The 52,790-nt window shown below is 37.4% G+C and overlaps 1 protein-coding gene and 1 non-coding gene across 2 annotated transcripts; one reads left to right on the top strand and one right to left on the bottom strand.

Annotated features, from left to right (window-relative positions):
• Positions 1–732: 732 nt before the first annotated feature.
• Trnas-gcu lies at positions 733–814 on the top strand. Its single transcript has one exon. It is a non-coding gene; the product is annotated as a tRNA-Ser (tRNA).
• Positions 815–12,188: 11,374 nt separating this feature from the next.
• On the bottom strand, positions 12,189–38,708 carry LOC123864219 (zinc finger protein ZIC 4). The gene is made up of 2 exons (XM_045904496.1): positions 37,898–38,708; positions 12,189–13,109 (listed from the first exon to the last, which is right to left on the bottom strand). The coding sequence occupies exons 1-2, from the start codon at positions 38,601–38,603 to the stop codon at positions 12,487–12,489; spliced, it is 1,329 nt and encodes a 442-aa protein (XP_045760452.1). The 5' UTR covers positions 38,604–38,708; the 3' UTR covers positions 12,189–12,486.
• Positions 38,709–52,790: the final 14,082 nt, after the last annotated feature.

Below are 52,790 nucleotides of genomic sequence, written 5' to 3'. Positions count from 1 at the left end.
CCGGAGTTACAAATCGGAGTTCCGGAGCTCAAGCCCTAGTGTGAAGTATGCCAATAGCCAATTATCCAGAGCGTGGTGGATTATGGCCAAACCCTTCTCATTCTAAGAGCAGACCCGTGCTCAGTAGTGAGCCTACAGATCGGTTAATGATGAGGTAAGATCGTTAACATTACTTGGGGAGTCCCGAACAGTATGTTATCTCGATTGTCGTTTGTCACAGTATTATTTTTTATCACGTCCATAACTTTGATCATAATTTTTATTACTTTTGGGTGAATACAGCCCATAAGTAGGTACCTGATGAACGCTATTTATTTATCATTTTTAAGGATTTTTCGCTTTCTTAGGTAGGTACCGTCCGATCTACCTCGTTGGCTTGAGTTACGTACTGTGAGTAAGTATGTTACGTGCCAAGTTGGTGTTGTTATTTTTTTCACTCAGACTATCGCTTGCCTGCAATCAAAAACATGCTGGCAAATGATGATGAGTCTAATGTAGAGCGCGTTTGCTTAGAAGGTAGGTACCTACTTAGTAGGTAGAAGTGGAGGGGAAAACTGGAAGTGGAGGGGAAGGGCATTATTTTTGTGCTTTCGTGAGCTGTAGTTATCAGTTTACGATGTACCTAGTTAAAAAGTATTTCTTAGTAGGTACCTATCTAATTTAAAAAAAATGTGATAGTGTAAAGATGGCCTTGAGTTCAAAGTTGTTATGAATTTTGAGTTAGTTTGCTACGACGAGGTGGCCGAGTGGTTAAGGCGTTGGACTGCTAATCCAATGTGCTCTGCACGCGTGGGTTCGAATCCCATCCTCGTCGACAAGTTTTTGACTGTCTAATTTCTTGGAAAATGGGGCATCCATTACGTCATATTTGGTTTAAAGCCGATTTTTAAAGCACAAAACAATGTTAATTGAGAATTTTTGACGTTTTGACAGTTCTTTTATGTTGTAGGTATTATGGATAGGTTTCTAACAATCTAATTTTTCAAAAAATGATTGTGATGCACACATTACATTGATAAAAAAATGTAGCTTACTACTGGTGAAAGAATTTTCAAAATCGGTTCAGTAGTTCCAGATATTACCTACTACAAACAAATTTATAACCTCCTTATGATATTAGTATAGATAGTATAGATATAGACTATAATACGCTGGGCTAGAGGCAAGATGCGTTGAACAGCCGTCGAACAAGCGTTGAACACGAGTTGAAAACGCATTTCAACGTGTGTAGGTATTTACCTACATTTTTAACTGACTTCCAAAAAGGAAGAGACGGTGCGTTTTTTTTCGGCAATCAAGATTGGCATCATTGACTTCAATTTCGCAAAAGACTCGCTGTAAACACAAGTGCACTGTGCACTTACAATACCATACATTCAATAAGTAAGTAAGTGCAAATAATTACACGCGGCGGGGCGGCACGCGTCGCGGCGTCGGCGCGTGGCCTCCTCGTCTCCTCCACATTGTTGTCTGCTGTTATTTATGAATATTATTGCGCCGAATATCGCCGACACGCGCCCAGCCCCGGCGATGTGTACACGCTCTTATGAACACTATAAGCTATCTGGTTTTACGTGGTTTTAACTTTGGGCTAGTCAATGAGCGGATGACGTGTGTGGTGCAGTTTTAACTGTGGATCAGCTGATTGATACGCGTTTATTGTAGCACCTACCCAGTTAAGTCGTCGGCCAGTTTACTCGTGGTTCCGGGGTTCAATCCCGGCACGCACCTGTGTCTTTTCGGAGATATGTGCGTTTTTAAGTTATTATAAAAATATCACTTGTTGTAAATGTGAAGGAAAATATCGCAAGGAAATCTGCGTGCCTAAGAATTCTCCATGATGGTCTCAAAGGTGTGTGCAGTCTGCTAATTTGCACTTTAACAACGTGGTGGACCTAAGCCCTTTTCATTCTGAAAGGGGGAGACCCGCACTCAGTACTTAGTAGCCACCGATGGGTTGAGATGATGATGAATAATGAGGTTGGTACAGTCCGCAAATACTTACTAGGCGTAATAATAAGCTACTATTTAGGTATGCAAGGAACTAAATTAAGAAGGTCATTGCTACTATGTAATCTCCTTATAAGTATGTGTAGTTCAAGAAACTGATACCAACAATCGCATCAAACATTAAACACCCTACCATTTGGCTGAGGGGGTAAAAGGATCTTCATACGCAAAACGCACAAAAACAGAATCTATTCTGCGGATTTATTTTTTATAACTTATGTTTCCCCTTTGCTTACACAGAGGGATATAATTCACACAAATCTTTATTTTTCTTTGTTCACGTGAGGGTGCGGGCCTCCCGTTGAGTGCTGATGATGAGTTATGAGGAGTAGGCCGGAACACGGAAGTCGCCCTCTACGACCGGCCCTCCCGCCCCACTTCCTATACCAATCGAGCTTTTGCTAACATAAGGGATGTTTTATAATTTATTGTTTTTTTCCTCGTTAATTTGTGAAAGACTTGAGACTTTGAGAGCCTTTTCTTCCTTTTATGATCTTTCGTTATGGTGGAGTTAAGTTAGTCATGGGATAGAAATAGATACTTTATAGTATTATAATCGCTAAAAAACCCATAATAATAATCATATTATTATTATCTAAGTACGACTGGGTACAGTACAGTACTAAAGTGTTCGTTGAGCTTTTCCGCAAAAACTACTTACCTAGTTATTTTTTGCTGACCAATACGAAAATAATTTTGCGTGCCATCCATGCTTGACAGGATATTATGTGGATATGTACAAAGTACAAACAGCGACAAAGCAAGGTTAGCAAGGATGAGCAGCATGATTCAACCGTTCCCATTATATTTTGTCAAAAATGATTATCATTCTGATTCTGAGACTTACCCGTTAAAAAAGGTACTTACCTAGGTAAGTACCTTTACTACCTAGGTCTACCTAGGTAGTTTTCTAAGTCAATACTCAATGTGAAAATTAACTAAAAGTAGGTGAATTTCCATGTAGCCGCGACGTGAGATGCATATCACCACGATAGGCGGCCGTCAAAACACTTGTCCCGATAGCGAACAATGTGCTCCCTACGCTGCATCGACCGAGCCATCGATGGTTTGCTGGACGACGACGATACGACATCGATTGGAACAGGTTTACCGCTACTGTTGGTTTTTCATACATTTGAACGGAGTTAGCTACACGTTGCTTCCATACCACGAAAGTACCTCATTCGCCTATACATATTCCTATCAATAAACCAAATTAACCAAAACAAAGACTTATTTACTAATTCTCTTTCCACAGGCAATTTTTTCCATTTATTCATACTTTAAACTAGCACAGTTCTATCCTAAAACTGGTACAATAACAAGTGTAAATTAAAAATTTATAACACCCCCGACGATCCAAAGTATCTGAGTTTTCCAAAACATCATTTTCAAATAAATAATTATGTATTTAGGCAACGTCCATCTTGACAGCTTGACATTTGTCTATTGACATAATATTATGAACCTAACGGTTATCTAACCTTCTTTTCTACAAGAAAATTAGAAAAGAGCTGATAACTCTTAAACGGCTGAACCAATTTTTTTAGATTATAGCTAAGAACACTCTCGATCAAGCGACCTTTCAAACAAAAAAAACTAAATTAAAATTGGTTCATTCGTTTAGGCGCTACGATGCCACAGACAGATACACAGATACACAGATACACAGACACACAGATACACAGATACACACGTCAAACTTATAACACCCCTCTTTTTGGGTCGGGGGTTAAAAATAAATATTTTTCTCCTCTTGTACTTATTTTAAATCACAATTGTCTTCTTTTTGTCTTCATGTAAGTTCTAGCTCACCTGCCCCGGCGTTGCTCGAGTGGAACTAAGAAAATCGGCGTGGAGGTTAAAAATATCAATTTAATTAATGTATTATAATTTAATTATAATTATAAATTATTAAAAAATCCTGAAATATATTTTTCATTTGTAACTAAAAACCCAAATACCAATTGCCATGGAAATAACTTGAAAAATGACGGACTTTTATATAAACTTTCACCCACTAGGAGTGAGTAGAATTTAAAAAAATGAAGAAATGTATTTTTTTTTTTATTTCGAACCGAAAGACTAAATACCAATTTTCATCGATCAACAGAAACTTTCATACAAACTTCCATCCGCTATTAACCCCCTTTGAGGTTGAAATCCTAAAAATCCTTTCTTAGTGGGTGCCTACGTTATAAAAGGAACCTACTGCCCAAAATTTCATGTTTCTAACCCCAGCACATCATCCAAATAGCTCAAAGTTTTTATTGTTCTTATAGTATAGAGTTTCGAATTAAATAGCTATCATAAATATCATAATCATAAAGATTATGATTTTTAAAAGAACTTATAAAATAGCGCTGGAAAATGATTGTAAATCGTGAACAGCATTCAAAGTTCGAAAATTGCAGGTCTTATCGATGTCGTATCGATGTTGCAGTTTGTGCCGTTCCTTATAAAAAGCTTGTCGTCCTTCCGCACGTTCCGCACACCTTATTTGTATTCAGAACGCAATTGAGATGTTCCTATTTTAAAATTTATCTGTTAACGACACGTTCACCGTATGACTGGCAGGTGTAAAACAATTTCCGATGAAGATATCACTACTTGAATAGGTACTAAATTACTTTCACATGTTTACTTGGGTTTTAACACTGAAATATACTTACCTACCAACGTTAATATTAAATTTTATGTTGCACATTAAATACCATTTTTACCGTACAGTGACCTAAATGACATAATTTGCATTTACAAGTAGAGACTTAATACTTAATAATGTTAAGAATTTATTTTTAATTTAGCTCTAGAAGTACCTACCTACCTATTATTGGCGTCACTCAGAAAAGCAGGTATTATTTAAATATTTTTATCGAATTATTGGAATGTCCTCTCCAAAACCAACACAAAAAAAACACAAGTTTAATGTGTAAGGTTATCCGAGAGTTTTAATCTAAACAAACTAATGCCAAAATAAATAATTTAATTAGAGCGTGATTGCTATCACAACATCTAATTATTCAGTTCACAATCCAAATACCGAAAATATGCGATATCGCTCCGAATCTCGGAAGGAGACTGAACTAAAACCTTCAAAACACCCGTATTTATGCAAGTTCAATCTTGTTGGCCTCCTAGTAACAGATTGTATGACATCGAATGAGCCAAATATCGATTTTACCAAACTACCTTCATCAGCTAAATTGATAATTTTATATTATTTTTGACAACTCAAATCAACTTTTTTAAAAATAACCTTACACTACTCAGAATTCCTGCATACTATATTTTTTTCTTTCGGACTGTGTTATGCTGTTTGCCCTTATTAGCTGTTACACAACGTCACCGGTGGGTTGGGTGAGCGCGGAGCTCAGCCAGAAGTTGGGTTGGAGCCCTATATGTATAGGGCTCGACGAGATCGGGGGTAACGACTTCCTAAGGGCGCCTCATTTTATTGAAAATCTTAGTACAATAAAATTCAACTAAATACTGCTAGCTAAATACTGTACAAAGCATGCGTGATTTGTAGACTTCGAACTAAAGCTTTTTAAAAGCCTATATTAATAGGTAAGTAAGGTACGTCTCTGATGATTTTTTAAATATTATGATCATTTTAGTCAGCTTATTTTCTCCTGTTAAATTCTTTTTTTACTGTCCTTTATATAGGTATACGGCGAACATAAAACACTCGGCTTTTAATAATTTGCCGATTCTAATAAATAAAGATTTCAGTCTTTACAGAGGGCCCGCTCTAAAAACGACCGCCCGGGTTGCATGCATTAGAATTCAAACTCTATTGTATTTTATCATACATTCTTTTTTGCACCTCGCCCGAATATATTTGCAATTTTAGTTGACAGGATTTATCATGAAGCTTTTTGCGTTACGCTGATTGTCTTTCGAACGGGGGCATTTCTTTTGGTACCGATCCCCACGATAAACGTCTGATTATCCGAACGGACGGTCCTCCTAGGGCCCGATAAGGCCAGCTTTGGATTAAAATTAAGTGTATTAATAAATATCTTGACTTTATGAACGGAAACAAAGAAAATAAGTATAATGAACGTAGGGGCTTAACAAAGAAGATTACTAAAACATCTACGAAAGACATATTACTTACATTGCTCAACCAATATATTTTTTCTTAAAATCAAATCTTTACTAAATCTACCTAAATTAGATAGGCTCATAGGTAGGTACATAATTACTTATCTTTTAGGGTTCCGGACCTGAAAAGGAAAAACGGAACCCTTATAGGATCACTTTGTTGAATGTCTGTCTGTCTGTCCGTCCGTCGTGTCTGTCAAGAAAACCTATAGGGTACTTCCCGTTGACCTAGAATCATGAAATTTGGCAGGTAGGTAGTTCTTATAGCACAAGTAAAACCATGAATTTGTAGTTACCTACCTTTACCTACTTAAAATATAAAAAAACAACGTGATCTTTCGTTAATCTTTGCGGGATCCTACATTTAAGATTTAAATAAGTAGGTAGGTACCTACCTACCATAATCGAGCGGAACTGAGAATCCTCGAGGCTCGAGGATTGAAAACACTGCTGAATTGCAACCAGGCTACTTCCTACTTTTTTTTCAAAGTGTCTTAGAATGAAATTCAACCGAGAGTCAAGACTATCTATGGAATGTTATACTTAATTACTATACTTACTTAATATTTATTTATAACACCTTCCTATCCAAATGGGTTTTGCTGATTGACATTTCATTTCAAAGTTACCAAACTCGGGTTAGGCATGAGCGTTATGACGGGCTATGATTTTTCTGTTTAATGCACATGGGTGCGTAAACAAAAAGGTAATAGCCGGGGTTGCAAGGGGCGTAGCCAGGTGTCAGTTGCAGAGATCTTATCTCCGATAGGGGTGCAAGCCGACGGGTAGCGTAGCCCATAGACGAGGCACCCTTCGCCGACGGGACGGTCGATGTTACGTCCATACTCCGTTAGTCCGTATGTGTTATCCATTTTAGGGTGAAAGTTTCAGCAGCCAGACTGACGAAAGTTAGATTGTATGAAACCTCGTTTCAATATAACTTTCGCCTTGTTCTGTAGAGACAAACTTTATTAATTAAAATTGTAGGGACCGATGTAACTTTAGGACTTTATCAATTAGATACCAACATTATATACCTACCTATATCGACTTTATATTAGGTACAATATGCGTAGCAAAATATAACCATGGCGGTGACGAGAAGCGAGTAGCTTAGAGATGAATTAATGATTTCCATTTCCAGCAAAACGGCTTGTTGAAGCAATAATGACCCTTGAAGAGCTCAGATCCATATTACCCACCTATAGGTATACTTAGTTAAAAATTAGGATGAAATAATATCACTGTTATTTCCTATAACAGCAATATCTACTCGTATCTACCCATTCGACTAAAGTTGAATCAAAAAGATAACCCAATTTTTTTCGTAATATTATGTAAGTAGTTATTAGTTCAAAAATTTGGATTTGTTTAGAAAATATGTTACCATTTTTATTATGATCCATAAAAGTTATTTGCGTCGAGATAAGTCGTTTTATTATTACCCTGACGATAATCATTAAAATGTATAGTGCAATCAATTATTGCTTGCGTCGGCCCAAGTATGTCTGGAGTTATGAGAAACAGGACTACGTGATCAAGACCATTAACTTGTGAGCCAATTATCCCTCGTGTTCTACGAGTATGTCGAGCCGGACCAGCCTACAAGCGCAATATGTTAACATATTTTTTTAATTTCTCCTTCGGCTGAAGTATCGGCGAGTGCATGCGCAGGAGTGAGATTTATAATAAGAAAACGCTCCTACCGCGCATGAGGCATAAGGATCTATAAATCTTTTGTACTGCATCGGCCAATCCCTGTTGAGAAACTATAAATCATCGGCGTAGAGCGTACGGTCGAATTGAACACGGACACCGTCCCGCTCGCACTCCCGGCTCCTCGCCCTCGATACATCATTTATCATTTCTTTCTCTCGTTTCTTCTCAATGATAAATTCAATTCTCTTTTCGAATATGATTGTTCCTCGTTTTGTTATTGTGTTTTATTGTGGTACCGTCACGGAGTTCGGGTTTTTGATCGGAATCCGATTGAAATGATCGCGAGAATTGGATTTCCATTTTAGATTTCGTGCCACAAGTGATCAATCTTTTAGGCTTTCGCATGGAGGCCCACAGCCTTGCTTACAATTCTAACTAAAAAAATAATTTATTTTATTGTAGAGGTCCTTTTGCCTCTTATTTGAAAATGATTCTAATTTTAATTACTTTATGCACGCAAGAGTAATTTTTTTCCTCTTAGGTATTCTACCTACTTAGTGTATTGCTTCAAATCTTAATAATATTATGCGAAAAGATTTTATCTTAGGTTGACCTAGTAGGTACACTACAATATAGTGTAGAGATACTATTATTAAATTTATAATAATAATATAATTATATAATTTATAATAATAATATAATTTATAATAATAATATATTTATAATTTTTTTTATTAAGCTCAAAACTGTTATTCTACATTGAAAGTGACTCGATCAAAAGATAGGCAACAAAGGAATGCCATACTTCCAATCACCATACCACAGATTCCATACTCGGGCATTTTAAATATCAAGTTCAATTACAGAAGAATCGTCGAGGAGAATAAAACTGTCGTCATGCATATCTAATAGCAAGAGCAGGACCTACATTCCTACTGTATCTACCTAGTAGGTGATATTCGTAAATTGTAGAGTTTAGGCCCTGTATCCACCTAACCGGAGAAGAGAGGAGATGTGTTCAGTCGACCAATCAGATTCATTATAGATGATGTGAAAAAATCATCACGTCATGTTGTAAATTCTGATTTGTCGACTGTACATATTATTGTTATCTCCTCTATGCGCTCCGCTTAGGTGGAGCCGAGGCACCTAGGTGAGTTAGTTCACACAGTAGTTAGGCAATTGTAATGGAAATGACAGTCGTGTCCTTGATAACTGTCACGGTTTAGACTTTTCCTAGGTCGATTGGTAGGTCCATTGTAGATCATCCAAATTCAGGCTTGAACATAAACGACGCATGAAGGCAGCGCCACGAGAACGTGCCATTGCGGCTCCTACTTCATGAGGTCGTAATTCAAGGAACTGCATGAAGATTGAAGGAAGGTGTTAAGGATCCATCATCCTGGAGCGTCGCCGCATATGACGCGCTTCATAAGGTACCTAACTGTATAATGCGTCCGAACTTTCGAAGCGAAAAAACTTTCCGCCATGTTCCGTTGGACAAAACCCATTGAGAATATATTAAAAATAGACATATTGGCTCAAAAGATGTTTCTAGCTACACACTAGTCACAACATGGCGGACAATTTTCCGTTTATTAGTTCGGAAGCATTAAAATAGGTAAGTAGGTTTACAAATCTTACAGGACCGTATCGCGCTTTCAATGTAAACGTCTTGAAGCGGTGCGGTTTCTGTTGCCTTTTATATGAGCCAAAAATACAACTGCTGCTGCTGTACGTGAACTCTATTATTCGTTTCTACTCCACTAGGTATAAAGAGCGGACAGCGTTTCGAAGGTCAAACACAAGAGATAAGGCACCAAAAGCTCAATTTGCTAAAATTCCATGCACAACTGTAAAATACTTAGTTGGAATTGTTGCAAAGATTGCAATGTGGAGGATTTTGTGGTGTTGCGTGGTGATACATACTTATGGCTGTTTTGGTACTTTGCTTTTTCTTCTTCTTCTTCTTTGTCGTCTCACTCTTGACAGAGCGGTCGTGGTCATCATGAAGCAACGTCTTTTGTCAAGTTAAGTCAACGTCGTCGTTGCTTTTTCTACATAAGTATTTTAGCAGTAGGAGGGCGGGTGGTGGAGCATATCGACCAAACAGATTTCACTGTTTTAGCGGCAGCATAGCAAATTAAGCTTCTGGTTCCTTGCACCTATATTAGGTATTAGGCAAACTTAGACATAGACTTAGGACCTGCTTCTATACAATATCTAAAATAGAAATAATTTGGAAACTTTCTTTGATTTGAAATATGTTTTTATTATTATTTTATCTTTGCTATTTACATGGCCGTAGAAAAGACAATCAAAAGATTCATCTTAAAGTAGCTTAAATTATATCGTTCTCTTCAGTCAATTAGTTAATTTACAATTTTTCTATCTAGAAATAGCGTGGGTTTGTGAAAAAATATACATATTTTTTTTAAATATATAAAACTGTGTATATGTATAGCCATACAATTCCGAAAAACATAGATAGCTCGAATCGATAGCAATGACAGATAGTTTAGTACATTAGGTACAATATCACTTAACACTATTATCACTGGGTATTCCTTAATAAAGTATTTATTTATACACAAAGTTAATTAACATATTAGAAACTACTTTACAATAATAATTATACAACCTATAAATCGAACTTTATTGGACTTCGGTACTTTGGCCATAAAATCAACGTTTTATTATACGTCTTAATGTTAAATTAAAAACAAACCAGTTTGCAATATAAAACATGTCACAGATTATTTATTTATTCTTAAGAAGCGACAAATAGACTTTATAACATAAAATTGCAAAATGGTGAAAAGAATACCATTCGTACTGCTTTTTAGGGTTCCGTAACGAAAGGGTAAAAAGGAACATTTTATATCACTTTTCTATCTGTCTGTGTCTGTCCGTCCGAGTGTCACGGGTCTCTCGCTCGTAGATGAAATAAGTTACAAACCTGAAATTTTGGTAGGCATGTGGTATAGAACCGATACCGACTTTTGGCTTAGAAATTTAATTTACCTAAATTATTTTTCAGGCAGGATTCTTTATGCTCCCATAATGTATGGAAACAAAATATTTTTCTTACCCTAGCGTTTGGGGTATCGTTATAATGAAAACAACGATCAGAGTAGTGTGTACCTAAGTGACCAAAACATAATTATGTACGGAACCCTAAAATAGCGAGGCTGGACTCGCACTTGGCCGGTTTTAATGTAACAAGTTGCTGCCTTAAGAATACTACAGTAAAAGCTGCAATAAATCACTGCCAACAATGCAGTTGACAAAACTCTACGCGTCTCACAAAATATTACAAAAGTCCGTGCAAAACAATAATTTACGCAGGAATATCTCGACAATTATAATAAGACACTTCTTTGCCACACCAACACTGTATTTACAGAAAATATACTGCTCATGCTGTAAAGCTTTTGACAGCTATGTCTTTGTTTACAACTCTGTTGTTTAACTAGAAAACAGATTCGACGTATAAATAGTGAGGGCCGGCTTAGGTCGGTTTTGCCGACGCGACGCGATGCGGGCGGTGCAGTATAGATTCTAAAGCCTCCAGAATCCAGATCCCCCTATTTGTAATTTTTTTCTCATGTATTTTTACGTCAACATTATTATATTATGTACCTTTATAATCATATCCTCCGATCACACTATGTATTAATGCTGGTGCCTGCGACTTCGTTCCCGTGGATATAGGTTTTAAAAATCCCGTGAGAACTCATTGATTATCCGAGATAAGATAAGCCTATGTGTTAATCCAGGGTAACAAACATCCATACATCCATCCATACATACAAACTTTTGCGTTTATAATAATAGTAGGATGTACCTACATAATCATACACTCCGATCACACTATGTATTATGAAAATACCTATATAGGTAACTAATAATTATATTATCAGCCTATACCAACCAATAATATTAATACAAAAAAAAACTCTGAAATTAATTCAGGCGTTTAAATCAATCTAATCATGATAGTATAAATCAAACAGACCAAAAAATAAACAAATATGCAAATTTTTATAATTTTGCCTAAATGGGCGCATTTTTGAGATGTCTTCGCATCCTCTTACGACAGCGGCGCCCGGTGCGGTCACACCACCCAGTGGCGTGCACAGGGTTCGATGCCAGGGTAGGTATTAAATAGTAGATTACCTGTTACTGGCAAGACATGATGAAAAATGAACATTAAGATAATTCAAGTTGGGTAAGCATTGCTTTTCCGCCTCTATGACACCACTGGTCGCACTAACGGTCGCACCGCTCGCACCGCTCCTGAGGTGGCCCTTTTATACATTTGCCTCATTTAATATTAAATGTTGTTTTTATTTTCTCAAACAATTTTTGGTTACTTACACACTTATGAAAATATAGGACGGCTGCATTTCTGGCATTGAGAGGAAATCTTTTTCAAAACGGATCAGAAAATTACCTACTATCGACTATTTTATTAATAAGCGTATCGCATTCTTAAAAGCATAATAGAAAGCGCTTTAGTGAACTTTTCATTCCACGTAGATAGTCAAAATCTTGAGCATAATGTAACATTTTGAAAGCCCGTTAAATTTTATTTTAGTTTAGGCGGACTTGAGTGCAAAAACATAAGATGGGCGTCAGGCACATGGCAGGTAGGTGTAGGTAGCTACTCCGCGTCGAATGAAGAGTTTACTAAGCGCGGTGCGGTCAATAAGCGGCGGCGGCGCCGGAGTGGTGCATCAAATGGTGGTGGTGATAGGACTCTTGCGTGGGGCACCACCACTCCGGTACCGCATGAGGAACAGTGGGCGCGGGTTGTTGGAACTGGCTCCAGTGCCCACTGAAGCCTAATTTGTTATCCATCATACCGTTACCCCCGATATTCGTAAGGTGAGGAGGTTGGTTGTGATGAGGTGGCGCCGGCGGGCGCTCGTACGACTTATGGTCGTGAGGATTAAGGTATTTATCGTTAAGGCTCTCTAGTTTATCTGTTATCGTGGGGTGATGGTGTGGGTGTAGGGTGGTCGCTTGGGGAGGCGGTGGGGGTATGGGCGCTGGCGGGCTGGCTGCACCGGCCGTGACGCTGACGCTTCCCGCGGATGAGGAATCGTCTCCATCGCTGTCGTACCGCGGCGACGCGTCGCCGGCCGCCCCGTGCACCTTCATATGCTTCCGCAGAGAAGATGGATGCGTGTAGGACTTGTCGCAGCCGTGCACGCGGCAGTTGTAGGGCTTGTCCGACGTGTGCACGTGCGAATGCTTCTTCCTGTCCGAGGAGTTGGCGAATCGGCGGTCGCAGCCCGCGTATTCACATTTGAATGGCTTTTCACCTGAAAGGAAAATTATTCATATTAATGTCAAACCTACTTTATCTATTAACATAATATTAGTACACGTTTTGATATTAATGTATGTACTTCTATTCTTCTACCATACCATAATTTAAAGTAACCTTTATACACGATCGTTCATGCTAATATCAGAAACGAGATTATTTTTGAACCCTTTGTGAAAAAATAAACTACTGGTTTGATGATAATTATTGTGAACTAGCTGATGCCCGCGAATTTGTACGCGTGGACATACATATAAATTCCGTGGGAACTCTTTGATTTTCCAGGATAAAAAGTAGCTAAAGATCTGCTAATCCAAGCTATAATCTATCTCCATTCCAAACAGCCAAATCCGCCCAGTAGTTTTTGCGTGAAAGAGTAACAAACATACACACATACACACACTTTCAGCTTTATAATATTAGTGTGATAGTGTGATTATGTCGCAAAAATCGTCCCATCATGAGAGCATTCGTAGCGTGCGCTACGATGTCCGCCCCCACCATCCATCCACCAGAAGTCCGGCTATACCATAGGCTTAGAGAGCGTAGCGAAAAAATTCTAAGTCTATGGTAGCCCATAGACTAGATAGTATATACCTAGATAGTACCACTCCAGTACATCTAGATAGTGCAGTAGTAGTAGCCAGGGCGAGTCACTAGTGTTACATAAATATCATGTAACTAATGGTAGGTGTACCTCTAGTTTTATATTTATCACCAAGATAAATAGCCATAAAATACATACATTTCTGTTAGAAAGGTACTTGCAACATTTACACAAAGCTCCGTTGGTAGAGTTCACGTTCCCATTCCCAGTTAAATAAAAACATCGATGGAAGCGAACGCGAATGTCCAATCACGCAATAAATAACCAGATTTGCTCGTTGTTTATAGTTTACGAGTATAAATAAATATTCGGAACAATTGCACGGGATACTTAACACGACAATAAATCATCTTTATAAGCGGACTTTGTCACACTGCTGAACAAAGCTGTGTCGCAACTGATTTAGTATTTTGAATTCTAAAATTAGAAGCAGAAGGTGTAAAATGTATGTTTGAGCTTTCGCTGAATTGTGACACGTTTGACAATAGGGACTCCTTTAACCCTCCTTATGACGTGATGATTACGGTGAACCACGTTAGTATTTTGCTTACCCTAACCTATGTTTACCAAGCATGTTTACTCTGTTTTAAAATTGAGATATCAATTAAGGACTACATAGTAGGGGTAAGGATGTTATTTTTTCAAAGGCATTATCTAACTGGCCCGTTTCCTTTACCTGCGTATCAAGCTTTTTTTTTGGGAAATTAGGTAAATCATAGAGATACATGCTAGCTGATGTACCTACCTCCTACCTACCGTTGGTATTTGTTGTATCTTCTTGAGAAGATATGCCTGTATAAAATGGTAGTAACAAATCTCACGGCATTAGTAACCAAACGCCTACCTATTTATAATTCTGAGTATGCAAAAAACATATTTATAAATTCGACAGCTCTAAGCTCTTTTATTGTAGCGAATTCCTCACGAGTTCACCGAATCGTGTGTGATGCGAGACCATTCAATAAAATCACAACCAGGAGTCTCTAGTGTGCACACAGCTCACAACAATACGCTTTTCTTTGTCGTGTTTACAAATAAACCTCTCCGGTAATCCCCCTTATTGTGTTTGAAACTTGAAGATCGCGTTGAAGAGCCACAGATGCTAATCTCAAGTGTCTGTTAACACAGCAATAATAGAGCTTTTTAGTACCTTTACCACAATTTTTGTTACTGTGCGGATACTTATGAATGAAGGCATCACATTCTACGCTTTGAATATTGATACTTCCTTTATCCTTATTCATTTATAATAATTTATATAGGTAAATTATATTCGTTTTACGTCACGTTTATTCACGTCATGTGAGTATTCAATCGGTACCTACGACAGTATAAAATATTATGTATAACAATTATAAATCAATAATTGCTAATCACCTAATGTTTAATTACTTAATAGAGACTGAAGATAGAACTGAAGATAAGATTGACTTATGATATTCTAAAACTAAAGACACCATTTTTAGGGTTCCGTACTCGAAGGGTCCCAACGGGACCTTATTACTAAGACTCTCCGAGCTGTCCGTACTGCCCGTCCGTCCGTTGGTACGTCCGTCCGTCTGTCCGTCTGTCTGTCAGTAGGCTGCACCTCGTGAGCTATGGCTCAGGTCTCTACCTATTATGATAGGTAGAGACCTAAAATTTTCATAGAATGTGTATTGCCGCCACGAAAATTAAAAAGAAATTAAAAGTTTTATTTAAATTTTATATATGTCAAGAATTTATCCTCATCCATCAATATATCCAAAGATCCTAAGTCAGTAAAAATACATCTCTTTAGAGGCTTAAGTATTTTAAAAGTCATACCTAATTGATAGCTAGCGATCCTAAGTCAGTAAAGATGCACCTCTTTAGAGACTTTTAAATATTTTAAAAGTCATACCTAATTGATAGCCTAGCACCTTGTCGTAGACCGCTAATAATTTTGTACTAAAAACTAATAGTCTATCATATAATTACATACTTAGTGCTTACCGTAGATAGGTACCTACTTTTTTTTTTCTCTCTCGTCTGGCTTTACAAAGATTAGCCAATGTCAAGTTTGTAGTTATTTGTAACAAGTTAGTTAAACTAGACAAGTATGGACCCCGTCTGTGCCGGCGCTCGCCGACATACGCACGGCACCCCCTTAGAGCGCTTTCCAGTCAGTTTTAACAAAAAAAAACACTCCAAAAGGCAGAGCACGCCCGCCACTAACACCAACACAGACGAAGTCTCAGCTACCTACTTACCTATTAATTAAATTATTATTATTAGTAAAGAAGAAATAATAAAAGCACCCATCTTAAATATCGGAAATGTGCTCGACTCGTAACACAAGGTATAGAAGTGGAACCTACAGGCTACTTAACTACCTATAACATCAAAACACCGAACGTTTAAAATTAAACGTCTCGTGAAAAGATACCCAAACCCAAAATAAAAAAGAAATCTAATGTTCTCATTTTGATTTGAATAAAAAAAAACGTCGGTCCCGCGCCCTAATGAGGCTAATACGAGATAAAAGAGGCCAAAACATGTGTCGCCCATCTAATTACTAATCGAGCGTCTCATCTTGTCACAGAAATGGATCGACGACAAATTCTATTAGTGTTTGATGTGTTATCTCTGCGCACGCGCCACTCACGTGTTATCCTCTTGACAGAATAAAAACATACAGTAGTCTCTATGATATAGTTACTTTTTACTTTAAAAGTTTACATTTTTAGGGTTCTGTAACTCAAGATGACTTTGTTGTCCGTCTGTCTTTCTATCTGGTAAGTGTAGTATGTCTATCTGTCTCTCCCACCTCTCTCTCATTTTGATAGACAGACAGACAGACAGACAGCCAGAAAGACAGAGGGTTGTAAGACATAGCTTGAGGTTTCTAGATTATGCTAAATACTAAGGTCAATAACTCAGAATTTACATAACTTTGGTTCGACCAAGGGGTCTTTTTGACCATTTTGGTACGGATCCTTAAAAATGTAGTAGACTCTGATTGAGATTAGTAGAGATCGTACAATTCTGCTATGAAACGTATAATATTTAGGACCAACTTATTTTTAATGTTAAAATAAGTAAATAAAAAACAGAAAGCAACATGAGTTGGGAATGCACGTCGTGAATTCGTTGCATGCCACGCCGGGACACGGGCTAGGGTCAGATGTTTATCTTAAACGCCTGTATCACCCACCAAAGACACTTTTTTGTAACGTTATTATCGATGTGAAATTTTATCTTCGCCTTATTTTCCATAAGATGTTAACTTAAATATTTTAAAGAACAGGTATACAAGCAGATTATTTGGTCGATTAATTTATTGTGAGCCGTTTTAAAAGGATGCCGTCATCAGTCCTCAAATTCGAATTGAGCTGAATCTCGGATTTTGAGCAAATTTACCTAGATATAGATATTTGGACATACCACTTAAATAAATGCTCCTTAACTAAGTTTAGCAATTTTTATACCAACTACTAGGTACCGAGTAGACAGATGCTCGGAAATGAAGAAAATTCCGCAAGACTTTAAAATTTTCCCAGCCGCTGATGACCGCCGACCTTCAGTTAGAAAATACCAACGAATGATTTTTAGGGTTCCGTACCAGAATGGTGCCAAGTAACCCTGGCCCTGGTAGGCTGGTACTAAGCCTCCGCGGTCCGTCTTTCTGTCAGCGGGCTGCATCTAATAAACCGCTGAGTGTTGAAATTTTCACAGTGTGTATTTCTATTGCCGCTATAACAACAAACCATAAAAAGTTCAAAATGGCCGGCATGCAAATCAAAAAAAAAGTACGTAGTGCTACCTATATCTTGTACGATGGTACGGAACTCTTCGTGTGCGAGTTCAACTCGCACTCGTCCAGTTTTATTTTCTCATACATAATTGCCTCAAAGTTAAATATGATTAGACATAAAAGTAGATGTATAACCGAGGTCACCGGATAAAATTTAACTACAATTGATAAAAGCTCAGGATAAAAGCTGCAATGCGTTCAGTTGGCACAACGCCTACGGAATAGCTGTAGTATTAGATTACTGCTCGCTAAGTGCGCTCCGCTGAAAAAACAAGCTTTTTAGAAATAGCACAGTAGATGTGAAACCCGATCTATTCGGCCTTTACACCCAAATTGTGTAAATGGCTTTAGGTGAGTTTTCAGAAAAAACAATTAGGTTAGGTATAGGTTAACGTTGTTTCTGGATATCAAATTGCCTAACTGGGGGGGTTAGCACGTTAGTTCTGTTTATCATTTGTGATAATCGCAATCAACATTGTGAGTAACGGGTAGGTACGTATAATATATAAACAAATAATGTTTAAAGCGACTTATCACTACATAAAATATTATGAATTAAAGTACCCCTTCGTGTTGAGTTCGTGTTTGTTCGGGCTGATCACAGAAACTACTGTAGGTACCTACGTATTTTCATACGGTACTTACTCATGAATAAAAAGAATCTGGGAAGGTATAAAATGTATTTACAATGTACATTTTGCGAAATTATGTGTAAATTAGGCAAGCCTAAAAATCGTCCTACTTATCTATATTGAATTATATAAAGTACTAGTATCTAGGTGGTACCTTTTGCCCATTTAAGAGTGGTGGCATGCGCTGCAAATGTGCTACCAATTAATTATAAACTATGTATAAAATAACCTATATATTTAACATTTCAATTGTGTTTATCTTATGTACCTTAAAAGAATGTGGGTAGGTACCTACATTTTTATCTCATTGAATCATATAATACATCATAAACGTAATAGGCATTGTTTAATCGGTTAATAGCTATTACCGCCGAGGCATATCCGGGCTAATTCAATCTCCAATAGACAGTCAGCTTAATGAGTGGCCGATGACTGGCGGTTTGCGTACAATCGCCTTTTCAACATGGACGCACACCATGTTTTGACTGACCTACAAAACTAATCGCTGCATTCAATAATGGCTGTCTAAACTCTAAGCTGACTTTTATTCCATTGGCATAACATAAGTAGCGTAACATAAACTTGAAACAGCAGAGGAGATACTAACTTGCCCCGGCCTGGTCTGCCCCGGCCTGGTCTGCCCCGGCTTCGCTAGGATGGAATTCCAAAAAAATATTCTTAGTGGTGATTGCCATTGATGTCGGAGGAATCTACCGGGTGTAGGTATACGATCGCGTTATAAAGATTTGGAGTCTCAATAGCTCAACCGGTAAAGGAGTGGACTGAAAACCGAAAGGTCGACGGTTCAAACCCCGCCCGTTGCACTATTGTCGTACCTACTCCTAGCACAAGCCTGACGCTTAGTTGGAGAAGAAAGGGGAAAAGTAGTCATTTAAATGGCTAATATTCTTTTTTTTTTTTTAAAAAAAGATAACGATACTTGCAAAAAGCACAAGTTTTCAGACTCAGAGGTTGTGTCGCTACTAGATGGCATTTACAGTTCCTTCAGTAGTACTGTATGAAAATACATAAATATCTAAAATTTAGGCACCGGCAGCAAGCGAACCGTGGCCTAGCGAGCGGTGTGAGGCGTCCAGGATGCGATATTCAGAGAGACGCAGGCAGGTTTGAATCCTGCCGATTCCGCCATTGTTGTTTTTCGCTATCCATATTCTATTTTTAACCCCCGACCCAAAAAGAGGGGTGTTATAAGTTTGACGTGTGTATCTGTGTCTCTGTGTATCTGTGTTTCTGTCTGTGGCATCGTAGCGCCTAAACGAATGAACCGATTTAAATTTAGTTTTTTTTTGTTTGAAAGGTGGCTTGATCGAGAGTGTTCTTAGCTATAATCCAAGAAAATCGGTTCAGCCGTTTGAAAGTTATCAGCTCTTTACTAGTTACTGTAACCTTCACTTGTCGGGGGTGTTATAAATTTTTAATTTACACTTGTTATTAAATAACTACATATGTAGTCATGGTAGATGCATTGGTGATTTGACGATTCAAAAGTACCAACTTGTACTTATCAAAATTTTTATAGCTGAATAAAAAGTCTTTCCATTTCTATTGCCTCTAGTTTGCTAGAATAGGTCTATCACACAGCTTTCCTATATTTTATTTAGTCAATAAAGACGAACACCGATTGACGACATCGACAAATTCTCCGAAAACAGAGATTCACGCGCATATTTAAAAAAGCATTTCGTACACTGTAAAATGATTTACGACCTCCTTTTATCCTAAACGTATTTCGAATTAGAAAGATATATTAATATCTTCATTTTTTCCACTTCCCAAAGAATACGGGCCCTTGTCCCGTGAACACAAAAAGAATACGGGGTCGAGCACATTCGGCGCCCAACGAGCGTGTGACAAGGTGCTTTATGCGGACGATTATGAGCAGACCGAATAATGTTCCAATACCCGATAAATATCTGCCAACTCATACAAAAGCATCCCAATAAAAGTATAATAGTAAAATGTAGCAACAACACGGACCACAAACTGCAACGTCATATCTCGCCGGTAAATAAAAATTAAATGAAAACTTATAGTTACGGCGCGAGAAGAGGACGCCAGTGTTTAGCGAACACAAATTAATTAATGTGATCAATGTTTAAACGTGTGCCTAAAGCCTAGATAAAATTTGAATTAATGAAATAAAAAACCGGCCAAGTGCGAGTCAGACTCGCGCACTGAGGGTTCCGTACTCAGGTATTTTTTCCGACATTTTGCACGACAAATCAAAAACTATTATGCAAAAAAAAAAAAAAATATGTTTTAGAATGTACAGGCAAAAGCCCTTTCTTATGATACCCCACTTGGTATAGTTATCTTACTTTGAAAATTGAAACACATTTTAATTTTTTTTAATGATGTAAACACAAATTCACGGTTTTCAGATTTATTCCTTTACTTGTGCCATAAGATCTACCTACCTGCCAAATTTCATGATTCTAGGTCAACAGGAAGAACCCTATAGGTTTTCTTGACAGACACGACGGACGGACGGGAGGACAGACAGACAGACAGACAAACAGACAACAAAGTGATCTTATAAAGGTTCCATTTTACCTTTTGAGGTACGGAACCCTAAAAAACGAAATAATAGGTAATTATGATGATCAGATTTTACGAGCATGTGGCATTTCAAATCCCCTTAGGTACTTTGTTTCTGTTAGATAGATCAGACAGTAAGTACAGTACCTATTAGCAGCATAATATGGTTTGGCGTAAAATATAATAGTAGTGCAATTTCAGTATGTCTATACGTTGCAATAGTAACGTTCTGCAAGTTAGTTCGCCCGTCCGTCTTTTGAAGCAGAATGATAAACTATCACATTTGCCCGTCTGGCAATACTAGGAGTAAATTAAACTGCCGGGCATTGTTCTCGCGGAAACACTGAAAACACCATCTGTCTTGCTCTGATAATATCAGCCGAGAATGCGCAGTGGAGATATTCCTATCCGCCGATGTAAGGAGAAATGTAAAAACCAAAGCTACCTACTTTGTTCCTTCGCTCTTGCAGGAAACTGTTTGTTTTTTGCTGTAGATAGATCGAAAGACGGTATCGCTATCTCTCATGACTTTTTGAAAAGCTTTTATAGCTGTAAATTTTCTTTTTTTCTCATTTGAAAGATTTCAACATGTAAAAAAATTCAATCCATATGGAGAATAGTTCAAAGAATTTAAGTAAGTATGCTAAGCCATGGTACCTATATTATGTTATATTATGCTAAACCGTTCCGGACCTCCACTATGCCGCGTCGACTCCGTCAGGGCGCAAAATAATGCATTGAAATAAATAGTACGGCTGTCGCACCGCGCCGGCCTTTGAACGGTGTAATCTAAACCAGGCATTGAACATAGAAAGAAATAATTGTGACCAGTTTGAACAACAAAATTGTGGTTGAATTGAAAATAAAGAATTACCCAAGAAATTGACATTTAGCCAAAACATAATAGAAACATTGTAGGTGTTCGTCCCAAAACTAATTTCAAATTATCGGAACTTATCATATTTAGTTCCCAGAGAACGAATAAGGTGCCATACACCTGCGTGCAACAGAATAAGTACAAAACAAGAGCCAAGCGGGTTTGCTCGTCAATCCGTCCGTCAAGAGTTTTGACAGCCCTAACCGGCATCACCGTCGGGATCCGAGCGATAAAAAATAACCAGAAATACATTATAAACAATATTTTTATTTGGGGAAAAAATATTTGAAAATGATTCTCTATCTAAAGCGAAACTAAAATCCATACGTAGGTACTAATCCACACTAATATTATAAATGCAAAAATGTTACTTGTCTTTATTTCTGACTTTGTTACCTTCATCCGTCCATCCCACGTCCATCCACTCTCCTTTAAATTCTACCACCACAGCGTCGATTTGGAAAGCATGCTGAGCCGGCAAGAAACAGCAGCGTTTACTGAGTTGCAGGGTTATATCTATCATTAAACTACATAGCTGATACAGTACTTAGGTAATGCTGTCCAAATTATAACAAGCGGTGCAAAAAAGTTCAAGCACATATTTTTATAGTCTTTACGATTTTGCAGTATTTTGTAAAATTATTTATTATTTAATTACGTTACCTGTACCTACCTACTAGATACTAAGAAATTCCCTTTTTCTCTTATTAAGTAATTTTAAAGAATAGCTAAAGATTAAAAACATACATATAACATTTAAAATAAAAAAATACGTTTTAACACGTAAGTAAAGCATTTTGTCAAACCACGAAAGCCTGCGAGCGCAACTTTTGTATTATAAAGCAATAGATTTAAAATCATCAAAAGCTCTAAATGTTTTAAGAGCATAAATTTTATAATTCTGCGGTGTAACATCGGTTGTCCAATAAATCGGATGAGTTATGGATCTGTATCGCTTTTAAGTTAATAGGGCAACCACAAATTTTGGAACTTTTGTAAATGTTGACAAGTTTGTGATTCCATCAAAGTGTAGGCACTGCAATCTATTATAAACTAAACTAATTTATGAAAGTATAGGTACTGCAATCTATTACAACCTAGTATCACAAACTAAACTAAACATGGCAACATTTAGTGTTATCCTTATCACACAAGCCTTCACTCAATCGATCATTTACTAACATTTCTTTCTCTTGCTTTTTAAAAATTCCATCTGGGCTCTTGGATTTTCCTGAATAACAAAAACCGGTCAAGTGCGAGTCGCATACGAACGGTGTCGTAACGTAACGGATTTCAGATTTTTTCTTTTTTACTTGTGCTACCTACCTACCTGCCAACTTTCATGATTCTAGGTCAACGGGAAATACCTTATAAGTTTTTTTTAACAGACACGACATGTAGACAAATGGACAGACTGACAGACAGACAACAAAGTAATCCTATAAGGGTGTCTTTTTCCTGTGGGGTACGGAACTCTAAAAATTAGTCAGTGTCCAGGTGCAAGCTATCTTTGTACCAAGTAGAATGTAGACGATGCCCGCAACTTCATCGATGTGCATTTCACACGAGCGTTAAAAAAGCGTTGCGTAAAAACCCGGCGTTGCGCTGACAATACAAAGTGCGCGTTAAAAAAGCGTTGACGTGTAAACAGATACTTGGGAATGCATTTGTTCTATTTGAACGCTTTTTTAACGTACGTTAAAAAAGCTCTCGTGCGAATGAGCCCTTAGGGTATAAAGAAATTCGGTATTTAAAAAAACCCGTAGGAACTCTTTGATTTTCCGGGATCAATATTAGCCTGTGTACTTCCCCGGGATTTAAGCTATCTTTTTACCAATTTGTGTCTAAATCGGTTAAGCGGATGGGTCGTGAAAAGCTATCAGACAGATACACTTTCGCATTTATGATATTAATTAAGTACTTGATGATGCCCGCCACTTTATCCGCGTGGATTTTGCTTTATTAAAAATCCTATGGGAACTCTTTTATTTTCCGGGATAAAAGTTCCGGGATGCAAGCTACTTCTGGCACCTACCAAAGCTCATACAAATCGGTCAAACAGACGGGCTTTTTAAAACCCCACGGGAAGTTTTTGATTTTCCGGGATAAAAAGTAGCCTATGTCCGTTCTCGGGATGCACCAAATTTCATCAAAATCGACTAAGCTGTTGGACCGTGAAAAGATAGCAGACAGACAGAGAGACGGACAGATGACACACTTTCGCATTTATAATATTAAGTTTGGATAAGGAAGTAAATTATTATCTATTATTTATTGATGTCAGAAATAATGTGTAACAATTACCTATTTATTATTTTAAACATCGATGATTTTAAATAATTGGTATAGTAAAATATTACACGAACGCGTCCTGGAATTAGTTTAAATCCGTGGTCAATCGAGTTATAAGCGGTATCCACTCAACACCCACACGGGGTCAGATTTCAGCCCCTGGGCGCATTTTTGGGACAAACTAATATTTCTATCGAATATTAATAATACATTTTGTTCTTATTTTTCATGTCTGATTCTGTAACATTATTACCAGGCGCGCCCACATTCTTAGCATATTTGAACTTTATTTTGGTCTGTGACTTTACTCGCCTGCCAAGAAGTACCTACCTAAGTTCTACCGAAATCGCAGATCGGAAAAAAATATTCATAATCAAAAACTTATCATTCCTACCTCCAATGTTATTTTTTTCGCGGTATTAGTTAGCATTTACTTGCAGCAGTTATACGAGGTAGTAACTAGCATACTTATACTACTTAGCTCGAATGGAAATTTTGAAGATGGGTGAGGGGTGGAATTTCCATAAATTTTGAAACGTATTTCTTCATTTTTAACCGGAAACCCTACCAATTTTCATAGATAGATAGTTATACTTAACTTGAAAAATGACAGACTTTCACATAAACTTTCATCCCTCGTTTAACCCCCCTGGAGGAAAAATTTCCAAAATTTGTGAAATACGTATCTATTTCTTTATTTTTACCTAACCAAAAGCTCAAATATTAATTTTCATAGACATTCAACTTCAAAAATTACGGACTTCCATACAAACTTTCATCCCCTGCCTGCCTGTCCAAAAATCCCTTCGTAGTAAGCGCTTCTAAGTCATTAAAGGAACCTACAGTCAAAATTTCAAGTTTCCCCAGTGGTTTAAGCTGTGCGGTGTACCTAGGTGTGTGTACACCTACAGGTAGGGTTGAGAGTATAAAATGAGCAATCTATGTATTTACGAGAACTTACAGAGTAGATGTAGTGAGTAAAATTGTAATAAAACTTGACGAATCTCTTTTCGATTTTAATGAACAAAAATAACCTTCCTACCCACATAAATCGAAAACCTATACACGTGATTCTACAGTCATAAGCCCATAATATCACTTTCATAACAGCGCTTACGTTACAATGCAATAAATGTTCATTTGAATGATTTTTACGAACCCATTAAAATCTCGCGTTTCCTAAGATATCCAAAAGCGTGTAGCGCAAAAAGAATCCAACTGTCCATTGTTCTGTTCTTATTGTCGTGTTAACATTTCGATTGTTATCCGGTGCTTGTCTCGGGGCCATCAACACTTTTTGGCGACGTAAAATGTTGGGAATTTGTCTCAAAAACATCATCGACACAGAAATGTGTTACAGCCAACGTGGTGTTCGTTTTAATGCAATACTAGCCGATGCCCGCGACTTCGCCCGCGTGGATTTTGGTTTTTCGAAATCCCGTGGGAACTCTTTGATTTTCCGGGACAAAAAGTAGCCTATGTGCTAATCCAGGATATTATCTATCTCCATTCCAAATTTCAGCCAAATCCGTCCAGTAGTTTTTGCGTGAAGGAGTAACAAACATACACACACACATACAAACTTTCGCCTTTATATTATTAGTGTGACAATACTGGAATAGACTAGACAGATACTCTGGATTTGCTTTTACGTAGTTAGGTAAGTACTTTGCCATTGAACTCATAAATTATTTCCTCTAAACCAAATTATCCATTCTAATACTCAACTAAAAACTAGGGTAGGTATAAAATTATATTATTATAGTCTAGCTATTAAATTTTGAAGTCGCACTAAGGTCAGAGCAAATCTTACTGAATTCCGCAAGTGGAAAAAATCTTACTAAATTCCGCTTCAATGTGTCGTATTGAAATGTTAGGAGAGCGCTATATTATTTGAGTTAAGAAGACGCCTTCTACGCGCGTATGCAAGTCGCGATATTGGGCGGTTGATGCGGAAATTCGGCAAGTTAGAACCAAAACGGAATTTCTGTTCAGAGAGTGATTAATAGTAATTTTAAATCACTAGTGTAGAAGCTGCCATTAACATAGTCTTAAAAGTAAAATGAGGAAAAATTTTATAACAACTTGAATTTTAGACTAGAACAGGGCAATTTTAGTTGTCTGATATTAAAAAAATCCATAAAACAAGAGAAAAAGAAAGCAATTAAACATTCTGTTTTTAATATGCCCCGAGATTACAAGGAAGAAACAAATTGCCTACAAACATATTGGATATATATGGAACAAGGTTCAATTCTGTGAAAACTTTAAATCTCGATCTAACATAATATAAAAGCAAAGTGCAGACACACTTACAGCCCAACATAATATTTATAGTCCGTCCCTTATAGGACCGTTTAAAGCCACCATAATTTAAAGGACAATGCTTCCAAATGTTCCATAAACACAACATACTGAAACTGATAGTAAACAAGGTGTCGCTAAAAAACCAATGAATGATGCAGCGAGACCTCCGTCGTCGCCCTACAAGACGAAAGAATTTCGCGCAGACTACCACCGCAAAGCGAAAACTGTTTTTCTCGGCACGTTTAAAACGGCTGATAGCTCATTTCGTTTAACAAGCTCTATTTGTTAAATAAGCTTCAAGCAAATAAAAGGAATTTAAACTTTTATCCTCATTATATAGGTACCTCAGTAAAAATACCCCTTAGGTAGGTACCCAGATGGTGGGGCGCCAGCCAGGTAACCTCCCAGTGTGCCTGGATGCTGCTGGTCCCTTTTGGATGCGTCCGAGGGGAAGAGCAGTGTTCGGGCCGGTGCGCCCCGGTAACATGGCTAATAATTTCTCTTCGGAGATATTGTTGGCTATGGCTAATGACCTGGCAGGGGGGGAGGTTTCTCCGCGTGTCCCTCTGACTAGCAGAGGGCACAGTGGATGAAGCGGAGGATGGGACGCGGGCGACGTGCGCGTCCCAAGGTCGGGGGACGCACTTCGTTGGTGCGTCCCGGAGGTGCGTCGATGGGGACCGAGCAGGTCCCCGGTGGAGGGTCTGCCTTGGCAGACGTCGCTGGCTGGGTCGCGGTTGTTTGCTTCGGCCGTTCCCGTGACCCAGTCGCCAGGCGACGCGCAGTAGCGCCGCTGGGGTTTAGTGGGTATTCCGGTCGCCTCTCGGCCGGCGAGTCCCACATACCCTCCCTCCGGGGGGGATGCGTAAATGCATTCCCCAGCGTCAACAAAAAAAAAAAAAAAAAAGGTACCCAGATGGTACCTAAACTAGCGGCACGCTATGATGGCCGGTTTGACGTTTGTCCGCTCATGAAGTTCCGTATTAATTGATAACGACTTTGAAGGAAATAATTGTATTACTTTATCGACGATAGTGATGTGCAGAGATTCATAAATTTTATCGAATGTAGTTTTAGGTTTAGGACTCAAAATTTATTTATTAAATTGATTTCTTAAATGTATACAAGTGTAGAAAAATCAGTTTGCACCATTTAAGGGGTGAATGTACTTGTGAATATGAACAATTTTTACTATGTGGACAAACCTCTGAAATCGCAAAAAAATATCAATAAATTTTTAAAAATGGAATCTAATACGATCGTCACATAGGATCGCTGGCTAGCACAACTACTACCTCCGGCAAACTCGCGTCAATGCTCAATGCAAAACAAAGCAGTTTCGAATTGACGTTGCTTCGAAAAGTATAAACTGTCAGTGCAATGCGATTGTGATATAGTTTTGACCTGGCTTTGGATTTCAAATATTGATACTGCATTACTGTTGACCCTTGCTCGTTAATTTGGACTCTGTTCAAGCCCTTTGTTGTGGATTTCGTCGATATGACCGAACGTACGCAGAGAACTGTTCTAAATAGTCAGACACGTGAGTTCGTAATACGCCTTCGTAACTATTTCGATCGTGAAGCTCAAAATGGAGGGCCAATTTTACCTATAACGTCAGTGGTTGAACGCGTAGCTGATGCGCTTAATATTGGACAACGAACTGTTAGACGGATAACTAAAAAAAAAATATGGCGAGACTGGCACAGAAGAAAATAAACTTCACACACCAAAAAAGAGAAAACGAGCAAAACCAGTCGTAGGCATCGATAGCTTTGATGCCGATGCTATCCGAAGACATGTTTACGGCTACTATTTACAGAAGGAGTATCCAACAAGAAAAAAGTTGGTGCATTCACTGAAGGAAGCTGGATTATTCTTCGGTGGGGAAAGTTCTTTAACGAAGATTTTGAAGACCATTGGATTTCGATACAAAAAATGTAACAAACGCAAAATATTGATGGAAAGATTTGATATAGCGATGGCAAGGTATACTTTTTTACGGCAAGTGAAAGAAATCAAAAATTGGCAAAATGTTGTGTTCTTGGATGAAACATGGCTTAATGCTAACCATACTGTAGGCCGTTCTTGGAACGATGACACAGCAGCATCTACTTCCAAAGTTCCTGTAGGAAAAGGATCGCGACTTATAATTTGTCACGCCGGAACCATCAACGGGTTTGTCGAAGGTTCTCTCATGGCTTTTGCGTCAAAAACCACTGGAGACTATCATGAAGACATGAATGGAGAAAAGTTTACTGAATGGTTTACCTCAATGTTGTGTAGCCTCCCTGAACCATCTATTATAATTATGGACAACGCCCCATACCACTCGATGCAAATTGACAAGCCACCTGCCCAATCCCAAAAGAAAGCTGATATCGTCGCATGGCTTCGTAAAAATGGCGTAGATGCAAACATGAATATGTTAAAAGCGGAATTAGTACGTCTTTTAAAAGAAAACAAACCAACCAAGATCCGATACGTCATTGACGAAATAGCATTAGAACATGGGCACAGAGTTATACGGTTACCGCCTTACCATTGTGAGTATAATGCGATTGAGTTGGTGTGGGCTCAAATTAAGGGATATGCTGCAAGACACAATACAGAACCCCCATTTACCACAAAAAAAATGCTAAAATTATTAGAAGAAGCTTGTGAACATGTGACTAAAGGAGACTGGGAAAAGGTTGTGAATAGAACTGTTAAATTAATAAGGGAAGATTATGAAAGAGATGTGAAAATAGATAATATTATAGAAAACGAACATATAATTATTAATGTATGTGATGATAGCAGTGACGACAGTGAAAATAGTAGTATGGACGAATCTGATTAATTATGGCCTTTTGTGGCACCTTTTTTGGTATCTTTTGTATTCATATGTTTCTTGTGTGCATATAAAGTATGTATATTCATTTTCGTTCAAATATTCAGTTCGTTCAAATAAATTAAATAAACATATACATTTTTGTTTTATTAAACCTATTTAATCAGGTACAAAAACAAAACTTAATTGTTTTTGTTCGAGAATAAATTGACATTCCACATCACTATTGTAATGTGTCAAACCGGCCATCATAGCGTGCCGCTAGTGTAATGCTAAAACTTAATCTGCTATTTTGGATTTTATGTCTTAGAATTTAGAATTAATATTTAAATGTGTTAAAATACCTAATAGATTGTTCTCATTTCATAAATATGATATGTTTCATTTCATGTTTCGTTTGCTATGGGTCAAGAGGTCAAGTGTCATAAAAATGCGCCCTTTGGATTTCTGGAGTGAATTGAGGTCTAAATTAGATCAAGTTCGTTCAAAGTGCCGGTACAGCCTTACTGCCACAGAATAGTTAATAGTACCTTCGTAATTCATACCGCCTTATTATTGCCTTATTAGCGTTCCAGAATGATGCTGCATAGGAACCGATTAGGTGGTTAATAAACAGTTATACTTGGCGCCTACTCTTCCAAGTCAGCTTACCTTTGATGGCATTATCAATCACTAATTATGGAATGAGTTACATAGATAAGAAAATAAGGAAAATCCGGAGATAGTGGCGGCAGTACACTCTATGCGCGATTTCATTCTTAAGTAATATAATATTTTACACAAACACTGCGATGCGGAGCAGTGTTACTTCTTCAAGAACGTCTTGTACATGGAGCCGGAGCCGCACCGGAGTCAAGATTTTTGTGTCAAGAAGTCAAACTCTCGGCGATGTTGCGGTTGCGGTGCGGTTGCCATGCGATTTAGATGTGAATATAGAAACATTGAGCTCCGACACTGCGGCTGAAACCGCACCGTCTACTTAAAACCTAGGTATAACAAAGATACGTTTGTCGTCATAAAATACTATACACCAAGCCAATAAAGTGTCAAAAAAGAGAATTGTAATAAGATAGAAGCGTAAGAAGCGTAGGTAGAGACTGCGTTTGAAACTATTGTTGTTGCAGTGCAATTGCTTATGTAGGTTCAATTTATGTACCAACATGCGTCGTTATAAAGAACGTGAACGAATATGAGACTCCATTTGCGTTTTGGTCGAGGATAAACGATTATAATATAAAGAGAACAAAATTAAATCTGTATTAATTTATCTAAGCATAATAGACAAAAATTGACCCTTCCAAAATAAGCAAACTAATTCGAGTTTTGAATTAGTTTTCTAAGAATAATTTGATCCATCCCATCCCATCTCCGTGTAAAGTTAAAGTAAGTAATATTATTACATCTAAGTGTGAACAGTGAGATTTCAAAGTAGGGTTAGCGATATTTATATACTTATTATATTATATTTCCGTAGTTTGAAGGCAACTTAATAAGTGCATGTCAAACGTCTTTTAGCGTGATCAACCTAAAGTTAAATAATTACCAGTAAGACAGATTCAGCTGTTCATGTTCTTTCTCTTTTTAGAGTTCCGTAGTAAAATAAGGAACGTCCAGACCGTTTGTCTGTCTATCTGACTGCCCGTCTTGAGTAACATGCGTTTTAAAAATAAACTATTATTATCAACTGCTTATCATACGAGCTATTGAGTTGAAATTGCAGTTTAAAATGTTTGATTTTTTAAAGTCTGAATGTAGAAAAAAATTCAAGGTACCTTTTGAACATGAAGAAATGAGAGTCGAAAAAAATAATTTTGGCTTTATTATCTTGGCGAGGTCAAATAGGATTCAAAACTAAGAATATCTAGTAACGTGGATAAGAAAATAGCAGGAACGTTACGCCTAGGTGAATTTATACCTACTTTAAATTTTAAACAGTCAAAAATGCAATCAGTCTGAAAGTAGCTCTAGGCTATAAGTAATAAAGTATAGTTACCTACCTATCTACAGTTTATTTACATAAAACTATTTAAGCTTTGATAGACGCTACTTTAACAACAAAATATGCGGAGTAAAAGCTCGTTTACGCAAAGTTAAACGTGTAAAAAGTATTGAGAAAAATTCATTGAAGTAGCAATTTTCTTATCTGGTTCTATTTAATTCATTATTCATTAAGACAAGATCGATGCGGGTGGTAGATATAAGCACATTACGAGTTAGCAAAAAATATACACAGCCTCGATTTACCCACATATAGATGACAGTATCAGATGTATTTTTCATGATGCCGGTCTTAAGAGTCGCATTAAAAATAAGGTAACGAAATTAATCATTTTTGTTGTCACTTGTCATTTGGTTCGAATCTTTGATCCATATAAGTTGCACAGTTCGGTGTTGTAGTTTTTTGGATTCGTCTATATAAAAACATAATAAGAAATATTTATTTTTCACATTAGTTTTGCTGAGTAAATTTAAACTGCAAAATTGTATAATAGTAACTTTACATTATGAATTTTACAATGTACCTTGATAGGTACATTGTAGCCTGTTATAGCCTACCTATTTGATGGCATCCTGAAAAAAAAGGTCAAAGATTTTAGAAAAATCGTAAAATTCTTGTGCGCTGTAGAGCCATCGGTGTGACGACTTTCAAAATCCTGTACCTATTTGTATTATGACGACGCAGTTTTTACACGCACTCCGAAGTCCTGTTCGCGCCGACGCGCCCGCGTTTAGCAAAATTACAATTCGTTGGAATGATCCGAACGTGTTTTTGTCAGCTAAGAGTTCAGATGCTTCTTCAATCAGGTGCCAAAATCAGAGCTGGGAGCATCGTTTAAATCGTAGAGGCAAAGCCTGCCCCGATTCGCCGCCTTTTGTTATTTAAATTCGAGGGCCCGGTATTTATGTCGGGCCGGTATACGCAACGTGTGTTGTGTGTCGTCACTTGTTGTCAAAAAATACTGGTACAATGAGGGACCATAATAACAAAGCTGATAAAAACGTAAACCGCTTAGCGCTTTCATTTCCTACGTTCGATACAGTAGGTACGTCACGTGATAGGGCTGCATGGGGTGCGGAGTGATTGGTGTATCAATGTGTCCGTGAACCATCTGATGCTTGCCTCTGTGTGTAGCGTGCGTAAGCTATCTATGCACGTGGGGATTGTAATATAACGGCTGCTGATTGTAGATAGCCACGCCTCCATAGTAACTATATAAGTAATTTATTCCAATTTTCTTAGTTTTTTAGTGTTCCATACCATAATAGTAAAAAAGGAACCTTTAGGCACAGTGCGCCCTCGTCCGTCTGTCCATCAGTCACAGCTGCTTATTTTACATCTAAGGTAATGTTGTTCAACTTAATTGCATTTAAAATAATTTAAAAAATATTCGTTGTTATGTACCAATTATTCTACAAAGTACAAAACAATAGGTTTTTGTTTATTAAAAAAAAGACCTAGGTTTTGATTTATCATTAAAAATGTCGAAAAAATACTAAGTAGGTAGGTTTTCCTCTCTTTTCTCAATTTAAATTGCCAAAATATTATGTAATATTATATTATTAATTTATTTAATGTAGGTAGTTTAATAGTACCTTATTGAATAAAGTTTTGCCACAAGGTTTTTTAGATTAATTACTCTCGGATAATCTCTACGCGTTGAACATATTGTGTTCTTCGCGTAGGTTTTGGGAGGACATTCCAATAATTCGTTAAAAATATTTTATAATAGGTACTTGTTTTTTTCTGACTAATGCTTGTACTTATAGGTATATGTTTTTTATCTACTCTCATATCTTAAAATTCTGATAATAATGTATTTGTTAGGAAAATATATTAATTAAAAAAAAATGTCAATCAAATATTTTGCCATAATTTTAAAGGCTTGTTTGTATTCTTTCTTATTCACTATATTATTAGGTACTTACACGTATTACCCATTTAGATTTCAAAAGTATCTACTATGGCAATGACTTCGTTATACTTTAGGTAAGTACATAACGCAAACTTTTGGAAGAGCTGGATCTAAATCCTGCATTCATGTGTGTGTCTGTGCGTATAATATGAGACACACACTTGAGTTTTATTGTGTTTGTAATATTTTTATACAATTTATCAATCCGGGACAGATGGCGGCTCACATTTAAACACCTTTTTAAATTCATCCGACTATTATAGGGTTACAACATTATCATATTACGCGGATATAAAATGGCCGTTCGTTGTACCTATCTTTGTGATGACAACTGAGAATCTGTTCAAAATACTTAGGTATTTCTACAATTATTATTCTTGCGAATTATATACGAGCTGGACGTGGAAAACATATTATGCTCGTGCGAAGTCGAAGTGAGTTTTAAACAGCTTCTCTGAAAATACCTATACCAATGAAATAATGTTTCTATTTGAATATCGATCATTACACATTCAGTGCACATGTTCACTGTTCAGTTGGTGGAAACGCTGCACTCGAAGCACAATGTCGACCACAGGGGCGGACCGGGAAGGGTTCCCGCATTGTTTGCAAAATATTTTGAAAGCGTCATTTTATACGCCGTATTAGCCAGCACTGCGTTTGATCGGGGGTCTTCTTCGAATCATATCATCATTACGCCATTGTGTGAACCCCTCCAGGTCTGCTTGGTACTTGGTAAATTGTAGAATCCATCGTTATAGGTAGGTATAGCGATGGATAGAAGCTGTGGTCGAACGTAAATCATCAATATTTTTTTTTCGGTAGGTATAGGTACCTATCTACACGTGCAAGTAAGCCTTATGAGTTATGACCTATGATCTTGAATAAAATAGCTGCTAGAAAAGAATAAACCAACTGAATAGCAATAACAGCGTGCATTCTTGTACAGCTGGAACTTAGATTTAATAAGTAAGACTTAATGAGACTTAACAATTAAATAATAAATAAGACAGACCTATCGAGAGCTAAGCAGGTAGGTACCTTACGATTGTAACGCACAAGAAAATTATTCATCCATACTAACGTATTATAAATGCGAAAGTGTGTCTGTCTGTCTGTCTGCTACGTTTTCACGGCCCAACCACTGAACCGATTTTAATGAAATTTGGTACAGACTTGGGGTACATCCCGGGGAAGGACATATGCTACTTTTAAAATCAAAGAGTTCCTACAGGATTTAAAAAAAAAACTGAAATCCACGCGAGCGAAGCCGCGGGCATCCTCTAGTTCTTGATAAATGAATTGCTTACTTGCAGTAATTAGTTAATTGGTTTACAAATTAAATAAACAAGCGTATAAAGGTTCTAAGCCGCTTATAATAGTGATGACGTGGATGAAGCAATCGGCGCAGTGTGGGCGGAATGCGGCGCCGGCGGCGGTTTGACGCGAGCGGGCGGCGCGGCGCGGCCCTGCGGCTGTATGATTAGTCACACGTCTCTCACTATTTGGCGATTATTATTTATTTGATGTTATTCTATTTTAATTATTATTTAATTTAGGATGAATTTAGGCATGTATCTGCTTACGCCTGACCTTTATTCATCTGGCAACAACACAGACAATTTCTGCCGAAAAGGTAGGTACCTACCTACCTTGCTAAACGAATTGATTGCTCAGCACCAAGAATTAGATGTTTTTAATATTTGTATTAATTAATTCAACAATCTATATGTAACCTCTGACTCGGTTTGTGATTTGGCTTGCTGTAAGCATACCGAAGTATTATTCATTAAATCAATTAAATCAAAATTACTTACTTAAATTAAAACACCTCTAACTTTTCGGAGATAGGTATGAGCATTAAACATCGTGAGGAAATCTGTATGCCTGAGAGTTTTCCATAGGTAATGTTCTCAAAGGTTTGTTAAGTCTGGCAATCTGCACTTTTAATAATTAGGTACACCTCTACAAATAAAGTAAGTTTTGCGGTTCTTTAACAAAAGTTATTCTTACTGTTTTACTTCTTGTGTAGTACGGAACCCTCGGTGCGCGAGCTTAACTCGCACTTAGCCGATTCTTTACTTTGTATTTTACTCTCTCAGGTTTTTTTAAGAGCGATCTAGTAGAATCTAATTCATCAATTTGTTAAGCACTAACGACCCAACCAGGTTAGTCCTGGGGGAACATACCTACCTACTTACATGGTTAATATGATGCAGATTGCAAGTGTTATGATTATTTTTACACAAACCTGCAGCTAAGTAATAAAGCTACGTCTCATACAAATTTCAATAGATAGGGATAAAGTACCTAAGTCTGTTTTAACCATTAGCTAGATAGATAAAAATATACAAACTAATTTGTACTTACTTATAATGTCTGTACTACATACTACTTATTTCAATCGACTCTATCGAAACTTAATATCAACTAGGTTATGCCCGCAACTTCGTCCGTTTAAACTTACTTAGGGTTTTAAAATTCCTGCTGACTGTCGAAAAATAATTCACGGTCTTTGAATTTCAGGACCTACTATAAAATAAAAAATAGCCTAAGTCTGTCTCCAGAAAGCAAGCTATCTTCGAACCAAATTTTATCGAAATCGTTTTAACGAATGGACTGTGAAAATTAATCGACAGACAAAATACACTTGGGCATTTAAGTATACTTAATAATACCTATTGGTTTGGATTGAATGATCCGTCATGGAGTAGGTAGGTATATTATAGCTCACAGGCAATTTAAAATTAAACTAACCACTTACCTATTTTTTTATTTTATTTTTTTATTTGTAAATAGATTGAGTTCAGTAGACTTGAGTCTACTGAATTTGAATTCGGAACTTAAATCATTGAAAAAATTAAAAATACCTACAAGGCATTTTTGCAAATACATACATAATATAACAAGTGTAAATTAAAAATTTATAACACCCCCGACAAGTGAAGGTTACAGTAACTAGAAAAGAGCTGATAACTTTCAAACGGCTGAACCGATTTTCTTCTATTATAGCTAAGAACACTCGATCAAGCCACCTTTCAAACAAAAAAAACTAAATTAAAATCGGTTCATTAGTTTAGGAGCTACGATGCCACAGACAGATACACAGATACACACGACAAACTTATAACACCCCTCTTTTTGGGTCTGGGGTTAAAAAAGTAAAAATATCTTCAAATAATATCAAATGTTTACCTTTAGATGTGAATCGGTTAAACAAATTGACATGTTACGAAGGAGCTATGGCAAATAAATTCTGCTACTGACTACCCGACGGTGTCGCGTTACATTCGGAACGTGTTTATAAAAATATCGGTTTCCACGGTAGATGGGGAAGCTTCGTCACCAGGCGATACTGTCGGAATACTGGAGTTCACATCGTATTCTATTACTTTTTAATGAGAAAACTACTAAGTAATAACTTTTATTGAGTAATGGGTAGGTAATTAGGTATTTACCCAACCATCTCTACCTGCCTAACAAAATTTTAACGGTGCGTCCCGCCACTTTATAAGATAACATTATTGTATTATACAACAAGGTTTTATAACAATGTTAAAAATTGAACATAATACAGACTCGTAACACACCTATCGGTAGGTAGGTACCTCTTAATACGATGTGTCTAAGGTTGAAATCTATAGACCGCACTTAGACTTTGCTTAGACTTAAGTTTTAGTTAAAACAAGACAGATTTATGCCAGGAGTATAGTTGTTGTAGTTACGCTGTCTCGTTTTAACAGTGTGAGCTAAGTCAAAGTGCGGTCTATAGATCTCAGGCTATGACTAAGCACTCCTTATGCACCTATTTATGCTAAAAAATCACAGTTTTGTCTAGTATTTAAGGAGTTTTCAAATTGTGAGAATATTTTTGAGAAAATAGACGGTTATATAAAAAACACCTTATCATAATTAGATAAGTTGGGTGGGCTCAGGTATTATGGACAATCCTCGTAACCCTGATATTTTGCACTCAACTAATTAAATGTTATTATTACGCTAGCGCTTCCAGTTCTCCATTTCCATAGCTTAGCGGACATTCAAAGTAATTTATAGACACCCATAAAACAATTATTCTTCAAAACTCCCCACAAAAAAGCAAACTCTATTCACAAGCCCGTATGAGATAATAGCGGACGGGGGCACAGGACAAAAGCTTCAACGCAACACTAGACAGAAATAAAAAAACATAATAGCAGATGTCCTCATACTCCATAGTCGCAGTCCGAACGAATTCCTGGACCAATCCTTAAAAGTTGATATTCGAACTTGAAGTATCGATACATTACTTACAATGACTTGAGTCTAGTGTGCGAGGGAGAGCTTCGAGAGGAAGCGAGCCAGCGGAACTGGACATTTTAATTTATGGCACATTTTTTTATTCCATAGTACACAATACGCATGAATCTTTCCACTAATAATAAATTGAAAATGGAGTTCTGTCTCGAGCGACTTTTGTCGATGGACCGTACTGAGAAACAGACTCCACAAGGAGACGGGGGTTATTATTAGGCGCCCGTTAGGCACTTTGTTCGATGTCCGAATGTGTGACAAAGATTTTTGACGGATAGTTTGCGACTTGTGTTTAATGGTGGCGTTATTGTGTTGGTCCAGTTTATCGTCGAGGCGTGACTAATACCTATATCGCAACAGAGAGCATCTGTGAGGCCCCGGCGAGCAGAAGACAGCCGCGGGGGGCGGTTCATTATGAATTAATGAGAAACGAAATGTTTTGCCAGATCAGCACACGCTCGAATGAATAGCGTAGACATCTTACTACACTCGATTCAAACGTTTTTGATATTTCATTGTTTTCTGATTGCCTATTAGGTATTTGTCGTTGCAAATTAGGTATTAGGTATACTTGTAGGTACTTAGAGCTTTGTTCGAAGAAATATTCTACAAATGAGCTACTTAGTATGTTGAGGAAGAGAAGCAACAATAATTATATAATGAGGGTAAAGCTAAAAATAAAATTGCTCCTTACCCGTGTGAGTTCTTTTATGTATCTTCAAATTTTCAGATCTCGCGAACACCTTCCCGCATCCAGGGAAAGGGCAGGGAAAGGGCTTCTCTCCTGTGTGGACACGGATGTGGTTCACTAGCTTGTACTTCGCTTTGAAGGGTCGACCGTTCCTCGAGCAGCCCTGCCAAAAGCAGGCATGCGTCGTGCACTCCGGTCCACCCACATGTTCCACCGTTAAATGCGTCACAATCTCGTGCATGCTCGAGAATAGTTTGTTGCACAGTTTCCGCGGCGGAGGCTGCTCGGGGTCCAGCCACTGACATCGCATGTCGCGGCGCGGCGGGGCGCGCACGTAGCGCAGGAACGCGTGCGGCGCGTGCGCGTGGGCGTGCGGCACGAGCGGCGGCGCTCCGCCCTGGTAGTGCACGTCGCCGCGCCAGTCCCAGCTCTGCTCCAGCGGCTGCTGCGAGAACAGCTCCCCGCAGCCGCCGTACTCGCGCAGGTATCCCGGCTGGTAGGAGTGCAGCGGGTACGGCTGGTAGTGCGACGGATGGTGCGGTGGCGGCGGATGGGGTGCGGCCGCGCGGTGTTGCGGCCCGACGCCGCACCCCGGCTGCGGCGACATCTTCAGCCCGTAGGAGGCGAGGTGCGCATGGTTGGTCTCCAAGAACGCGTTCATGGCGGGTGTGGCCGGCACCGGCGCATAGCCCCATTCGCCCGCCACCATCCACGCGGCGGGACCGCCCCGCTGATGACTATCTCTCCGAAGTGACGGTCACGGAGACCGTGATTCCTAAATTCGTGAATTTTCTTCTCCGCTGCCGCCCTTACATTCTTCAATATTATGTTGACCTGTTATAAAGAAATAAAAAACTATTAGTAAATTAATTACAACCCTACGATAAAATTAGATTTGCTACAACATTCCTCGTATCAACGGAGAAAAATATGAATCCTAATCGAGGTGCTCCGGTCGTAACCTCCCGGGACAAATTTAAAGCCATTTCTCAAAATAATAATACACATTCGAGCACCCATAACCGGCATCGAACGTTTATTTATAATAAAAAAATGTGAGGCAGGTACTTTTGGACATTAAATTAAACTGTGGGTAAATTTATAGGACACTTTTATACGCCTGAGACAAAAATTCCAATTGTGTTCGTGTATATTTAATTTTAGTTTATTTGTTAGACAGGCTCCAATCTCTTTTATAACCGTGGTTTAGCATCGATGGTTTTTAAAATAGTTTTATGAATGATAAAACCAGTTTCACGGGGAATGGCATGTACCTAATGGGGAATACTTTATGATTTGAATCTTTTCATTTATACTGACTCTACCTATAAAAAACCAGCCAAGTGCGAGTCAGACTCGCGCACTATATTACATTGAGAATTGAAAATACTAATTATTATTATTATTTGTTCACGAACATATTTTTTTTGCAACCACACAATCATGGTTTCGGATTTTTTTGTTACTTGTGCTACACTGCTGACAGGCAGGCAGACAGACAACAAAAATATCCTATAAGGGTTTCGTTTTTTTTTCTGATACGGAACACTAAAAATTGCAATTGAACACTTAAGTATAATAAAAACTGTAGACATACCGATGAGCATGGCTCTTAGAGAGAAAGAGAGAGAGAGAGAGAAAATCAATAAACAAAAAGAGTAAGCATCGATCAAGTGCGAGTCGGCCTCGCACACGAAGAGTTCCGTACCATCGTACAAGAAATAACACTTTTTACTTTTTGCTATGCAGCTATTTTGAAATACATATTTTATTATTTTGTTGTCATAGCGCAAAAGAAATACACATTCTGTAAAAATTTCAACTCTCTACCTATTACGGTTTACGAAATACAGCCCGCAGACAGACAGACGGACGCACGGGGGGATCGACAGCGGACGATTATTAATAGAGTCCCGTTGGCACTTTTTAGATACGAAACCCTAAAAAGCAGAAAATAATTATGAAACTAATTTTGTTTTTATTCAATAAATAGTAGGTACTACAATAAAGAAATTCGTCTGTTCATCAGCATCGTTTCAGTAAATTACCTAATGAATATTTTGTTGCAAAATTTGAAACAACATAATTCGAAATTGCAATATTAAAACTGTTAAAAAATTAAACCTTTCCATCATTTTGAAGAATAGATGGTACAGTACGTACTTATCGCATTACAACGCTAAATAATATTATTCATGCACCTAATGTGATTAAACTAAAACCCGTGAAACTATAGCGAACGGTTAAACATCTGCAAAATACAAAAATCTTATTAAGTTTGAAGGTTCATATGGAAGGAATTAGAAGGCATCCTAATTCTTTGGTCGCAGGGCTGGCAACTTTGTATTAATAGAAAAAATCGGTCAAGAGCGAATCGGATAAGTTCACGAAGGATTCCGTACCATCGTACAATACCAACCAATGGTACTTACCAATACCAACTTAATTAACCCCCGACCCAAAAAGAGGGGTGTTATAAGTTTGACGTGTGTATCTGTGTATCTGTCTGTGGCATCGTAGCTTCTGAACTAATGAACTGATTTTAATTTAGTTTTTTGTTTGAGAGGTGGCTTGATCGAGAGTGTTCTTAGCTATAATCCAAGAAAATCGGTTCAGCCGTTTGAAAGTTATCAGCTCTTTTCTAGTTACTGTAACCTTCACTTATCGGGGTTGTTATAAATTTTTAATTTACACTTGTATATTTTCAGTCCGAACAATATGGGACCACTTATTATTTGACAAAAAAAAAAATTCATTAGAATTTAGGTAGGTACCTATGTATATTTGATACACTTGTTACGTTTATTTTTCTTTACAAATTTTTGATTGTCTATGTAGATGTTTTTCAAAATCTTAAAAGTAGTTTAGGAGATACCTGGGAACAGATAAACACCTACCTACGTTTATCGTTCCCTGGTATCTAAGTATACAAACCAAAAAACATCGATAAAATTATAATATTTTCATAGTTGGGAGCGCAAATAATATAAAAAGACTACAGAGCCCAGTTAAATGCCAGATTGACAGCCCTATTTGAAGGTTGTTTAACAAAATGTCAGAATTTTAGTAATCCTATTGCTCGTCTGTGAGCGAAGATCTGTCAACCCGTTGCTTTGTGATGAAGCGGTCCCGCGGCGGGGAGCCATAGATAATACAGATTAGATGATATCTGGAGGAATGACATTGTTTAACAGCCAGGTAGGCCTCCACTCAGACGAACATGCGAAACGATGAAGTGCTCCAAACAATATACAAACAACCATATTAAATCTAATGCGATTATCCGGGACAGTCTGTAAAACTGTCATGGATTAAAATATGTATGATTTACAGTTTTTCAACTGTGGGTACATAATATTATACAAAAAAATCTATATTTTTTGTAAACATACTTACCTAACTGTATTTTAAAGTTCTGGGTGTGAAAAGTTGTAAATGAAGAAAGATAAGTACTTATGTATCTACTTAATATTTTAAATACTTTTTAAAAAGTTCAGAAATAAATAGATTTATCTAATTATAATTAAGTCTACCTTAACTATAATATCGTCTGTATATTTTTTTTAATTTGAGGAAAAATTGGAAAATATGTACCTCTACCTACCTTGATAAAAATAAGATCTCTAATATTAATAAAGGTACTTGCACCCAATAAGGGCCGGTTCATATTAAGGACCACTGTAAAAAACTCTCACTTGTCATTTTTTAAATGACTTTAAATTTCGCGTGTAATGTGATGTACCACTCATAGACAAAACTTGTGCTATAAGACCTACTTACCTACCTACCTACTTAGCTGCCTTTCATGATTCTAGGTCAACACAAAAGTACCCTATAGGGTTTCTTGGCAGACACGACAGACGGACAGACAGGCAGATCGACAGAAAACAAAGTGAGTCTTTAGGGCTCCGTTTATTCCTTTTTAAGCAAGGAACCCTAAAAATCAGGAAAGGAATGAAAATGTACGTAGGTATGTCCTATGTACCTACTTAACTATTTCGTTGTGTATACCTACATATCTATCTGTAAACCTATAAAAGATAAAGCTTATAAGTAGGCACACTTAAATAATAAAAACAATAAATATACTTTAGAATTATTATCGTTGGAATGGTTTCCCAGATTCTGCCCTATATGTCAATCTACCACGTAGGTACTACCCGTATACCTATTCCTAGATCATAAATAATCAATAGATATCTAATGAAGTTTAATTGAAAAATACCTACGAGCTTAATAATAGCCTCTTAAACAAACCATGTATGGGCGCATAAAAAGTAAAGTTATGCAAGCAACTTGGGAAAATATTTGTACAATTGCTGCACGCATTATCTACCTACCTAGTTAATTTTTAGGGTTCCGTACCTCAAAAAGAAAAACGGAACCCTTACAGGATCACTTTGTTGTCTGCCTGTCTGTCTGTCCGTCCGTCCGTCCATCCGTCGTCGTGTCTCAGAACAAAACCTATAGGGTACTTCCCGTTGACCTAGAATCATGAAATTTGGCAGGTACGTAGGTCTTATAGCACAAGTAAAGGAATAAATCCGAAAACCGTAAATTTGTGCTTCGTTCATTAAAAAAAAAATGTGTTTTATTTTTCAAAGTAAGATAACTATGTCTAGTGGGGTATCATATGAAAGGACTTTACCTGTTCATTCTAAAATCGTGCAAAACCCTCGGTGCGCGAGTCTGATTCGCACTTGGCCGGTTTTTATTTAACTTAAGCTTACAAGTTTATTTTTGTATTCTATGATTGATTCATTGAATAAAGAATTATTATGAAAGTATAAAGAAGTAATTTAATTAATATTTTTTAGCTATACCGACTTAGTTATTAGTGAAATTACACACGGGTACGCACCTTATGGCCTGGTAATTCTTGTCAAAAGATAGATTTATTCTCTCACGGACTTTTTATAGAACTTTTTGAGAGAAACAATTCTACCATAAGTACATTGTTTTCGTTTAACTTTACCTGACTATTTACCTACGCAGCGCACGCCACGGAAGGTCTCAGATGAAACGATTTTTCCCGACTTAATTAACATTATTACAATTTTCGTAGGGATCTCTAATTTTTTTTTTAAAATGTAGGCTTTACTCAAGAATAATAATAGCTTTCCACTGGTGAAAGAATTTTCAAAATCGGTTCGGCAGTTCCAAAAATTATTCCCTACAATAAAACTTACAAACTTTACCTCTTTATAAATACGAGTTATAGTATACTTACGTATAGATGTAACTCAGAAATAATATAGCTTTCTACGACTATTGAAAGAATTTTCAAAATCGGTTTGTAGTTCCAGAGATTATAATATTAGTATACAGATTAATAGGTATATTATACATTTTTATGACTAATAAAATTGTAAACGAGCTTTAGAAGTTAAAATATGTCTTGTAAGTACTTCATATAATTTTAGTGGGTAAGGGGTGAATAAGGACCGGGTCCTATAATTAAGGACCACTGTAAAATACTTATACCTACCTACCTACCTACTTAGTTATCATTTTTAAAACTACTTTGAATTTCGCGTGCAACGTGCTACACCACTCATAGGTAGATATGCCTACTATTTACTATCCCTATGTGCCTGAGTTGCCTGGTGTGATAAGGCCGCCTTTACATCCTAATTTGTGAATATTCTGTATTTTTTATGTTATATGAACCTATATTGTTTGTGTGTGATAATGAGTTTTTAGTTCACTTACCTATTATAGATGCAATGATTTTTTTCATAATAAAATATTATATTTATCGATCCTTGCATGGTAAGTAGCCGGGAGGTAAACATGTTGCCGGCGGCAGTAGCAAATAACATATTTTCTCACACAGATCTCATTAGGTGCCTTATCAGTATTTTTATTTAACATCGAACTATGGTGTAATTACTTATGGGCTAAATACTAATAATATTTAATTTGTGTAATGATATCGCTATAAGTAGGTACCTAAATAGGTTGATTTTTCTGTCCACGTAAAAGTGTCTATCAGATTCTGACAACATGTAACTTAGTCACTGAATCAATATTCATTACTTAACTGTATCCAATTCCATGGTGTCTAGAATTCATTGTACCTACATGAAAATGTGTCAATAATTATATATTTTTCTCTACCCTATTTGGCAGAGAGATCATATCTATAGAGTTATAGAGCAGCAAACCTCACACATCAAAATCAGGCGACAAAAAAGCGTCGCCATCTAAGCCACATAGGTAAGTACCTAAGCTAGGAACTTATAGAAGTTTTTGTAGGTTAACATTAAACCTAATCATGTTACATTTCTTTGTAATGGTTATAGCAAAGGAGAGTGATAGCAATAATATGATTGATACACAGCGAACCGAAGCACTAATAATTTTCCTACTGAAATAAAAGTACGAATGGTGGCTCCTGTTACCTGTCTGTCTGTCTGGTATCTACCTACCTACCTACCTATTATATTTTTCGCGATATGACATGGTCTATGGAGCATAATGTTATCTCACTGCTATATGCTTACTTAGATAGTTTCTTACGGAGCGCAATTAAGTAGATTTGGAAAAGGTATCTCTTAATTTCTTACTTTACTGAGTTTGATTCTAGGCTTACCTATTAGGTATAGGTTTGGTTTGGTTAGGGCCTAACCTTATAGGCGCTCTAATACTTTGAACATTAGACACCTACCTCCTACACCACCTAGAATAAATTAAGACATTATGAGCCTAGGCTAAAATAAGTATCTATCTACTAGGCAAAACTATTTCGTTCTAAAATTGGATCCGGCCGGTACCTACCTACCTCCCTAAGAGTAATTACTAATTACTGTAGTTATAGGTAGGTAGATATGTCTTTTATCTGTGTTAGTATTAAATAGGTATTTGTATTACGTACCTAATATCAATACCTACTGCTTTCCTATAAAGTAAGTCTTACCTACTTAATCACGAAAAATAACTTGCAGGAAAATTGCTGAACCTACCTACCTGACCATAAAAAAAAAACTCGTAGCTAGTACCTATATCCAATAACCAAGGTAAGTAGGTAAGTAGCTACTTAAAACAAGAAGATTCCAGATAAGAGCTTTAAGCTCACATGGAAACAGGATACCTATAGGCGTGAATAGGCATTTTCTAGGCCAGCGCGCTCCACCTAAGTAATCCTCATCATTGTTTTCCATCAAGCATGATATTGTCATCAAGTCCAAGCTTGTTACATAACACAAAAATACTGAAAAGTAAAAAGTAACGCACCTGTTTATGAACAACATAAATCCAGTCCAACGTAACAATAAATGCAAACACAGGAATTTCAAGGAAGTTTTACGTAACACAGGCGAGAATGAAACACTTCACTGAACGTATTATCTACGGGAAAATAATTTTCAGTATCCTCATGAAACTAGCTACAATCAATATCACAGGGGATGGCGCGTCGTTATAACCTAGTTTCGGTATTACAGCCGCTTTCAGCTCGGGCCCGTGTCTTCGGCGACATCGGCTTTCCGAACGAATTGTCACACGTCAATTTTTTCTCGTACCGTTGAAAAGCTTCGCGACGTGAGTCCACCGACTCCGCTGAGGATCTCAGCATGACTGCGGGCTCCCGCGACGCCGCCCCTCGCTGCAGCCGACATGCTTCTTAGAAAATATTTTGTAAACGTACCGGGAACGAAGTTGCGAAGGCGCGAACGCAGCCCTGCGCGACTTGTACAGGGCGGGCCGCCGCGAGCTTTTTCGCCCAATGGAGCCAGCCTCCAAACGAAAGCAGCGCTGTAACGCCGTCTCGTTCGTTCTCGTGTATTTTATAACTCTACTTTAGAAAGGGCGATAAAATGATCAATGTATTTGTACAAAGAAGAAAATTTCTTGATAGTGTTGGTGTCGTAAAGTGTTTGCTTTATCAGATTTACGTTGAAAGCCTCGCTGTTTGCTACGAGGGCGCTATATCTGGCTATTCTTTTTCGCAGCTTGCTTTCGGTGCGAGTAAGACAGGGATAGGCGGGGGCGGGAAATGTTTGAACTAATGTATTTTCCTGTGGGAAGGAAAACACATGTCGTCGCTTTTAATTTAATACGCTTCATGCTGCGTTCTCGTGTAGCGCTTAGCCTCGATGCCCATTGCTTATTACATTGGAGAGTGGAGACAGAAAGTTTTAGCTATTTTAACAAACTTTTGTTAACTTGCTAGAGTTTAACATTAGCAGTAAAAATGTTCGTTCTAATAGGCAATTGTTTACCTATCAATCAAAAATAACATTAGTTTAGAATGACGACTTTTTATTTATCTAGGCCCAATACCTCATCACATTATTCCCTATTATGTAAGATATTATTTTTAAAATAGGATAAGAAAACCTTTTGAAATTCAATTAGATTAATTTCAAAAAATTTAATTTCACATTTAGGTACTGGCCTTAAAATTAAAATTACAAAAAAATGCCATGTAGATAGAACTTGCAAAAAATACTAGGTATCAATCACTATACCATAAGAAAACTACACTCCCAGAAATACCATGAAGATGTGGTTAAGTATTTGAAATCTAAATATGTAAACTAAGTTAGGTAAGTACCATGTTACGAGTAAGTAGGTAGGTAAGTACTTAGGTAGGTATGTGGCTTGTTTTTCCAGGCGACACCCAATTAGGAGACTGTATGTAATACCGACGACTGGCCAAAAGTGATTGTAATTAATTTGACATTCCGGCTCGAGGCAGTGATTATTTTGTAAAAACCGCCCAAGTGCGAGTCAGACTTGCGCACCGAGGGTTCCGTAGGTACTCGAGTATTTTTCCGACATTTTGGACGATAAATCAAAAACTATTATGCACAAAAATAAATAAAAATCGGTTTTAGAATGTAGTCAAGTAGAGCCCTTTCATATGATATCGCACTCGGCATAGTTAAGTATCTCACTTTGAAAATTGAAAATACTGATTACATTTATTTGTTTACTAGCCGATGCCCGCGACTTCGCCCGTGTGGATTTAGGTTTTTCGAAATCCCGTGAGAACTCTTTGATTTTCCGGGATAAAAAGTAGCCTATGTGCTAATCCAGGATATTATCTATCTTCATTCCAAATTTCAGCCAAATCCGTCTAGTGGTTTTTGCGTGAAGGAGTAACAAACATACACACACACACACACATATAAACTTTCGCCTTTATAATATTAGTGTGATTATGAACACATTTTTTTTTTGTGATATGACCACAAATTCACGGTTTTCGGATTTTTCCTTTACTTATTCTATAGGACCTACCTATCTACCTGCTAAATTTTATGATTCTAGGTTAATGGGGAAAACGTACCGTATAAGTTTTCTTGACTGACACGTCAGACGGACAGACGGACAGACAGACAACAAAGTGATCCTATAAGGGTTCCGTTTTTCCTTTTGAGGTACGGAACCCTAAAAATGTGTAAAAACGATGCATTCCTTCCACGTGCGCCATGGCACGCCTTCCTCTTGACGCAGCGGGATTGGACGATGCGTCGCATAAACCGGGGCGTACACGCAAAGGCGATTAAACCCTGACACGCACACAACGCGCTGCGGCAGAGTGACGCCACTTCAGCCTTCAACTACGCAAGGACTACGTAGCGTATGCGTTTACGTTTTGTAATATAAGGAAATGAAACATCAAAGCACAATGGTTGACGATTCGGGCACTATCTAATGCGTAACACCAACAAATACAAAATATTTAAATTTAGGTGTGTAATAGGTATTCGCATATACCTACCTAAGTACCATGCAAAAAAGTGACACAGTGCCTGGCGTTACAAGAACATCGTGGCTTAAATACTTTACACCAGTTGGTACTTACAACCAGTGGTTTAAATTTTGCAAGAGAACGAGATGTAGGTATATTTAGGGCTGCCCTAGGCCTAGAAAGTTAAAATGGCCTTAAATGATTGCCGACCTTCGTAAGATGCACATGAAAAAAACAATTGAGAAGTAATAAGTTCAAGGAAGTTTATAAAGCACGTCGCGTAGACCTACCTATTGCAGCGCGCGTCGATTAGAGCATGAGGACTCTCACGCAAGCTTCTAGCGTGTTCGCCTCATCAACCTATCTTCTTATTACTTCTAAGTAATAAGAAGATAGGTTGATGAGGCGAATCATGGTTCGCCTCCATCCTTTGTTGTCTGTAGGTACTTAAGTATGTCTGTCTGTATGTCTGTCCGTCTGTCCGTCTGTCGTATCTGTTAAGAAAACCTATAGGGTAATAACAACAAAGCCCTGCAACGCCTACGCAATTTTTTAATCAGTGTAAACTGGATTCCTTTCTTAGTATATGACTACTATGTAGGTAGGTAACCTTTAGTTATGAAGGCACGTTGTACATACAACAAAGGTAATGAATTTGATCAATTTGAGGTGGGTATATAAATTAAACAGACATTGTTCGAAAATGGCCTCTTTTTAACCAACAAATAAGAATTGAATTCCACTTAGGTATGCCCTTGTACCTTCAGGCGGTATGTTTACAGCCGCACGGGTTGAAATCGTGATTAATTTAATATATTTTTAGTCGAGCACTTCCCTCACGCGATACGTTTTTTGCGATTACATTATAACGTGATCGGTAAGTACGCTCATACTATGCGTTCTAACTGAGAAGGGCACCGCTAAGTACTTACCTACTTACTTATACTTACTTGAAAGTGATGTCAAAAACTGATTGGTAGGTATAGGGTTGCCAGGTCTTAGGTACAATCGAAAAGCCGAACACACCAGCCGTTTAGCTGGCCTTTGAGTAGGTAAAAAAGCCGGACAGCCTTCATTTTTATTAGTCTTAGTAAACACAACAATTTAAAAAATCAAGGTTTTTTATCATCCATTTGCCATAAAATCTTTTTATAGGTAAGTATAGGCACTCTAATGAAACAACAACAAAATTAAATGAATCAGTCCTCTTTTTAACTATCATTTATTTATGTAAAAATTCGCTAATTTATTTTTTATTATTATTTTTTATTAGGTATATTAATTTTTTTTACAAAAAAAAGTGTTAAATTTAAAAGCCGGACAGGCTGGACACCGTCTAATTTGGCAGCAAACGAAACCAAAAAGCCTGTGCCAGGCTTTATCCGGGCCCCGGCCATGCTATAAGTAAGTATAGGTAGGTAGTTTAGGAAGATACTAAAATTCGAAATTTCTTCATCGTTTAGCTTATTTTACGAGTATGACATTTTTGTATTTTTATTGGTTTTCTTTAATGATTTTTTTAATTGTTTATGATACAAGCTTGCTAGTTATTATAGCTAGGTAAGTATGTGAGTTACAAAGTAGGTAGGTATACCTTGCCGATGGTCTTCACAGTTGAAATGCGTAGTACAGACTCAATTATGAGTTTTTATTAAGCTTTACTGGATTCTTTTTACAGAACGGGTTCCAACGTCCAACTTCCATTCTTGTCCGTAGTGGCTGCCTCATTGTTAAAACTTTGCAGACGTTTAAAGTCAGTAAGAAATCTCTTGAATGAAATAACGAATCCCTCCTGGTTTGAATGTTTGCTATCAATTAAAGACCTATGTGGTCTTCGATTACATAAGCAAAAAGGTTTCCGAAGAAGGAATGCTGTCAAAGCTTGTGTAAAGAAAAGCTTTTAAAGTCACGAAGAGGACTTGCATAGTTGAAGGCGTACCTAATATTTACCGTGAGAAAAAATATGAGTAAGAAAGTATGTACCTATATAGAAGAGTAGATACCTATCCACGTTTTATCAAGGTTCTTCAAAGTGTCCACCCAACTAAACTTTCTTTATTATTTTGTTGTGCCTTTTAAGAAGATATTTGTCTGTACCTGTACTTAAAAAAAAATTGACAGCATATCCATGTACTTACCCTAAATATGCCGTTACCTTATTTAAAAAAAAAGCACCTTCATAATTTTGCAGCATACCTACTTAAAATTGAAATCAATGGCTTTGATATTATTGACTAGGGCTAGGGTATCACACAAGAACCATCGTTGATCACCTAAAAATAAGCAATATTTTATTTCAGGTTTTAAATGTTAAAACATAAAAGACAAAAGATATATGCCTAATAAAAATAGAAAAAAGCATTATCACGATATAAAACATTCTTGTGTACCTTCAGTCTAGATAAACCCCTTGTAATTTAGGCGAATTACAATCATTTTTATTCGGTACAAGGCCATCTGGTGGGCTGCTTGTAATAAGGGCGGTGCCCCGTGGAGGCATTGTCCACGTAATTTGTAGCTAGGCATCACTCGAAAAACACCCAAAATAATAACGTTATTTATTTTAATGAAATATGCCATGGGGTCGGACTGGTGGAAGTGCCACCCTGGTAATGCGTTTTGCTTTATCTAAACTCGAAACGGTAGGGAGCGAATAGGTCCAGGTATACCTAGTAGGTAAGTACCTACCAAAATTACTTGAAATAAATTTGATACTAGGTATTTCATTAAATACCTAAGTACTACTTAAATGATACCACTTCGTCTACGTGGATTTAGATTTTTTAATCACGTGTGAACTTATCAATTTTCCGGGATAAAAAGTAGTCAACGACCATGTACGGGATGCAAGCTAAGTACCTACACACTTTGTACGAAATACAGGTTTTTTAAACATAATCTCAAACTCTTTGATATTTCAGTACTAAATGTAAGTACTCTATGTCGACATCGTCCAATGCGAGCTATATCTTTTTAGGTAGGTACCTACCTCGTCAAAATCGACTAAGCGAAAGAGCCGTGAAAAGGTAGTAGACAGACAGACGAACACACTTTCGCATTTGTACTAATATTAATATGTATAAATCATTATATTATTATAGATTTATTATTACATCACTGGGACAGATCTACATACCTACTTACATAAATAATTGTATACCATTTTCTACTCGCAGTTTTCAACGTAGAAGTCTCCGAATTGCTTTCGCTGCTTGTTTCACTATAAGGTAAGTACATTCAAAGTAGGTATGTTTAAATTATTTTTACTTCTTAAATAATTGAGGTCTACTGCGTGAGTAGCACAATATTGTGAGCAAAAAAAAAACAAATAAGTCAAATGTTTCAGAGTCCGGCAACAAACGCGGAAAATACGCATGAAATTGTGCTCAGCGAGGTGACAAAGCACGCTCTATTTTCCTTGGATTAATTTAAACCTCGACCAGACCATTGACCTAGCTTAAAACGCCTTTTTACTGTCCATTTTACTAAGTTTTGTGTAAAAATTGCGTCACTCAAAACAATAGCTAAAAATAGTTACTTACCTACCCATTAAAAGCTTCGAAATGAGTATCGTTGATGTCTAATATAGGGCAGAATTTTCACAATTTGATTTACAGAAATTATTTAATGATTCGAACTAGATAGAAACTGGAAAGGTTTTGTTGATTTGATTGTTTATTTTCCAATGTTTTAGTTTTCCTTTCAGAACATTCTACCGATCTCTAATTCAGTCTTCGGTGGACGTCGGCCTTCTATTCGGTGGTCCGGCGTTTGATCCCAGGCACGCACCTCTAACTTTTCAAAGTTGTGTGCATTTTTTTTTCTTTATTTTTTGGTGGGGTTTAGTCCAAGATAACTATGTCGCCCCCGTAGGTTCAACAATTACAATATATACATAAAACAAAGTTATGTGCATCTTAAGCAATTAATAAAAGTAAGTGTTACTTTTATTAAGTGGGAAGTGGCTGGATGAGGAAGGCTGAGGACCGGGTGTGGTGGCGCTCTTTAGGGAAGGCCTATGTCCAGCAGTGGACGTCCACAGGCTGATGATGATGATGATGATGATGAAGTGTTACTTTAACGATGAATGAAAACATCGTGAGGAAACCTACATACCGGAGAGCTCTCCATAATATTTTAAAGGTGTGTCAAATCTGCTAATCCGCACTTGAACAAAATTCAAGTAGATATAGATATGGGTAAAGTTTTTAGATATTTTACTCAAAGTTCACGTTAAAGTTGTTTTCTTTTTTACCTAATTGTATGTTTGGGGCAGATCCTTTTTGCATAACAGGGTCCAATTATACTAAAATATTAGTCGTGTTTACTATGTTACATTCAAAAAAATCTTTGATCATGTTACCTTTTCCCTCATTGCCCTTTGTAACTGTAATTCCTGCAATTAATTCGATCGCGTCCGTCCCGGGCCATGACTCACGGAATCGAGTCCTCTAAGAGCTCGCCGACAGAATCCCATCTGATCAATTTTTTGCCGCCATCTTTCAACTGAAATTAGATTCCGATGCGTAACGTTGTGATTTTGTTTCAAGTAAGTACGGGTAAGTCCGCGGCAAGAATATACAAAATAAACTCAGGACTAAATACTGAATATTGAATACTGAAAACTGAATACTGAATACTGAATGCTGAATATTGAATACTGAAAACTGAATACTGAATGCTGAATGCTGAATGCTAAATACTGATTACTGAATGCTGAATATTGAATTATATGAATATTGAATAATATGAATAATATATAGTGATCTGTCTTCTACGTTCTACGTTGAAGCAAGCACCGGAATGCGTTGCATGTGTTTAGGAAAAATTATAACAGAACACACTCATAATATGCGTACAATATTAATAGAATCAAATAATCGTACAAGATTAAGCGTATTAATTGCATAAACATAATATGTGGAGAACCACGCCATCCCCCGCCGGGATCCCAGGAATGCGTACTCAAGAAGCTTTATACAAGCCTACCATGATAAGCAATAATAATTTAATACGCCATTTGCTTGGAATCAAATTGAGCAATTTATACACGTCTTTCGGCGCCCGCGCATCACCGACCGGCCGGCAGTGCGTGCGCGATTTAATAACCTCGTTTTATTCAGTTACCGATTCAGCACAAATAATTAATATCACTGTACGTATATACTGCGTTATTGATAGTCATTTTGATAAAGA

Source organism: Maniola jurtina, chromosome 4, assembly GCF_905333055.1.
Source record: "Maniola jurtina chromosome 4, ilManJurt1.1, whole genome shotgun sequence".
NCBI classification, from domain to species: Eukaryota; Metazoa; Arthropoda; class Insecta; order Lepidoptera; family Nymphalidae; genus Maniola; species Maniola jurtina.
The sequence above is the reverse complement of the archived record's forward strand: the minus strand, read 5'-3'. Positions and strand labels throughout refer to the sequence as shown.

Excerpts from the sequence above, each read along its gene's own strand:
- LOC123864219 (XM_045904496.1), bottom strand. The coding sequence starts at position 38,603 with ATGGTGGCGGGCGAATGGGGCTATGCGCCGGTGCCGGCCACACCCGCC. Across the intron at positions 13,110-37,897 it reads ACATAAAAGAACTCACACGG|GTGAAAAGCCATTCAAATGT; the intron begins GTAAGGAGCAAT and ends TTTTCCTTTCAG.